The sequence below is a fragment of the Hakea prostrata genome, chromosome 8 (genome assembly GCF_041222555.1).
Source record: "Hakea prostrata isolate BN-2017 chromosome 8, UWA_Hpros_2, whole genome shotgun sequence".
NCBI classification, from domain to species: domain Eukaryota; kingdom Viridiplantae; phylum Streptophyta; class Magnoliopsida; order Proteales; family Proteaceae; genus Hakea; species Hakea prostrata.
The window spans coordinates 29,050,312-29,122,400 of record NC_142607.1 but is presented as its reverse complement, the minus strand read 5'-3'; the positions used below and the strand labels follow the sequence as shown (position 1 = coordinate 29,122,400).

At 38.6% G+C, this 72,089-nt stretch overlaps 1 protein-coding gene across 1 annotated transcript; it reads right to left on the bottom strand.

Annotated features, from left to right (window-relative positions):
* Window positions 1–30,101: 30,101 nt before the first annotated feature.
* Window positions 30,102–56,348, bottom strand: LOC149007509 (uncharacterized). The gene is made up of 10 exons (XM_089165367.1): window positions 56,046–56,348; window positions 55,881–55,948; window positions 46,350–46,411; window positions 46,077–46,226; window positions 43,883–44,059; window positions 42,649–42,864; window positions 33,574–35,315; window positions 31,922–31,987; window positions 31,753–31,822; window positions 30,102–31,274 (listed from the first exon to the last, which is right to left on the bottom strand). Exons 1-10 carry the CDS (start codon window positions 56,249–56,251, stop codon window positions 30,579–30,581), a joined length of 3,453 nt encoding a protein of 1,150 aa, XP_089021493.1. The 5' UTR covers window positions 56,252–56,348; the 3' UTR covers window positions 30,102–30,578.
* Window positions 56,349–72,089: the final 15,741 nt, after the last annotated feature.

Sequence of the window (72,089 nt, the reverse complement as noted above, 5' to 3'; positions counted from 1 at the left end):
ATTGTAAATGTGGGAGGATGATTTCCTTGAATACTGGATCTTTGGGGCTGTGGATCAAACACTCGGGTATGCCAGGTAGGGTAATGGCTGGGTGGATGTGACAAGAGGGACCCTGAGTGACACTATTGTTGACACTAATGTGTCAAATGAAGGTCTTTTGGTTGAGCAGTCTATGGAGGCAAGATCCACCCCAAGTCCGTCCTTGAAGATCGATTGAAGCGTTTGGGGGAGGATGCGAGTGACAATTCAAGACAGTCATCAACTCGTTAGTAAGTTCATGGCTTTCAATCAGCACATGATCCATTCTCCCAATTGCTGCGAAGAGTTCGAAAATGCTTCAATATATCAAATACTAGATATCGAACTTCGCCGATGTGATCTTGTTGAATTTTTTGTCTCGGGCCATGTAACTTCTTGTATCCCGAGCCATGTAACTTCTTGTATCTCAAGCCATGTAACTTCTTGTTTCCCGAGTATTCATAATGGAATGTGTTATTCGAAGAATGTATTCCGAATCTTCTCATGAATGAAATTTTGCAGTTTGTCTATTTTTTGAGAACTATGCCTTTTATTTTAACATCAAGACTTACTTGGGAAAACTGTTGTAAAAATAGATGTCAAAGATACGATCGGGTTGCCTCCCGTATCCTAGTCCTTAATAAAGGTGCTAAGGAAGTTTTTTCTCAAGTTCTCAAAAGAGGTGCCAAGACTATGATCGGGTTGACTCCCGTGTAATTGAACTTGTTTGTATGTATAGTCCTCAAGATAGGTGCAAAGGGTGAGGACGGGTTAGATCTTGTTTCACTATTCGTAGTCCTTAAGAAAGGTGCAAAATGTATGACCGGGTTTGTTCCCGAGTCCTATTCCTTAATAAAGGTGCTAAGGGTGTGAAGTCCTCAAAAGCGGTGCCAAGAGTGTGATCAGGTTGATTCCTGTGTCATTGTACTTGTTTGTACGTATAGTCCTCAAGGGAGGTGCTAAGGGTCCGATAAGTGAGCTCAAAAAGTACTTTATTTGTTTGAAAAATATACAAAACAATTACTGGTAGAACCTTCTTAGGTTGGTCGAATTCCACGATCGGTCAATTGATTGCCCGATCGTTGGCTCCTTCAGTCAGTATGCTCCCGGTTTTGTTTCTTTGTCAATGATATAGGGGCCCTCCCAGGTCGGGCATAACTTCCCTTGGTTTCTGGGGTCTAAAGCCCCTATTCTCCATAATACAGATCTCCCGACCTATATCTTGGGGTTTTAACTCGGGTATTGTAATACTGAGCCTACCCTTTTCTGGTACAGCTGGTTCTTAAAATGAGCCTTCTCTCAGGTTTCTTGTAGAAAATCCAAGTTTCTTCTTAGGCCTTGGTTGTTTTCCTTTTCATCGGAAGTTTGATAGCGAATAAACCCAGCCAAAACTTCTACCAGAGCCAAAGCCTCAGTACTGTATGCTAGGCGGAAAGGTGTTTCTCTTGTGGGGGCCTGGGTTGTTGTTCGGTATGACCATAAGACGCTCGAGAGCTCTTCGATCCATAGTGATCGGCTCTCTTCTAGCCTTTTTTTTTTATCTCGTCCAGCAATGTCCTATTTGATGACCTCAACTTGTCCGTTGCTTTGTGGGTAAGCAACCGAGGAACATTGGTGTTCAATGTGATATCTTTTGCAAAATGCCTTGAATCCCGATCCTTCAAATTGCTTTCCATTATCGGTCACTAGGATGCGAGGGATTCCGAACTTGTAGATGATTTTTTTCTTCAAAAAATTTCTCCATTTGTTTTTCTATGATGGAGGCTAAAGGTTCTACCTCAACCCATTTCGTGAAGTAGTCAATAGCTATAACGAGGTATTCTTGATTTCTTGAAGTTTTCAGCAGTTTCCCGACTAGATCCATTCCCCACATAGGGAATGGAATAGGGCACAAGATTGGGGAGACTAGCACTACCGGACCCTTCAGGACAGCGGCGTGTTTTTGGCATTGTTTGCAATTACGGACATACTACAGGGCATCCTGTTGCATGGTCGGCCAGTAAATTCCCGTCCTTAGGATTTTTTGTGCCAGTGCCTTCCTGCCCATGTGAGCGCCGCGTATGCCTTCGTGAACCTCTCCCATTGCATATTCTGCCCGAGATGGTTCCACACATTTCAAGAGTGGTTCGGAAAAAGATCTTTTGTACAGCTGATCATCTAAGATGGTGAACCGAGCTGCCTTGTTTCCTGATCTTTCAGGCCTCTTTTGGATCAGTCGGGAGCCTGTCATCTTTTAAATAAGACATTAGTGGGAGAGTCCAATCAGGCCTACTCCCGACCATCATGATTTCGACTCCCAGACCGGGAACCAGCCAATGATAGTCCAAGCGAGTGGCCAGGAGAGGAGAGAGTCATCCGCCCTCCATTTCTCGGGTATTTGTTGGAAAACACCCAATCAAAAAATTTGGAGTGCTCAACCCACCAAGATCGCCATCTCATCGCATACATCTCCTCGACCGATTTATAACAGTTGGGAATCACAGGATCTAGCCCATGCCGAGAGCTGGGCAACAAGCTAGAAGCATGGCCATATTCGGCCTCATTGTTAGAGGCGGGAATTTGAACCTTAGGCGGAAGCAGGACTGTTATCAATGTCGGGTACCTGTCCTCATCAACAGCACAGGCGACGAATAGACTAGATTTGGTGCCTCCACCGGACAACGCGCAGCGGGAACGCGAGGTAAACTATAGACTCCCCGGAAAGGCAGCTAAACGGGGTGCTCGAGGACTTTTGAGCCCTCAAATGCTTTGGCATTGCCGTCCACAGACTCTCCCGAGCTTGGTGTGACCTTCAATGCTTTGAAAAAGAATTACATTCCCCCGCCGGGATATGAACCGATTTAGCGCGCCCTTCGGCAACATTGGATTTCCTTTATGGTCGGGGGTTTCATGTCAATCAAGGCATGGATCTTCGGTTTGCCTCAATCCTCCTTTGAGAGACCATGAATCCAAGAAACTTCCCAGAACTAAATTCCGAACGCACATTTCTCGGGGTTCAGGGCATCTTGATAACTCCTGAAGACATCAAATGTCTCTTCCAAGTCAACTAAGTGTTGAGCCCGTACCAAACTTTTCACGAGCATGTCATCAACGTATACCTCCATGTTCCTCCTGATCTGGTCTTGAAAAATCTTGTTGACTGCTCTCTGATACGTTACACCTGCATTCTTTAAACCAAATGGCATTACTCGATAGAAGTAACTTTCCCGATCAGTCATGAATGAGGTATGCTTTTCATCCTCCCGACTCATGAGGATCTGGTTGTACCCCGCGTAAGCGTCCATGAAGCTGAGAACTTTGTGCCCAGTTGTTGTGTCGATTAGTAAGTCAATTCTAGGGAGAAGGTAACATTCCTTTGGATAGGCCTTGTTTAGATCTGTGTAGTCAGTACACATCCTCCATTTCCCGTTCACCTTTTTAACCATTACAATGTTTGCTCGCCAGGTCAAGCACTCGATCAATTCGATGAAGCCTGACTTTATGAGTTTCTCTGTTTCATCTATGATTGCTTCATGCTTTTCTATCGAAATATTTATTCTTCTTTGAATGACCGGGATTGCACCCTTCTGGATCCAAAGTTTATGCTCAGCTACCCTCTTGTCAATCCCAGGCATGTCATTTTTTGACAATGCGAAGATATCTGAATTGTCACACTAGAACTCGATCAATTCCTTCTTGAAGTCTTCGGGTTGTTCAGAACTTACAAATGTTCCTCCTTCGGGAAAATCCAGATTTAACTGAATCCTTTCTAGCTTCTCGACTGGTTCTTCTCTTTGCATATTTTCCTCATCCTGATCATCTCGAACATCAATCGTCATGGCGCTTCCCAAACTCTCGGATCTCCAATTTTGCTTTAAGTAGTTAACATAGCATTGTCGGGAGGTGGATTGGTTGGAGCTGCATTCGCCCACTCCAGCATCTGTTGGAAACTTGAGTTTCATGTGTCGAGGTGACACGACTGCCTCTAATGTGTTCAGAGTTGGTCGTCCCAATATCACATTATATGTCGACAGGTCTTTGACCACCGTAAAATTGACCCGAATAAGAGTGTCCTAAGGCGAGGTCCCGATCTTTAGATCAAGGTGGATTGTTCCTTCTGCAATTGCTGAAGATCCTGCAAAACTATATAGTGGTGTTGCACAGGAAGTTAGCAAATCATAGCTTTAGCCTTTTGAAAGCTTCATATGATAGCAAGTCAACCGAGGAGCCCGTGTCTACCAAGACTCGGTGTATTTCCTGATTAGCTATCTTGACTTTGATGATGATAGCATCATCATGAGGTGCTACTATCCCGTTCAGTTCATCATCTCAACGTTATAGGTTCAAGACATGCAGGACTTTTTCTCTTTTTGCAGATGATGTCTTGCTCCCACAAATCGGGCCTTCTATTTTGCCTTCTTGATTGACTCCATAGTCGGCCCACCCATGATCACGTATACAGGTGATTCTTCTCGGTCTTTCTTTTCTTTCCCTTTGTCAGCCTTTTTGGTTGCTTCTTTCGGGCTTGGAGATCGGGCTTTTTTTTTGGGCTTCGGGATCTTACTTGGGATTTTCTTGTCCCCTTCACATATTGAGCAAGCTTTCCGTCTTGGATTAATTTCTCAATTCTAACTTGAGACTCTGATAGCCATCGGTATGGTGGCCGTAATCATTGTGGAAACAACAATATTTGTTCATATCCCGATACTCAGGTCGAGAGTGTAATTTCCCGGGCCATTTCAAAGATTTCTTGTCCCAGATTTGCATTAGGATTTCTGATGGCTTTGCATTGAGTGGAGTGAAGCTTTCCCGATTTTGGTCCCACTTCCACTTGCCTTTTGATCCTCTATCCTGATCACTGGGATTGTTCTTTTCATTCTCGGGGTCTTCTTTCTCAATCTACTTTTACTCGAGCATTAATCACCTCATACACACGAGCCTGCTTCTGGCACTTATGTAGTAAAGTCCCGTAAGTTTTGGGTTTATCTATTAACAAAACTTCTAGGAGCCTTTGATGGGTTATGCCGATCCATAGTGCGCTTTATGCGACTTGGTCATCTAGCTCCTCAATCTCGATGGCTACCTCATCGAAGCGTTTTAAGAACTCCCAAATTGATTCATTTTGTCCCTGCCTGATAGTAAATAAGCTATCAGATGTCTTCTTGCTCCCGATCACACTTCTAAATTGGGCTATGAACTTCCGGGCAAGTTCCCTAAAGTTATAGATTGATCCGGGTTGTAAGCTACTGAACCACTTAATGGCCGGGACTTTCAGGGAAGCTGGGAAAGTTCGACTGAGCAACTCGTCCTCGCGACTGAGCCCAATCATTACTGACTTGAAGTAGTTAATATGCTCCGTTGGATTTGTTTTTCCTTCAAATGGAGTGAAGGTTGGCATGACAAAATTTTGAGGGAGAGGCATGTTCATGATCTCATCTGAGAATGGCTCTCGATCAACAACGTCCAAATCATCATCATGTTCTCAATCTATCAATCTTTGTTCCACCTCGGCCACCATCCTTCGCAGCCGATTTTGCCCGATCCATTTCCACCCTACTCTGCGGTGCATGCTCGTCTAGATTGCGTTTGAGTGACTGAAACCCTAGATCGGGCTCCCTGAGGTTGGCTTTCCCCCTCCTATTCGTCCTCGATCCTTTGGCTTCTTTGTGGAAGATCTCCAGTCTGAGCCGGCCCTGATATCCGGTCAAGGGCGCTTACCCTTGCCCCGTTTGGCTGTCTTTGATCATGCTTGAGTCCCAACCTTGTTGTTTGACAATTAGTCCGACCCCCTCTATAATTCCATTTAGGGATTGGGCTCCTCCTGCCGTTCGATAGGATCTATGTAACCTTCCCGTATGGGTGTTGGGTGTTGGTTCTTGTTGGACCAACCCCCGCAACAGCCCCTACATCTCGAGCATTCCTCTTCGTATTTCATCTATATCAGGCAAGTCCTTAGGGCCTTGCCGATGTGCCTTTCCCATGAGGACCTTGGGGTATTTGATTTCCTCCGGGAAGATTTTCTTCCTCCTGAGTGGAATGATTTCCACCATTATTGTGAAGGGTCTGGTCCTTCAGATTCAGGTCACATCCTGCGGTTTCCTACCGAGTACGCCCGTTATACTCCCCTCGTCTTGCCATGACTTAAAAGATTGTCGTTCCCATAGACGGCGCCAAACTAATGCATTACGATCCAGATGCCAACTGAGCCCCTTTAATCTCTAGAGACAATGAGTCCTGCAAGAAAGGTTAGAAGCGGGCCAGCTCGTATGTCGGGTAGCCGCCTCTGATGGCTAAGTCAGACAATGAACAGCTTAAGATCCCGTGCAGGAGCTACACAAGATTATGTTTAGAATGTATTCGTTGCTTACCGGAGGGGTGAGTCCTTGTCTAAATAGTGTATGTGTTACCTTTTCAGGGTTGGACAGGCTTCCTCGACGAAGGCCGTTATATCCGCCTTGACTACGCTCCCTTGTTGTCTATCCCGCTTAATCATCCTTGTAGTTGACCTTCTATCTAGGGTGTTGTTGCCATATAAGTCAAGTATAAGTGGCGCTCTTTCTTAGTTAGTCGGTGAAGGTCCTAACTGAGTATCTGCTTTAGCCCCACTCAGGTCTGATGTTGATCGGGTACAAAGCCTCCCATATCAATAACCAACTAGCATAATTATCTAAATAAAAAGAACTAACCGACCCTAATTGCCAAAATAATTATTTATCTAAACAAAATAACTAACCAGCCCCCAAATAGGTACTTAATATTCAATCCCCCTTAAAATTGTCCTTGTCCTCAAGGATCTTGAAACTACTAATTAAACAAGAAGCAAAATCCTCATGAATCCAATTCATACTAGGAAATTTTCCACTTACTAGAGCAAAGATTTCATATTGTGTGACCTCTATTATAATGATGGCATTTGATCCATAATACTTGAAATTCTTCTTGATGGTGCATGATTTGTATCTTTGAGACACTTTTTGTTCTCTTTATTCATCAAGTTCTTTTATGTTACATCCCTCATTACCATCTTCTTCTTCATTTGCTTCTTTATTGTTCTCTTGTTCTTTTTTTTGCGGCTGCCTTGGATATATCATTATAGCTTTCTCCTTTTCCTCTTCCTCATCTAGGTAGTCATCAACAATTTCATGAACTTGACAATGTAATCCTCTTTTCATCTCCTTCTTTAATTTGACCAAATTCCGTTGACTTAGATACTAAATGTTACATGCACAAATATCTTTAAAATTAAAATAATAAGAAAAAGAAAAAAGAATGAGAGGAATTAAGGAAAGAAATGAAATAGGATAGAAAATAGACAATTTGTAATCTTATCCAAAAAACCACTAACTCTTTACTCAATAAGCATAATTAATAATATTCTTTTGGGATAATTACTATTGCCCCCTTATACTTTGGTTTTATTACTAATCAAACCCCCTTCTTTGTGAAATTACTATTGCCCCCCTCACTTCTAAAGGTGTTAAGTGGCTGTTAACATCAAATATGAAATGTCTATTTTGCCCTTAAAATTAAGGAGTAAAAAATATGGCATTACCCTCATTTATAAAAACTATATTGCATGTTAATTATATCCTTAAAATCTTATATTTTATAATTAGTTTTGGATTTGGTGGGACCACATACTTATGATTGTTGAAACTTTCACATTCCACTTAAATTTTTCATAATCACCATAATGGAAGTTTTACAAACAAATTAGCATATAAGATCTAATTGATAAGAAATTTGGTAACATACATAATGGTCAGCATATATTAGGTGATTTTCAATTTTCATCGTTGAATTAAATTTGATATTTCTTAATATTTTAGTTTCTATTTAATTACATCTTTCCTTTATTTGGTGATTTATTTTTAGAGAAAAAAAAATCACATCTTTCCTTTATTTGGTGGTTTCTTTTTAAAAAAGAAAAGTGAAATTAAAGTTAATTTTTTCCTATTAAGGGTAGTATTATAACTTGAAAAAAGAGCAAATAAGTAAAAAGATAATTGCAGGGTTATTTTTGAGATTTTGAAAAAATATATAGATGCCACGTCATCAATAAACTAACAGAGCTTAACGGTAAGGGAGCATTAGTAATTGTTGACAAAGTTAAAGGTTGGAATAGTAATTTTAAGTACAGGGGATAAAGTAGTAATAAAATCAAAGTACAAGGGGGCAACATTAATTATCCCTATTATTTTTCATATTTTATTTGGAATTCAAGGATATTTATCATATAATGTAATGGCTACAACCATTTTCCATAATTTTCTATTATTTATTACACCAAAACTACTCATCATAAATTTCTCAATGAGTAACTATAGAAATTAAGCACAATAATTAAATAGATATAATGGAATCAATATGATAACCAATTACCATAACTATCTAAATAAAAATAAGTAATCGCAATTACCATAATTATCTATCTAAATAAAAATAACTAACCAACCTCCAAATAAGTACGTAACAGATTCCTTAGATGAAGATCGTTAAAGTTTCTTTCCTTCTTTCTTCTTTTTTTTTTTATTTTTTCTTTTTATATATTTTTTTTAAATGGTATGATATATGGACTGTAGATGAATATATGATTTCCTATATTAAAAAATTATCTTGATAAAAAAAATTTTAGTACATTAGTATTGTTGTTGCAGAATCCAGTCCAACTTGGTCGAACCTAAGAACCTACAAAAAACATGATCGACCGGTGTGATCAAGTATCGTCTCCGACGAGCAAGTCAGTTCTCTCCCTCTTTATAGGACAGGCTAACCCTCTATAAATCTTGAAGTTATTAGAATAACTCAAGAATGCGTATCTGATATTGATCAAGATCTCAATATTTATAATTGCCCGTAAACGATTACCTCTCGTTCCTTGTATTAGAATCGTAATAGGGTTCCTTTACCTTCTCTCCAAAGTTAATTGAACTCTATTTGAACTGTATTGATAGGATCCGAGATAGGACTCTCCATGGAGTCGCATTCTTATCTTTGATTAATGGTTGATTGTGACTAAAATACTTGTCATGTGATCTACTTGGTGTGATCTTTGTAGGTCCAAGGTATGGTGAGTTCATAATAGCTTTGATCGAATTGTTTGGTCCAAGTGGTTCGACCACAACAAATATAATGATTTAATGGTGTGATATATTTAATTTTGTAACAGCAATGACATATAATACATGTATGAATTCTAATTCATCTAGAGAAGATGATGAATTCATATTTATGGAGATGGTACCTCTAATTTACTTATTGCTTCCTATAAGCAAATCACGTAGAAATAGTTGACATCTAGGACCATTCTTGGTACATAAAATTATGAATAGCCATGCAACCAGATGTTAAGAAGAATTTAGAGTTAAAAGATATGTGTTTCATAATCTTTGTACTTCAATGATGAAATAAGGATGATAAAGGACTAAATATCTTAGAATTGATGAGTAAATTGCTTTGTTCATAATAACATTCACTATTAAGAGATTGAGTAATAGAAATGTTCAAGAAATATTTCAACACTCAAGAGGAGACTATTACTTGATTTTTTAGGGTAGTTTTTACAACCATGCTTCCTTTAGCTAAGAAAAATATCCAACCACCATCTTCTGATACAATTCCAACTAAAATTGTTACTAACCCAAAATGGCAACCCTATTTTACGATGATTTTAAAGCACTTGCAATTCATATATTTTAGTAATAAGTCATAAAGTTTATTTTTTATTAAAAAACATTTATAAATCCATTGATTACACTTGATATTACTTTTAAGATTGTGTTGGTGCAATTGATAGAATTGACATTAGTGCAACTAAGGAACGAACTTTCATTCGTTTTGCCCGGTTCGCCGGGGCGAAATGGCGAAATATCGCCGAGATCTTGGCAATATTTAGCCACCCAATTCGGCTGATTTCGCCCCCTAATTTCGGTGGGTTTTTTTGGTCAAAATGAGCTGAAATTTTGTGGGTAGCCTAATTTGATGCCAATAAACACAATGGAATGGCAGGTTTTGCCTAAAAACTCACCCAAATTGGTGTTCTTGATCGGCATATACTCGACTGTATATACCGGTGAAACTATAATTTTACAACATTATTTTAAACAAGTAATCTAACATAAATATGCACAATGATAATAGAATGATCAACATCATTAAAAAAAACTATTATACTAGTAACAAATACAACTACTCAATACCAAGTACTATGCCTTGGTGGATCCACGTCCTCAAGCTCCAACTCTGTCTCCGTTGATAGTTGGGTACAAGGCCCAAAGGCTATAACATTAAACTTACACTCCATTATTTTCTTGAAGTCACTCCAAGACATGTCATTCTGATGGTTGTTGACATACAAAGAAACCAGGCCTCTGTAATTTTCATCATCCATGACTATAAAACTACTCCCCTTAGGGGGGGTAACGTGAACGGAGCTCTTCAATTGACATCGTACCATCGAAAGGATATCGGTATGTTGCCTCCAAACATCATTACCCCAACCACCATACGTGCTGCCTTCCTGCGAAGTCAAGCTCATGGAAGATCCATCATTATATCCATGGTAATGCGAACTCCTAGAAGACATATCATTGTGTCCATAAGCAGAAGGGACACCATAGCCATAAGCAGGTGTGGAGCCTACAGACTCCTCCAAGGTCATGGACCCCATCACTCCCGACAATCTGTCCATTGGATTGAAATGGCCGTATGAGCCATACGATCGAGTATCTTCACTATAACCAAAGCCATACGACCCATACCCATGCTGGCCATGCATGTGCTGCCCCCCCCCCCCCCCCATGAAACTCCCCCCTCCCTGGCCGATTGTAGCTCGTAGGACGACCACGATAAAGCTCACCACCATGATCGTCATCCTGGGTGGCATGTGTGTACTAAGTCTCTCTAGTGTATCTTTGGGGGGATCCTGTGCCTCTGATAATGGAACATGATATCGCTCCTGTACTCCTCCACCACCACCACCAAGACCGTCGTCACCATCGTCGTCGTCATCATCATCCCTCCGAGTATGACTGGGACTGGGAGCAAGGGTGTCATCTGGATCATCCTCCTGCGTGCCAGGCTGCACCATCCAATCCTCATCCACTGTGGCGGCAGCCGCCTGATGTACCTGCCCCTCTTGAGATGCCATGTACTCATCTACATTAACTCCCGCAACTTGAGCAATGATTGGGTCTGGCCTACCTCCAGGCTAGTCTAACACTGGCTCGCCCCTGTCCAACAACCAATTCGTGAGTGGATGTTGGTCATATGTAGTGAGCTCGAAGATATCATCGAGCTGGATGTCCCTGTCTGTCCCAGTGTTAGTGTTTATATGGGTATTCTCTAACTTCAGCCTCATGTTGTAGTGACAAAACACGAGGTCATTCAGGCATTGACTTCCCAACCTTTTCCTCCTCTGGGAGTGAATCATCCCAAATGTACTCCAATTCCTCTCACACCCAGAGGCAGAGCAAGTCTGGGAGAGGATCCTCACTGCCACTTTTCGGAGGTTCTTTGCATCACCCCCATATAGAACCCACCACTCAGTTGCATTATCACAAATAAATTAAATTAATACTTTAATGCTTAACAAAAATCCTACTTATATAATTATATACTTATATGTAAAATGTAATCATGCATCTAACCTGGATCATAATTTTGTCAGTTTTGAGTAGCAACAACTGAACCAAAGGTCCCCAGTGCATCCCTAAAGTATTTTATCTACAATAATTTGTATTGATGGTTAGCTAAATTCTTTCACAAATAAAAAGCAAGTACTAAGTTCTAAGTTTCTAACTTCTAACTTCCATATGGCAATTTGATTGGACCGTTGTGTTTGGCTCTAACTTCCCAATAATCTTCATAACGGCACCGACCAGGTCTGACCGCAATCCCAAATTTTCAGTGTACTGATATTTTGGATTGAGATAATAGGCTGCACAATTCACAAACTCACAGTCAAAGAATTAATATTTACTACAAGTTACAAATTATTAATTATAAGTAGCAACCCACACTAACTACTTACCCGCCGCCCTATGCATCGGATGCATTAGATGAGCGGTCCATCTAGCATCAACAATGTTCAAGTATGCAACGGAACCTCCGGGGTTAGTTCTTTGGATTGCTACTTTCATTCGCTCCAGGGCTGCATATATGTGCATCATAGTGGGCCCCCTGAGGGAGGAATCAACCATACGTAAGACCTTTATTATAGAATCTAAGGTCTCCAGCACAATTCTCACATTCCTCCAAAACTCATCAAACAAGATTGTCGTCTATGCAGTGTGCCCACTACTAGTACTGAATTATCACAAATACATTAAGTTAGTAATAAATACTACATACTAGATATTCATATTTCATAGTATAAATGTATAAGAAGTTAACAACTTGTTAAATCAAATAGTAGAGACTAGAGATAAAAAATTAAAGAAAAATAAAAAATAAAAACTTACTTTGATCCAACCCATGAGAACCACTCCTCTAATGAAAACATGGATCTCAAGCCCGCCTTCCATTCCTGAATACTATTGAGGGCGATGAAATTATTGGCAAATCTCATAGGACCAGGTCGCACTAGCTCACCACTGCATGCTTGCCTCATCATATGCAGAGCAACAGTATGATTGTAGATGAAATTTGTTACTTGCCTGGCCCTCTCCACTGTGCTCTGGATAATATTGATCTTGCCGATGTCCTTTAACATGAGGTCGATACAATGAGCTATGCAGGGTGTCCAATATAGGTTATATCCAGTTGTATTCATCAGTACCTCACTGGCTTTTTTGAAGTTGGCGCCATTGTCGGTGACAATTTGCACCACATTCTCCTTCCCAACTTCATCAATCACATCCTGCAAAAGTCTAACAATATACCTATGGTCTTTTGTATGCCCAGTAGCATCCACAGATTTTAGAAACACAGTCTTCCGATCACAATACACCATAAAGTTGATGCTAGACTTTCTTGTCGGACCGGTCCATCCTTTACACATAATGGTGCATCCATATGTCTCCCAAAATATTCTCAAACTACTGATGTACTCCTGCAGCTCCTCCTTCTCCTCAGCTAGGAAAGTGGTCAACACCTCGTTAGGGGTAAGACCATGATATCCAGGACCTGCCTTTGCAATAGTGTCAACCATATTACTATAATAAGGACCCTGTGTTGTATGTGTTGGAACCGAACTGTAGTACATCCACTTGGACACTGTCCTCTTCACTTTCTTCGCCATCCCTATCCATGCACATGTGATCTTGGGCAGCTTGGCCCCCTTATTTCTAAAAATATCAGGATCCTGCTCTAGGATAGGATCCGACCTCTGTGGATAGTCACGTGGACGTGCTCCCCGTACATCAGCCGTAAAAGGGACCCTCTGACTCTGTGATCGGTTGAACATACCGTGTATACCACCCCTGTCCCTAGATCCAGATGCTCCAGCCCCTGATCCAAATGCTCCAGCCCCTACAGGCCTAGAGGTATTTGCTCTTGTAAATCTAGCTCTGGCCCTCTCCTCCTCCTGGTACTGCATCGCCCTACTCTCAGCCATCACCCGTCTAACATCCCTTTCCTCCCGCTCTCTCAAATCAACGGGATCAACCTCCTGATCAAAATCTGAATCAACTCTGTAAGATGATGGTGCCCGCACCGCCTCATCCAATGCATCATTTACCCTTCTCCTCTCTTGTTTCTTCTTCCCCTTGTCTTTCTCCATCTCTTTGACTGCCTTCACAATATCCATATTCACCTCAGTGCAGGTGTGACACCCAGCCCAAATCTAGCCCGGAAACCCGATCTGTTTTGGGAGAATTAAGGTTTGTTTAATGTTGACTTTGAAGTTTGACCGTGATTTCATTTTTACTATCTTTGAAAATCTTAGGAAGCCATGTCAGACCTTTCCCTTAGGTTTGATCCAATGTCCCAAAATGAGGGATGATGTCTTTGTGGGCCATCTCAGTAGAAGATATGGTGTTTGACCCAAAACCCATGGATATTGATGATGGTGTTTCCTTATGGAAACCTTATTTGATTTGGAGTTGAACTGCTCGTTTGTGAAGAAGAACTTGGTTGGTGGACCTAAAGCTTAGTTGGACCTGTTTTGAAGACATCCCTCCATACTAGGTAAGTAGTATGATGTGTTGAAAGAAGCCCATCCAAAAATATTGAAGTTAGGCCCATTAAATCCCTATTTTTGAACAAGCTGTCCAGGCAGTGGCATTTTGGTAAATATCTGTTTTGAAGGTTTTCAAAAGCTTTATTTCTTTTAATTTCGTGGTAAACTATTCCCATTATGTTTCTAAACCTCTAGATAGTGTGGGGTCGACCTTTGAACTTCCTCTTTGGCAATCAATCAACCACCGGGGGCAGTTTGGTCAGTTTGGTGAAACCCTAGTAATTCTTGGACTCTTTGTGATATGTAAAAGGGGGAACTCCATGTTTTTTAATCTCAATCTGTTTCTAAGCCTTGGAGAACGTGGGAAGATCCCTAGATCCTCTCCTTCAAAGTCAAGGAAGATCCTCAAGCATCTCTTCAAATTTCTTCATCGGTTCCTCTTCTAAAAGGTTAGTATTCAATTCGTTTCTTCTTTAATTCATTCTTTCTTCTCTACTTCTGATTTTTTGATGATGAGAAGGGTATTACACTGCTGTAATGACCTCTTCTTTAATTCTTTTAGCCCTAGAGTGAATTCCACAATTCACTCTATGATCTTGAAGCCATATGGCGATGATCCTTGAATTTGACTCCACCAAAACTCTTAATGATACTTTCCCTAATTTTCTACCTATCTTTATGATTGTGGGAAGGTCTCATATTATTACCATGACCTTCCCTTTTGTCCTCATGATTGAGGAGTTGTTCCCTAATATTCCTTGGACCATTGGAAACCAAAAAGGGAGAGATTTTGAGGGGAAATTCTTGGGTAACTTTCATGAGAGGGTAACCAATTGGCAACCCTTCTATTTTCTATTAATTCATTGGACCCTCCCCAAAACCTTTCTTGATTGTAAATTCTTTGCCCTAAGGGTGAATCTTTATTCTCCCTAGTCTTTCCGTGGGATACACGGATTCTTGTTAGTAATCCCTAATTGTATTATTTGAATTTCTTTCCCTTCACTTTAATTGAGAACCTTATTTTCTCTCATTAGTAGACCCTTCCTAATTCCATTCTTTATTTTGAAATACTAATGAGATATTCCTTTATCTATCTTGGGTTGTTTTTGTGAGAATTAATTATGGGTAACTCTCATGAGAGGTAACCAACTCTTATGAGAGGTAACTATATCTAAAACCCTAATGTTTTTTTATCTGTTGGAAACTTCCCAACACTTTTTCAGATTGTGCATTCTTTGTTTCTCTTTCCCTTGGGTGAATCTTGATTCTTTGTTTCTCTTTCCCTTGAGTGATATTTGTGTTAGCCTAAACTTGATCACTATATTTTCTTCATGATCCATGTTTAACCTAATTAGGATTTCTAATTATTCTTTCTTCGTTCTTGTTCTTGTTTGAGATCAGGAAAAAGATAATGCATCCTTGCAACTATCTATTCTATGATCTCATTCTATTCTTTGAGATCTATGATCATCATCATGATCTTAACCCTAGCTAATAGATTCTTGAAACCTTAACCCTAACCCTTGAATGATCTTTCTGGAAACCTTTTGTAACCTTCCATGTGAGGGAAACCTCATGGGTAATGTTTCTATTAACCTAAACTAGATTTCCTATGATTTCTTGTTATTTTCTTGATAACAATCATTCCCTCTCTTTCCATGTTCATAACCTTTTCATGAGCCATATGTTATGATGAAACCCTAACCCCTTTATTATTGACCTATTGAGATTGATTTTTTGGACTATGATCTCCCCCATGTCTTCATTTGGGTTAGGTTGTACTTGGTCTTCAACCCCATGAGCAAAGCACCCTTGTATAGCAATATACATGGGGGCGGTTGCTAGTGGCGGTCAATTGAACCAAGCGACCGACTGGAGCGACCGCTCGGTCTGTTTTCGAGGTTTTTCCCTATGTTGCCCCCTGTTCATTATAAATAGCATCCCTCACCCTATTAACGCATTATTATGTTCGGGATTGCTATTTTGGGCGATTAGGCGGCTGTGGAAACGTGCGGAATTCAGGTCTAATGTGCTGTTAATGTTATGGAACATTTTCTCTTCTATTCTTGGTGATTCTAATTAAGGTAATGAATCTCCATCTGCAATTCTCTTCTTTTTAACCTCTGATTGATATGAACCCATCTCCTTTTTGTTAGTGGTTACCCAATTGATTTGTTGTACTCCCTTTCCAATGTTCTTGATGAGATCCTGTCCAGAAACGAATCCCTGCATTTGTTAATGGATGGATCTAGTCAAGGGGAAAGTTTCTGGGTAATCCATTTATGGTATTTGTTAGGTTTCTTATCACCTAGTGTCTTTTGGAGTGTTAGATTCGAGACTTAGGCCATGATCACTCGAAATCCGGATTGAAAACGGATGATCAGAAGCCTGAGTTTCAGATCTGAAACTCTCTGTTTTTGGGGTGGTCACTAGTGGCGGTCGCTCAACTTAAGCGACCGGCTCAAGCGACCGGCCGGTTTCCAGTATCTGTGTAAGTTTGATTTTGGATTTGTTTTGACTCTTGACTCTTATATATTCTTGTAACCCTATGCCTAGGTGTTCTCTGTTTCAAGTAAAAGTCTTATAATAGTTTCTGGAATTCAAGTTAGAAGGATTTTACATAATTATAGGTAAGGACATGCATTCTTATTTATATGCAATTACATATACATGATGATTCTGTTGTTCTATTTACTATTCTTTGATCATGTAACTTGCTGTAATTGTATAAAGCATGTGAATCTTATTGTACACTTGTTGTTTGTGGTGTTCCTTGATGTACTTCATCTTTTATGATATTGCACAACTGTTCATGATATGATAAAGAGTGATGTAGTGTGATTGTGATGGAAGGGGTATTCCTTTGGGATATCTTAGCTTGGGATATCAGAAGGCTGTGGAATGGGACACATGTCTGCTGATGTCTCCAGCACTATCATGATTACTAGATGACATATTTAGGAGAGTCTAGAATTGCATGGCTAGGTACCCCACATGCTATTACCTTTTCGGCAGGGGAATTGAAGTCGGGTGACCCGTGACAATGGTGACGTGACTATGTCTCATCCAACAGCGGTAACCAGTCAGTGCGGAGACTCAGTGGTCCACTGTTGGTCATGTAATGGTAGGGTTGCATATGTTAGGGTTGGGCTCATGGACGTCCAAGGAACGGACCGGGTGTCGTGAGGAGTCATGAGAGCATCCGCCCCAATAATATGTAGATGACCATAGGGTTAAGGAGTGGAGTCCAACAGAGGTAGCCAGTTCGTGAGGATTCACACTCCTAGGTTGCGAAGGATACTGAACCGAGTTGGTTGGTGCCATAGGGGAAGTATCTGGACTTCATATAGTATGTTACCATTATGACTTGCATTGGATTAGAAACCCCGACATGCGCCAGTACTCATTGCCAATGGTCGTGGTGAGAGAGTGTTGACTTAACCCCTAGCCATGGTTTGAGAGCCAGTGTGGACTTACCCCTTTGCCCGGGATCCCTACAGAGGTAACCAATCCTTGCCGGATCAGAGTGATGAGACTTACCCAGAGGAGGGCTAGTGTATATCTTAAAACATGTCAGTTGTTAGAGACTTGCATAGTTAGATCTTAGTAGCATTCATATTTCTGCATACCATCCATATCATTTCATCTGTGCATTCGTGGATTGTATTGACATATATATGAGAATTGCTTGTTCCTTACTGAGTTCGTTGGAACTCATTCCTTTCATTGTATGTATTATATAAACTGTACAGATGGTTGCACAATGTCGGAAGTTGGAGATGATTCATATGAAAGAGCCTTCTCGTATGAAGCTGATGCGGCACAGCAGGTGATACATGAACTTGCAGAGCATGAAGCCTCCTGAAGATGAAGATTATTTAGCTATTCTTTTTGCTTCCGCTGATCTCGATATTACATTTGATTCTTGATTCTTTCCTTTGATTCTTTCTTGGATATTTATTGGAGTATTTGGACTCCTGTAACCTTTTTATTAATTATTGCACTATTCTTGCTCTTGATTACATGTATTTGTATTTATTATTATTGATAGACTAAAACCATGGATCCTGTGACGGATCGCACCCGCAGGTCGTCGGGCGGGTAACCGGGCCCGGAGGGCGGGGTGTGACAGCAGGTGACCACATCCTTTGAACTACCAGTGATATGAGCCTTAAACCTACTTATGCCACTTGAATTCAACTCCTTACCACAGAAGTTGCATCTTGTTTTACTTTTGTTGCCATCAATTGCAACACAATATTGTCATGCAGGATCAGCCATCCCCCTCCCTGTAGGCCCCGCTCCCTGTGTCTGTCCCTGTCCCTGGCCCTGTGAACCTGCTCCTCTCCCACCGCTAGACATGATAACTGTTGGTCTGTTGCAACAAAAATGATTTCATAAACAATTAAACAATACCAATATAATATTTTAAACAATATTTAAATTTTTTTCAACAAAAGAAAAGGCTACCATATCAAAACCAACAATGAAACCATACGAGAAGCACTTGAAAATAATTATATAGGTATTCTCTAATTTTCAAAATCATTTTCCTTATTTATTCATAATTTTTTCTCTTTTTTCATAATTATTTATATTTTATATTCATATTTTAATAAATTTCAAAAAATCAAATAATTATTTATTGGGTCAAAAAATATTCCGACTCCATGAGTCTGTAGATCGACCCATGGAGATCCACATATATTTTTTCAATCACGATACAACACATATATCATGCAAAAAGCAAGCATTTAAAATGTATAAAAATACAATTTTAGACGCCCGAAAATAAATAAATAAATTACTTAGCAAAAAAAAAATCCGACTCCGTGAGTTTATAAATCAGCCTACTGTATTCAACATATATTAATTTCATATCCATCCAACAATATTATGGCATGCATTTAAAATTTAAAAAATAAAAAAAAAAAAAAAAAAAAGTTTAGTGAAAAACAGTTTACCTCTCAGATGAAAAACACTCAGATCTGTGTGAAATCTCGCTTGATCGTCGCGAATAATGCTATACCCGTCAACAATGAAGTGAGTATTGCGGTTTTATGTCGAAGATCGGATGAAAATATGGCCAAAACACCTAGAACTAGGAGAGAGAAGCTCTGGATGGTATGGGTTAGGAGAGAGAAAATCAGATAATTCAAATGATAATTCCCCAAAAAATCCAGCGAACCCCCCCTTTTATCGCGGAATATCGCCGAGATATTGGCGATAAATCGGTATATTATCGCCGAATTGGCGATATCTCGCCAGTTCGGCAATATCTCAACGATATTAAGCATATCTCGTTTCACCCCCTGGTATAGTTTCGCTAGGGGGAGAAACCAACGAATTTCGGCGATATTTCGCCGAAATTCGCCAAAAAATAGTTCCTTGAGTGCAACAATATCTAAAAGAATAAGTAAGATATAATAATAGTAAAAGTACTACAATACAGAATGTGATGAGCATGGAACTTTTTTTCGCCGAATTTCAGTGATATTTCGCCCCCTGGCGAACCGAAACGATATTGGCGGGATATTGCCGATTTCTCGGTGATATCTCCCCTTTTTCTCGAGGAACTGGCGATTTCCGGCGATAATACCACTGTTGCAAGGCTACTTGCAGGTTGCAACACCACCGTCCATGGAACATCAACGACTTTCAGGCAAAGATGGAGGAAGAAGATGAACAATATATGCATTTTGAACCATGTGAACCACACCCGTGGTTCATGCAAGACTATAAAATTATAAAAGTAAATAAATAAAATGCTGACATCTCTTACTTGACGAGTGAGAGACCTGATTTGACTATTAGGTATTACTTTTTATATTTTAAAACATGACAGTTGACACTTGACACAATGACCCCAACGTTTGCATATTTATATTATATATTATATATATAATTCATTATATATTCATATTATATATTATTCTTAAATTTTAAAACGCAACTTGGGGTGAAATATTCGCCCAGTTCGCTAGGTAGCGAACCTAGCAAACCGGGCAAAATATCTTTCCTGGTGATGAGTGCATGCACATTTGTCCTTAGATTCACCTTTATATGTGTAGGATGGGAAGATAGTGCTAATGATTCTTGCATATTTGAACAAACAATAAAAAATGTGAGTTTATACTTTTCACTTCACATCCACCATCTAGTATTACTAAAAGGAATATCATTTATTTATTATTTTTTTTTTTACATGTTTCTTATAATTCTTAACCTAACAGTGCATGAATTCAATTGCTATCATGTTACTTGTAAGAAAGTAGTATGTAATGAACTTGAGATATGCAAATCAACTTGGAATTTTAGTATAACTTCAAGGTGAAATAATATCATTTTTTGGATTACACAAATTATAGAAGAAGACCTAAATTTGCTTGTGAATGATATAATTATGGACATTCTTTAGTCAAAAATACCATAAAGCAGAGTTTTATAGTGCTTAGAAGATAGGTTTAAAATATCAAGAATTATGCCTAATTATCCCATTAACATCCAAAGTCACATTGTGATTACTTGTTATATAATTTTCACAAGCAAATTGCAGATGAAGAGTTTGTAAATTTCTGGGATGATGTGGAAATTGAAGATAATTTAAATCCGTATCATCAAAAGTACAATGTGAAAAATCAAAATAAGTCAAAGAGCTAGTTTGCATACAATGAGCATCGTTAGGTTAACATTGCCAACGAAATGGCTAGAATGCATGGTATGCCTGAAATTTTTTTATTGATTTGTTCTGCTACTTACCTTTAAACTTGGAAGTGTTGTAAACTCTTTTGGTTTTAGTTCTTAACTATAAGAATTTAACTAGGTTTTGATGTAAACAGTTATGTAGAAGAATGACTTAATGGTTTGGATCACCAATGCAATATTTGTCATTTGATGATTCACTATGACTCTATTGTTGCATTATATTAGTTTAGATTATGATGCGTCCAAAATCTGCTCAGCCTTTAGATCTCCTGTGGATGACTTGCAAAAATGAACGTCAGATGTGGCCCGACCGCTGGGATCGGGAGTCCACCTCCGAAGGCTAAGTCAGTTGATGAACTTAATCACAAACAGCTCTGCTTGAGTGCAGAGCTAAGGAATGAATAACGAGAATACGATTCAGATTGTATGTGTCATTCTACCTTGTGGGTAGGTGATGTCTTATATATAGTGTACCTTCGAATCTCCTTCGTTGGATATATTTGAGCCTTCTTCGGATAGCCGTCGGATCTTAACAGATAGATCCGTTGAGTGATAGATCCCTACTAGGTTGAACTAGTAGAGGACTCTTTTGATAATACGATCGTTATATGGTAGTTATCCATATAATAACGATAAGCGTTAGCTGCAAATGCTGCGACCCGTCTCTTTGGCGATTAGTCTATTCCGATCGTAGCGGATTAGGGCGTGCTTGTGACTGAGTTAGTTTTCTTCCTCAGCAAGCTATCTTCTGGACCCGGCTCGCTCGAAAGCGAGTCGATTCCTTTCATCCCAACCGGGGTCGAACCAAGGTTTAACCAAGTTTGGTTAGATTTTTTCCATATCAGGTTATCATTAGAGAAACTAAATTTAAGAGCTTTTCTTAATAAATAACCATGATTACAAGAACTACTATGGTTAAATTGTTGTAATAAGTAGACATGGTAGGGCTATTCCATGGTTTAATTTGATGCAAGGTTATCATCAGTTGGGGAGGAAATTAGCAGATTGTCGCAGGGCTAGTTAACAGTTCATCATAGTTGGAAACCTAGTTTATGGATTTTTATACTGAAGAAAAATATTGTGTGTGTTTATCCTAATTCTTTTTCGACTCATCCAAGAATTGTACCCATACACTCGTTTCATATATTATTTTTTCTTTTAACTTTTTCAACCATACCTACCTATAAAAAAAATTATATATATGCAAAATGAGTGATCGAGATTTGGACCTCGACTTCTCATTCAATCATGGCCATATGCAGCTCAATTCTGCGCATTAAATGTGCAACACTGAAGTTGAACCATATTCAAAAGTCTATGCTTTGGGATCTGAGCGGCTCTTTGGTGGTGGTGGATCAATTTAGGAAGAATTGCTTCGATCATTTGGCGGCTACTAAGATGGTCGCTTTGTGGTTGGGTTTAAATCGTGAGTCAGATAATTAATATTGCTTCAATACTAGAGCTTAATTACTAAAGGGTTTTCTTTCTTTATAAAATTACTATTGTCTCCTTCACTTATAAGTTATGGTCGAATATTTAATCTTCATTTGTTATTTTATAATTAAGAAGCTAAAAGACAACACCATTGGGATACTAATTTCATCCTTGTATTGTTGGCAATTTAAATTCCGAGAAATCAGATCTGATGAGATGAAATTGGCTCTAAAAAAAATGAAACCAAAAAGAAAAAAAGAAAGACCTTTTGTGCCCTAGGTAGATAAGAGAGGAAGAAATTTTTTTTCCCTCATTTTATTTATTTATTTTACAAGAGAAGAAGATCATTTAGCAATTAGCACTTTAGGTTTAAGGGTTTTTTTTTTCATAATTATTAAGAACAATAATGTAATATATATATATATATATATATATATATATATAAAGTGTAAATAAAAAATTAAGAGTTTGAAGGTTATTTTGCGATTTTTAAATAAATCAATGATGTCATGTTATCACTTAATTAACAGAGCTTAACAATAAAGGGTATCAATAATTACAAGTACTTGAAGTAAAGTCTAAATTTTGGATTAATAACTTAAAAAAAAAAAGAGAGGATAAAATAGTAATTAACCTATAATAGGGGAGCAAAGTAATTACCCCAAAAAGAAAACAACTTCTCTTGTTTCTATCCCGGTCCAATTTGAAGATTTTTGGCTTCCTCAAACCAAGGTTTCATAATTATAAAAAGAAATACATTTGATGAGTAAAAATAACAACGACAGTCTAACCAGGTTGAACCAGAATCTACGGGTCAATTGGATCGAAAGCGATCGGTTAACATCGAACGGAAACGCATTGAACGAGTAACCCCAGGATTTCTTGGGTGTAAAGGGATTCATCCGTTAAGGAAAGAAGCGTAGTACCGTTGAATTTGAGATGGGTGATCAAGCCTAAGAAGGAAACAGCAACCAACTCGGATGAGAGAATTAAGCCGTACGATCGTGTGGCTATGGAGAAGACCCAACAACCAAACTAATGGTCGAGAAGAGAAAGTGAGATCAATATAAACTAACGGCTAGGACTAGTGAAAGGTAACTGAATCATTTCCCACCATTTCTTCTTTTAATTTAGCTTTGAAACTCGACGAAGCTCTTTGGTGGTGCTCTTATTGATTTAATCGTCGGAGGCAGCTTTCCGATTGAAGAGTCAGCCCACACCTAACTCTTGTTTTGCAAACTCCCGACAATTGGACGATTCTCACACACATCCAGATTAAAAAAAGAAAAAGAAAAAATAAATTCACACAACACCAAGCTTTGACGAGAATACATGCTCTAAATATGTTCATACCAAGTTACTCTCCCATTTATATTTCACTCATCATTGTTTATTTTCTTTCAACTCTAAAAATATCCCTATCAAAATATGAAGGGGAAAATAAATAAACAATGATTTAATAGTTTTTAGTGACAAATTGGACTAATGTGTCCAATGAAAATTCAATTTTGGGGTGTTTGTATTTTTCAAACATAAAGTAGGGGTGTTAGTACTTTAACGCCTCCATTTTGGGGTGCCAATGCAATTTGCTCTAAATTTAAATTTTTATAGGTTATATGTCAAGTTTATAACTTTATATTTAATGTATTACAAGTTGATTTTTTTTGAAGTGAAATTCTTGAGGAAAATTTCATATGAAATTTTACACCGAAACAATTGAGACTTAAGGGGGGAAAATAGACTTGTTTATTTCATAAAAATGATGAGAAATGAAGAGCTATTAGAAGTTCATTTATTTATTACATACTTTAAGGCTTAATGAATCACTAGCTGCGGCATGGCTAGCACATTCTACTTCATCATATTGTTGAGTTTATTGCTCTTCGTGTCCCCCCTCACAATGTCGTTGGCATTGTTGTTGCTTATGTGGATCTCTTTCTTGGTGTACACAACGTCTCACACATTGTTGATATTCTTTGCGAGGATCTCGTTGACGTTGGTTATCTACATTATGTTGTATGTTCTCTTCAAATCTCTCATCACAATGTCTTTGGCATTGTTGTTGTTGCATTGGATCTCTCACTTGTTGCTGACACCGCCTCTTGCATTGTTGATATTGTCTACGAGGATCACGTTGGTTGTCTTCATTGTCATTCCAACTTCTCCCCTCAAACCTTTCCTCACAGTGTCGCTGGCATTGTTGTTGCTGGTGCGGATCTCTTTCTTGTTGTTGGCAATGTCTCTCACATTGTCGATATTCTCTATGAGGATCTCGGCTACGTCGAGTATCTTTATTATGATGCCTTCTCTCTTCAAATATCTCCTCACAACGTCTTTGACATTGTTGTTGTTGCATTGGACTTCTTTCCTGCTGATGACACTGCCTCTTGCATTGTTGATATTGTTTATGAGGATTATGCTTGTTGTTTTCATTTTCATCCAAACTTCTCCCTTCAGACCTCTCCTCACAGCTTTGTTGGCATTGTTGTTGCTTACGTGGATCTCTTTTTTGTTGTTGGCAACGTCTTTCACACTGTTGGTATTGTCTGCGAGGATCTCGTTGGCATCGATTATCTTCATTAAGTTGTTTGCTCTCTTCAAATCTCTCCTCACAACGTCTTTGGCACTGTTGTTGCTGCATTGGGTCTCTCTCTTGTTGTTGGCACTGGCTCCTGCATTGTTGATACTGTCTACGAGGATCATGTTGGTTGTCTTCATCTTCTTCCCAACTTCTCCTATCATATTTCTCCTCACAATCACTCTTGCATTGTTGTTGGTGTCGTGGGTCTCTCTCCTCCTGCTGACAACGCCTTTCACATTGTTGGTGTTGTCTTCGAGGATTGCGTTGGTTATCTCCATTCTTCTCCCAACCACCCTCCTTAGATCTCTCCTTGCAGTGTCTAATACATTGTCGTAGTTGGTGTGAGTCAACCTCCTGTTGCTGGCAACGCCTTTGGCATTTTTGGTATTCTCTTTGTGGATTGTGTTCATTGTTTTCATCTTTATGCCAACCCGCTTGCTCAAATCTTTCCTCACAGCGACTTCGACATTGTTGTTGCTGTCGTGGATCTTGCTCCTGTTGTTGGCAATGCGTCTTACATTGTCTTTGTGCACCACTTTGGTTGTCAAGTTCCTCATTGCCCCCACTCTCTTCACAATGTTGTTGGCATTGTTGTAGCTGACTTGGGTCTCGCTCTTGCTGCTGGCAACGACGTTGGCATTCCTGATGTTCTCTCCTCGGTGCGTCAAGCCTATTTTCTTTCTTTATTTCTCCTTCAGCAGAAGAGGGTGCAGTAGAAAAAAGGAAGAGGGAAAGGAGTACGAGAAGGGAAGGTAACTTTATTGCTTTAATCACCATGTTCATAATAAAGTAGGCTTCGTTGGGTGAAGAGAAAGGGTGAAGGTGTGGCTCTATTTATAATGGCAAAAAGGTTCTTGGCGTATCAACATTTGGCAGCTTTATATTACACATAACTCAACTTGTAGTGTCAGAATTTGCGTATCTATCTCACATGACCATGATGCCTCATCTTGAAGAACTAGTCAAATGGCATTAGCTACGAAATAGGAAACCCAAGCAATTAGGGCACAAAGTGATGATTGCTAGGACAGAGGTGGAATCCGAACACATTAAGTGTTCCTTTCTTTCTATTTAGATAACAATTGACCAAGAAGATGGCGATTTTGGATCCTCTCGAGGAACGTTGAAAGGGTTTTGTATTCAATCGCCAAGTGTCCTATGTATTAATTGGAAGAAGAAAAAAACTCCTTTATTTTCTTTTTCTTATTTATTTATTTTTTATTCCCCCCCCCCCTCCTTTAATAGGAGCTCATTTATTTCGATTATATGTGATTTTTTCTTTCTTTCTTTTCCCGGTTTATTGAAATCCATTAACTAATTGGGATTATGTGTATTTTCTTATAGCTTCTTTTTTTTTTTTTACTTGTGCTTTTTTTAAATACTGGAAATGATATGCCGTCCGCAAGGGTTAAACCCACAACCTCTCCACTGAGAAGTATGGATCTTTACCACTCAACCACTGAGAAGGCGATCTTGCCCTTTAGTTTCTTGTTTTGAGTTTGATGTTTTTCACTATATTCCTAGATCAAATAATATTTAGTAGACTCTTTAATTAGAGGAGCTCGGCCTTATGCTTTAATACGGTATCGTGGTACATTCCACCCCCTTATCATTGTAAATAACTCTTTGATTTATTCTAGAAATAGCCTTGTTGCTCCGTAATCCTATTCGCCCTCCCGACCGGATTTACCTGCAAGAATGAGCTCGACCGTGGAGGTCGAGTATCACCTCCGACGTTCTAGTTAGAATTCTCTCCGATCAAGGAAGATAAGAATGCAACAAACAATAATGATTCGAATAGTAATTGTTCTAATCAGCATACCTTTCCCTCATGACTACCTGCCTTTTTATAAGGTTCTCTGGTGTTTGAGTTTGTCTCGAATTAGTACTTTACTTAGACTTTGATATTGACTCTAATTGTTGAGTCCTTCTCAAATATGTATTCCTTGATTAAGAGTCCAATAAAATAAGTAGTCGTGATATTCTGCATTCCTATTTGTTGACCGACCATAACATCGTCGATGAGTTGGTCCGATTATGGGTTTGGTAGCCTTGTAAATATAGTTATGCTTCTCATTGATTGGCTTGGATGATATTGATTCAAATGAGCAAAATGGGGGAAAAAAGAGAGGGAAAAAAAGAGAGGAAATAATTACTATTGCTTCAATAGAGCTTAATTAGTAAAGGGTTTTCTCTCTTTATGAAATTACTATTGTCTCCTTCACTTATAAGTTATGGTTTAATATTTAATGTTCATTTGTTATTTTATAGAGCAAATTGCACAGGCACCCCAAAATAGAGGCTTTAAAGCATTGACACCCCATTTTATGTTTAAAAAGCACATACACCCAATTCATTAAACATGGTAGTCCATTCTGTTATTGAAACCATTAGTCCAGTGTTTATTTTTCTTAAATTCCAAAAATACCCTTATGAACAAAAAAAATGGCCAAATCTATTCTCTCTCCACCTTCGGCTCCGGCGGCAACGCCACCATCATTACCGCCTCCGACACCTAGATTACCCTCTTCCGGTAATCTCCTTGAAATTCACGGTTCATAGGCGTGTGCCGGAGCTGATTATACCTGGCGAGACCTACACCTCATGAATTCAAGTTTCTGTCGGACATCGACGACCAGGAGGGTCTACGGTCACAAGTTCCGTCTTACCAGAATGAGCCGGCGATGAGAGGAGAAGATCCAGTGAAGGTAATTAGGAAGGCAATAGCAGAAGCTTTGGTGTTTTATTACCCATTGGCTGGTAGGATTAGGGAAGGCCATGGAAGGAAGTTGGTGGTGGAGTGTACCGGCGAGGGTCTCCTCTTCATCGAGGCTGACGCAGATGTAAGGCTGGAGCAGTCCGTTACGCACTTCAACCGCCGTTCCTTGCTTGGATGAGCTCCTTACAACGTCCAGGATCCGATGCTATTGTTGGTTGCCCTATGCAACCGATTCAGTAACTATATATGGATCTCATCTTAATTCTTATCTAGTACTTCTTCATCCATCTCGTTCTTAGAATGGAGAGAATTAGCATTATGGCGCAAGGATACTTGAATGCTAAATCAGACTAATTATAATACTTTTAAAAACCGAATAAACTACAAAGAGGAATAGAACCTTTTGCCTCTCGTCTTGGCCTCGATCATCTCAACACGTTCAACAACGGGATTTAGAAACCCTAATACTTCCCTTTTCTTCAAAAACTTTGATTTAATTCACTTCGCCTACATCCTAAACCATTGGCTTAGGTCTCATTCACGATTTAGGTTTTGTACTCGACTTGCCCAAACTCCAGTCGGTTCCCTTCAGCTCTGCAAATCCTTACAAATCCCCATTCCTCTGAAGACGACAAAGTACCTACAGATCTTCAGTCCACTCCTTGAGAACTCGAATTCAGAACCCCGAGATAGAGAAGGCACAGCTTCAGGTGATCTGGTAAGTTGTTGTATATCAATTCCTAAGAGGACGAAGGAGGCGGCGGCGGCGGCGTTGCTGGCCGGAGGTGAAGGTGTGAAGCAGAGGAGATCCAAGTGAGGTGAGAGAATAGATAGGGTAAGGGCATTTTTGGAATTAAAGAAAAATGAACAGTGGATTAATGGTTTTCCTAACAGAATGGACTAGTGTGTTTACTGAATGGGGTGTTTGTGTTTTTAAAACATAAAGTGGGGTGTCAGTGTTTTAAAGCCTTCATTTTGGGGTGTCAGTGCAATTTGCTCTATTTTATAATTAAGAAACTAAAAGACAATACCATAGGAGATACTAATTTCACCCTTGTATTGTTGACATTTTAAAATCCAAGAAATCAGATCTTGATGAGATGAAATCGGCTCTGAAAGAAAAAATGAAACAAACAAAATGAAAAAAGAAAGACCTTTGTTTTCCCTAGGTAGGTAAGAGAGGAAGAAAAAATTTTCCCCCCTCATTTTATTTATTTATTTTACAAGAGAAGAAGATCATCTAGCTATTAGCACTTTAGGTTTATGGTTTTTTTTTCATAATTATTAAGGACAATAATGTAATTTATATATATAAAGTGTAAATAAAAAATTAAAAGATTGAAGGTTATTTTGGGGTTTTTGAATAAATCAATGATGTCATGTCATCACTTAACTAACTGAGCTTAACAATAAAGAGTATCAATAATTACAAGTAATTGAAATAAAGTTTAAATGTTGGATTAGTAACTTTAAGAAATAGAGAGGATAAAATAGTAATTAACGTATAATACGGGGAGCAACAATAATTACCACAAAAAGAAAAACAACTTCTCTTGTTTCCTATCCCGGTCCAATTTGAAGATTTTTGGCTCCTTAAACCAAGGTTTCATAACATGATTTAAGTAATAATTTTGGTGTTAATCCTAAATTTTTATAATAAGAACACATTTTTTTCATAATATGTTTATCAAGCACCAACTTGTTCTAATAGTGTTCTAGAAATATTTCTATGATGAGTTTATCAAATGTCCTTCTCTAAGCAAAAATGTCTCCCAACACTGATTTTGCATAACTGATCCCCGGAGTAGAAATATTACCAAATGCATAAATGATTAATTTTATCAAGAGTATGTTTGGTTGCAAAGAAAATGTATAGTTTTTTATGTAAAAAGTGAAATTTATTTTCCTAAGAAAATCAATTTGAGTGTTTGATTGCTAAGGTATTATTTTTCCCATGTAGAATAATTTTGAAAACATAATTTGAATCACTTATTAGAAACACATGTAAATTAAAAACTCAGGGAATCACAGACAAATCTCCATGGGAGTGTTTGTAACCAAACAAAAACCATTCCATCTCTGCAAACATCAAAGGATGAGACCATCCATGCATTTTTGCAAGATGAGCATATGGACATGAACAAGCATGTTTGCAGTGCAGTCATCGATACGTACACAGAGTGGGTCCATTGACTAAGCATGTGATGTTCTCAATGCGATATAATACGTTAGGAATCTTATGTCATGGAATACTATAATCACGACAGTTACGATACAATAGGTTACGATATACATTTAAAAAAATTATATTAATTTTACAACCAACCAACTAACCAACTTGTTAAAATTAATTTCACTTTACTTCACTTGCAACAAAATTACATAAAAGGAAATAGAATTCCTTTCACTTTACTTCATTTTCCCTGACTTCCCTTTCCCATTTCGTTTCCAACCAAACATACCCTGGGGTCATCATTGCTTTATTCATTTTTTTCTCTACACATTTTAAATGATAGTGTCAGGGGGAAAATATGTAATACTCAAAAATGAAAGGAAATAAGATTAGAGATAATTTGACACCAAAGAATGTGGCATAAGAATATACCATTATACAATGAGAAACTTCTGCCAACAATTGTCTGTACATTCAGTGTTCCTCGTACAGAAATACAACTAAACCTTGTCTAAGGTAATACTCGAGGCCATACTTGAAGAGAAAATAAATAAAATAAACTGATCTTGTTATGTTCAAGAGCACAGAAACTCAAATTTCTTTACAGATTCTGTAATACTAATAAGGGTTTTCTGTACAACATTTTTAGTCAGTGTGAAAGAAGGGAATCAAACATGTCATTGGTACGATTTTAGCTTAAAAAAGAATAGATGGCTAAAATCATAAAATATACCATTTTATATTTTCTGATCATCCCTAGTTGACAGTGGCATTAGGTAATAATGACACTGAAAGACGCAAGAATTCTTTCCTGTATGTTGACATTAGAGCCAGTTCACCATCAAAATAGTTACCCTGTTCTTTTCAGCATCTCCAAAATGGATTGTGGGTTTCGAAGCTCCTGGCTTTCTTGTGAATCTTCATTTCCTTGAGAAAAATCAAGTCCAGTATAGGTTCGTACCCCAGGACCATGGCCATTACAGTCTCTCTCCCTCCCTTGCTGTGCTCTTCTGACCTCTTTCTGATGTTCTGTTAGCTCTAACTTTTTTTTTTTCAAACTACGTGTTGGGAATTCAGAAGGATCAGAACCATTCCATCTGACCTCCGTAAACCCAACTCTTTTTGAGCTTGTCTTCTGAGTTGTGGCTACAACATATCTCTCTTGGACACCAACAGCTTCTCCTACTCTAGGACAATTATTGACAACGATTGATGGACTTTTCTTGTGTAGGTTAATCTTCCCCCTCCTAGATAGCTTATCTAGCACTGGACATAAACTTGGGGTGTAATCTAACTTGCATTTGTTGCCATATGTTGAATTCCAAAAGACAATTGTGGGTTCAGAAATGGAGGGCTCAGGATGATCAAGGGTTGTCCTCAGGAGAGATGCATGTATTTCAAGGAAGTGCGAGTCAAAAGCAATAGGTGGTTGAGCTCTCTGCAAACAGATCAGAGTTTCAGACCACAACTGTGAAATGTAACCAATGATGGATATTTCATTCACTTTCCCTGATGAGAGCCACTGAACCAGAGTTTCTGACATTCCCTGCAAGAAGTAAAAGGAGTTACAAATGCATGATTTTGTTTTTTCCCCAGAAATTGCTAGTGTGATTGATGTGACTTATAAATGGATTTCAACCATTTGATGTGGTGTTGGGACACATCATACATCTATAAGGAAATGGACTAGATAAATTTCCAGTGATACAGACATGAGTGGGGAAGGGTGAAGTTCCCAATAAGCATATTTTGTATATTTTAGAACCACTTCTGGGCCCAACTAAGAGATTTATATTCCTATCCTTTAATTTAATGACCCTTTTCAAATAAAACCCATCTAAATTCATATGCAGTAAAGATGAGAAGAATTTCAGGCTAGGAACCCAATCCAAGGCAGGAGCTATGAAATAATCCTTCTGGTGAGGAACAGGCAGAGATTCCTCAAAGATTATACTTCTATATCTAACATAAACTGAACACCCATTTGTTCAAAGTCAACTTCTTCCCTGAATGCAAATGCATACCTCAATCACTAGCATGATATCTTGCTTCAGGTGAAGGTGGCAAACAAAGCTAGCTAATTCAGAGAATACCCTGCAACGATGACAGCCAAGCAAGACCAACTGCTTTAAGATAATGAATGAAAATAATTAGCATGCACTAATGGTATAAAAGCTGAATTTGCAGACTTGCCTTCTTGAGTCAGGCAGATAAGCTAGAGAATTCGCTTCTGCAACAGACTGTGAAAGTCTTAGGAAGCTGCAAAATACCACGTGAGTGAGGAAAGCTAAGGTCAGCTCTCTTTCCGAAACAGGCAACAAAAAAGGACGGAATATGAGAGAGAACAGGATTGAGTTCAGTTTCAAAGCCCAGTTAAAATGTTCAGGTTCAGTATTGATAGTGATGGAATTTTACAGCACCAGCAAATCATTTTTTTTGGCTTCTAAATTATTACATGACTGAGTTTTTCACTTGCCAGTTTTCAGAAAAAAAATTGGGTGAATATTTGTTTTTATTTCTGACTATATGATTAGGATTCTCTGCAAAAGCAGGGGTAAGGCTGTGTATGCTATTGCTATGACCCTCCCCAGAACCTGGAGTGGCAGGAGCCTCATGCCCTTGAAGACAACTGAATCCCACTTTGTGACGTAGAACGTGGGGTGTACCCACCGGTTCAGTTTCCATCAAACCAACTGGCCCAAGTCAAATCAGACCAGCTAGTCTTCTAAAAAGGACCAAAAAGAGACCAAAATGCTGTCCACGTGAATAGTGTCAAAGCCTTTTCTTTTTTTGCCTTGATCGGATATTATTTAAAGATTTTGTGAGGCCCAAGAGTAGATTATGTGAAGATCCTTATGAAGACTAAAGGTTGAAGATTTTATTAGATTTTATTTAGTTCTATTTAGTTGATTGAGGTGACACAGCGATGTTTAATGGAGGCCTCTAAGTGCCCCTGTAGGAAGAAGTGATTTAATCTAGATAGGAGGAATTAAAAGTACGAGGGGAAAAACCAAAGATAACTTTAAGAGTAGTAGTGAGAATGGATATGCATAGCTTAGGACTCGTATCTAGTATGACCTCAAATAGAGCTGATTGGAAGGCAAGGATCCATGTATCAGCAAGGATCCATGTAGCCGACCCCATTTAGTTGGGACAAGGCTTCTTGTTGTAGTTGTTAGTTTCTATTTTAGTGTTTCCCAGGTTTCTAAAGTTAGTTTCGATTTTAGTATTCATGCATGTGGCTGATTTAAAAAAGCCTAGATTCTGATTCTTAATTCTAGCAAGTTTTTGTTTTTGTTATTGTTGAGAATATTAGTTAGTTCAACAAAATCTAGTAGTTTCTATAGTCTATGTAACTCGGAGAGCAAGTATTTGCAATCTATAGATGTGCAATAAGCTGTTTTCAGCCTAGAGTGACGAAGTTGATTAATGAAGCTTTGATTTGCATCATTCTCCTCTCTTGCTTGAGTGGTAAGAAGGGTGAGTCCTTGCTGTTGAAAGCTAAATACCTAGGGTTGAGAAGCCTAGCTTAGAGAGCTGAACCACCTTTATCCCTTACATTCTATCTTTCCTATTCTTCTATTCTACTCTTATTTGAACTCAACCTGTTTTCAAGACCAGCATCTGCTGTTGCTACTTCGAGAGTTTACTACCTGTTGAAGCCTACAGTTTGAATTAGTCCACCTTCATAACTGTGAGTGATCTTCAGTTACTAATTTCTATCCTAAGCTCTATCTCTCTGTTTATGGGTTATTTGGGGTAAACAAATTTCAGCTCAACATTTTCATTGAAAGGCACTAAAAATCATAACTAATGGAACACTTAAGAAAACGATTAGTACAAACCTGGCAATGAACTTCAAGCAACTTTTGATGCAATTGCTTCTATTCCCATCCCCTTGACATTTGTTTCCACTTGATCGTAAATCCACTTTGTCTGATTGCAGGATCTGTCTTAACACACATGTTGTCACATCACCAAATAGAGGGAAAGTGAGGTACCAATCATGATCCTCTAAATGTAGGTGCATATCACCTTCAAGAATGCTACTGTTTTGGTCACTGAGATTGGCTAATATAGCACATAAATTCTCCGTAAAGCCATTCATGATGGAGCACTCAGACTGCAAGGAACAGATTATAGAACCATAAAGTAACTTCCATGCTTCAACAAGATGACCAAGTTCTATTTCAAGGTCTCTCCTTGTAGGAAAATGTTGTGATTTCATGGAGCAATTAGTCTCAGATGGTGTTAACAGCTTCTGGGAAAGAGAGCACAGGACAAAGGGATAGGACAAGAACCAACAGATTGTATTATCATAAGTGTTACTGTTGGACTCCATTTTTAACAGTGAAGCATCTTTTACATTGTCAATGTGACATTTCAGATCTCTGGATATCAGATCCCATAACTTCAACCATATGAATCCGTGATGTCTATATAAAAAACTAATGATGGCATGAAGATTTTCTAGAGGATCATACGACGACCATATGAACTTCAATTGTTTCTGCACTCTATTCAGAATCACCTCCATATTGGATACATTTAAAACTGATTGAGCCAACAGAGAGAGTTGGAGTATGGTCAAATAAGTCATTGGCGAGACCATATCCATATAAGCAATAGATCTGATTCCACCTAAATTTGCACATTTAATCTCAACAATCATTTGCAAATCATTAATGTAGTTGAAGTCTAACGCAACTCTATAAAGAGGGGATCCCAATACAGATGGTTCTAGTTCCTCTTCAGCAGCCTCCACAAGTTCGAGGCAAGTAATCAACCAGTCATTAGAACCACCATCTTTTGAAATCAACTCTTCACATACACTCTTAGTGAAGTTTAGAATCTTGTCTAAACAAAACATAATCTCATTATAAGTGATAGAAGATCTTTGCAACTCAATCTGAACCCCCTTCAGAACAGATCTGAAGATCTTCAGGGAAGCATAATGGGCTAAACTTACATCATTGCCTGTTACAGTTGTCCTTGATGTTTGTCTAATGAGAATATGAATCATCTTTAGATGGAAATCGAGCACTTCAAGATTCCAAGGCAACCATTTAATATGATAATTCCTCCATAAGCATGCTCCAGTGGGAGGATTCTCAACCAAGTTGGCTATAGATAATGACTTGATACTATGCTTCTTTACCACATCATAATCTTCCTCTCTACTTTTTATTGAAATATACTCATCAAGCAGATCTAGGCAGGAGTTCCAGAACCAGATGCCAATACCATGAGGCCCCTTTTGGAAGACAATTTCAAGTATAGGCTCTAAGACTGTTTTCAGTAATGGAGAACAATTAACAGAGAGATCAAGCTTGTGCAGAAGGTAACACCATGTGTTTAGGCAGGATGAGAGAACAGAAACATCACATTTACTTGACATGATTCCCACCAATGGTATCATTATGAGCTTTATGCTTTTGGAAAAGCTGTCGGCTTGATTTCCATTAGGAAGCCCTTTAGATTTATCTGAAAATACATTACCAACTTGCTGAACCTCTGCAGTCAGATTCGACAGCTGAACTTGTGTTGGAAGGTCAATAAGTGCATCAATCAAACCTTGCCAGGCAACCTGCATATACAAGTAGCATAATCATTTTACTCAGTGTAATGCTTGGATCAAGACACTCACAAGAATAAGCAGTACTACAATTTGCCATCAGAAAGTAAATAATTTGAACATATTTCCTTGATTTTCAATTTTAGATGTGGAATCTGCTATACTGAATCCTGATCATGCATCACAATAACTATTAAACGACTCGCACCATTTCAAACTTTTAAAAGAAATAAACTAGAGGGGAAAAATTGACCACCATTAAATGATTTTTTTGGACTTGGAAAAGTTTTCAAGAACTAAATTATAATTTCCACTTCCTGTATTACAATAAAAGGGGGAGAATAAAACTCAGAATTTATGTGTTGCATTTGACCACCTCATCGCCTTCATGCATTTACATGGTTTTGCAACTGTTGAATGTGTTGCGTTGTGGGTTTAACTAACACCGGTCCATTACTTAGGTCCATATTCACTCAAGGTATTTAGGCCAGGGGTATTACTGACCTTACCATTGTGGGAGTGGTTAGGATTAGGATTTTATCTTATAAATAATATCTTGGGTCCCCTAGCCGTTAAACACAACACTTGGGTTTGGTTTCCTTTCCACATGAGATCAAAAGAAGGATTCCAAGGAAGTAAGAGGCTATGGAAGATTCAAGAGATCAAGACCAACGTGAATGTAGGAGGCATGGTATAGATCAACTACAAACAAAAGGTTGAGGTATAAGGAGTTTATCTGTCATTCAATTATTATATCGTATTCAATTCTTGTATGGATAGATTCTGGGTTTGATCCACCTAATATTTTTTTTCCAACAGAATGACCTCCACCTAATGTAGCGCTGCTAATGAAATGGAACATGATCTACCATGTATTAAACTTCTCAAGAAACCTCACACACACAAATATATAATCATAAGAGTCAATGATCACCCATTAACTTGGCTTCATCTTGATTTTAAGTCCAAAAGTCATCCATATAAAAAATAGTACACATTATTCAAGTTTAACCTGACTCCAATAAGAAAATGAATACAGATTCAATATCTTCAGCTCCAGGAGATCTCCAATGAAAATGATTTATTTAGACAAAACCAAAACAATACATTAACAGGCCTATTCTTGTTGTCAAATGAACATAACTTGGTACATATATAAATATTTTGCAGAAATTCAATAATTCAATCATTAAAAAAATTGCAACTGGTTAAGAATCATTTTATGTTCTCACTAAGATGTTCAAAACAGCGTGGCTCAATATTGCTGCTGATCAATCCCTGTGAGGAATGCCATGTGAATTTAGATTTGGCTCTGGCAGAAGTTCAACCGAGCAGTTTTCTCCCCCTAATCAGTTCTTCCTCTCCTCTTCATTGCTTTTTTCTTATGTATGAAATGGATGAATTTTCAAACCTGTCTCTAAACTGGATGTGAAATCAGGAAATAGTTAAAGGAATGCTGTTGTTATATTGTACCAGGTAAGCTAGAGAGTCTTTACGGGAAGGGACAGGTTAAGGAAGATGAGAGTGTGATACAACTTGAGATCACAGAAGGGAATAAAGGCATGTAGATGTAGACTAAAATGGGACAGGGACTATGTGATGAGAACATGAGTTTGCCCCCTAGCCGAACCCTAAGTGGGGCCCACAAAATGGCCTTAAGAAGCCTCTCTAGGCTGGCCTCTAGGAAGATTATTTTGGGCATTTTCATTACCCTATTTAGTTGCTCAAATCAATTTGAGATTTAATTCTAGAGTCCTATTAGGTTAATAATTCTTAACTTGAGTTAGTGGTTGAGTTAGTAGTTGTCCTAAGGAGTTCTTTTTCAAGGGAACTTCCTTAGATTTTGAGTTTTTTAAAGTTATTTAAACTTTAATTTCAGGCTTTTCAGCATGTATCTAATAGGGACCCTTAGATTTAATTTTATTTTCAACGGTTGAGATTAATGTGGTGCGATCCTAAAGTATAAAGGAATCCCACTTAGTGACAAGTTCTTTTAGTAGGCTATAAATTAAGGCCTAGTCTTTCTTTCTAAGTTAAGTCTGATTTAATAAAATTGAAGTATTTGTGAGATCAACAATCAGCAGCCATTCTCAAATTCCGGCAGCCATTAACAACCACAGCAGTCTTCATCAAGTACAGCAGCCCCACCCCATCCCTCACCTCCTAACCACAGCCCTAAGCAGCCCCTCCCCCACCATCGGAGCCCTCTCTCTCCTTCCCGTTGCTGCCATGACCTGGCAGCAACCTCCCCCCATCCCCTGTAGACCTTCTAGCCCCTCCCCCTCATCCCTAAGACAATCTTAACCCCTCCCCTGCCCCTCCCTGTTCTGGGCACCACCCCAAGCCCCTGTGATGCAGCTTTCCCAGCCCACACAACTCCCCCTATCCCTCTCCCCTACCCCCTGCAACACCTCCCAGCCACCCTCCCACCTCTCCCCAACCCTATGGCCTTCCCATTCCCTCCCCTCAAGCTAATGCACCCCTCTCACTCCCTCCTCTAACTTGCAGCAGATCTCTGTGTGTGTGTGTGTGTGTGTGTGTGAGAGAGAGAGAGAGAGAGAGAGAGAGAGAGAAAGAGAAAGAAGGAAGAAAAAAGAAAAGGAAAGAAAAAAGCAAGGAAGAAAGAAAGAGAAAAGATTAGGAAAGATTGCCCAATATTCATTCCCAAAATCTTATTTTCCCATCCTTGGAATCATCCATCATCCCCTCAACTCTACTCTAGACCTTACTAATCATCCAGATTATCTCATTCTTCTTTCCATCAACCCAAGGGTGATTTTTTTTGGGATATCTCAAAAATCATCCAATAGAGAATTTTGTTAAACCCTAAACAAACCTTAGGATCCCAATTGTGTTTCCTTATCTTTCCTTCCAATTCCCATCTACCAATAAGGTTCCCCTAAAATCGTTGGCTGATTTGCTAGAAGGTTCTGGGCAAATCCTAAATTCTAGGGAATTCTCTTAGAAACCTTAACCCTAGAATTGGGTTCACATCACTATGATTAAAGAAAGTAATGGAAAAATAGTACAACAAAGCAACACCAAGTTTCAAACTGCAAGGTGGATTGATTGGAACAAACACCAACTTATAGGGGATTCCCTAGGAACAAGCTTGTTAAAGTAACCTAAAGGAGGAGAGAATAGGTTACCTCTAGTGGATTTTATAAATTCTTTGATTAATTGCTAATTCAAATTTAAGTAGGAAAATTTAAATGAAAATGAGCAATTACAATCAATCCACAACAAATGAATTTATAGTGGTTCGACTTGTAAAGTCTACGTCCACTCCTCTCTTGGTCCTAAAAGAGATTTCCACCATTGATCTCTTTCAATACAGAGGGGTAGAGATTAAACCCTCACAAATCTTTGTTGGTTTAGGGTAAAAGCACCCCCTACAATCTTTGTTCTAATAGCCTAAAGGGCAAGAGCACCCTCTACAATCTTTGTTTATCCTAGGGCAAGAGCACCCTTAACAATTCTAATCCACCTAGACTAGAATTAAAAAGACAAGAAGTACATGAGTTTGGTAGGATATTACCTAACAAGGGGTGTGACACTTTACCCCTTGTGTGGAGTGATGTAATATGAGATGAATGCACAAGGTTGAATGTGTGCACCACAAATGAGTTCCCCAAATGCCTTCTATCACCTCAATTTAACTTAAACAAGCTTTCTTGTCCTCCTTGGAATGTACTTCAAGGGATGATGAGAGTGAGAGGCAAGAACACAAATAAGTTCCAAGTACTTTGAGAGCTTGAGATTATATGAGTGTGTATATGATTGCACTTCATAAAGGCTCTCAAATGAGGGTAATTTGGCTAAAATAGAAGCCCAAAAAGTCCCATAACTCAAACTCTAATGAATAGTTATTTGTCTAAAACAACGGCCGTTTGGAATATAGCAATTAATATGACTGTTGGGGCATTTCTGGAGCATACATCAAAATGTATCTTTGAGTTAACCGGTGGGTCATTTGGTAGTAAATGGTGGGCCACTAATTGCATAAACAACCGGCCGTTTGAGTCCAAATGGTGAGCCATTTCGAACAGTAAGGTTGTGCTTGCTTTATCGAGGGATTTGGTCTTCCTAGCCAACCCTAAGTCCAAAACAAACTCTCCTAACCAATCCTAGGTCAGTCTAAGGTTGTCATGAGCATGATATAATCAAGGTGTGACATCTCGCTGAGATGTCGCCTTTCGCCGGTTGCCAAAATCACGAGATTTCGCCGACATATGCAGTGCATTTCGTCCGAAAAAAGAATTTAAAAAAATGAAGATAATAATAATAAGGCAAACATTGTCCCTCATTAATTGCTCTACCAAGTAAGGCAAACATTATCCCTCAACATTTTCCCTTATTAATTGCTCGACCACGTGTGTGGCTAACAAGGCTCAACGTCAAGTCATTCTTCTTCTTTCTTTCTTTTTTTTTTTTTTTTCCCAAAAAAAAAACTCATTCTTTTTTATTTCTCATTCCATTCTAGATGAGTCTAACATCCAGGAAGCTAAAACAACAAGAAAGTTCGAAGCATCCATGGGAAATCGATTTGAACTCTCATCTCAGTTGGTTCGGTTCTTCGGTCTTCGTTTATACTCTTTCCTAATTTACCAAGGCGGTGATCGTAATCCACATTCTATTAAAGCTTCGACAAATTCATTTTGTACATATATCAATTTGTCGGTCTAGTTTGTCGACTTAGGGTTTCTCTTTGAGATGCGTCGGTATTTTCCATGAAATTAACAGTTATACTCTTCAAAGATGCTGGAGGATGTGACTGTGGATAATATTGTTTCGACATCTCCTACTAGTTCTCAGTCTGTGACAGAGACCGTTAATGGCTCCCACAATTTTCAACATCTTCTTCTCCGTCTTAGGTGTTTTCTACAATTGTTGGCAGCTATTGTGTTCACATCTCTAGTTGAGCAAAATGCTAAGATGGAGCCATCACAGACGATTGAGTAGAGGCAAAGGAGAAGATGTAGAAATTTTTTGTCGTATCCAAAAATTCGGCTTATATCGTTTTCGGTCGTATCTAAAAATCGCCCTTCGGCGAAATAGCCAAAATTTGCCAAATTTCAGGCTAATATCGGCGAATTGTTTTACCTTGGATATAATGAATGTGTGCAATTACATGATGAATTTTGTGTCCTTCATCTTCATCTTCAGCTTGGTATGGTTCTTGAATCTTTAATGCTTCATTATCTTCAAGCTTCAATTCTTCTCATGTCCAAACTTAATTTGGTAATTGCTTGGGAAATGGACATGGTCATCCATTTGGGTTGGGTTTTTATTGGTGTCTTGATCAATCTTTCCCTTGGATCCATATTCTTCATTTGACTCACTTGGCTTGATCTAAACACGCACAACTCAATTTTAAACATTAGTATGTGTTTGTTATCATCAAAACTAATGAAGGCTGATGTGACATTGATGTGGCAATGCTGATATGACATTTCTCAACAAAGCTTGCAAATAGCAACTTCAGGTTTCATTATGAGTGAGGTGGTGAACCTTCTCATGTAAGTTCCTTTATATAATCAATTTGAATGCATACAACTTAAATACATCAACCAACAGCTAGCTAACACCCACGATATAAGTATTAGCTACTAACTAACATTTTTTTTTGGGGTGAATACTTTGAACTAACATTGACTCGACTACTACCCAGCTCTTGACAAAGGAAAGCTCCTTTTGACAATGAAGTTTCTTATTTTTATACTATAGACCTTTTTATTGACTTAGAGACATTTCCTAAATTTCTTTTCAAATTAGACTAGACTCCGACTTACCATTCACCATTGAAGGCCATAATTCGTGTGCTAGTTCCAACCAACTTGAATAGTTCTGGACCATGAAAGCCATGGAGTGATTTGGGTCATAATCTTAAGCCATCAATTAGCCTAACCCCATGGGCTTATTCTTTTCAGAATATGTCTTCAACCTTGCATCACTTCTTTGCTTCTTTAATGTAGCCCCAGACTCAATGGAATCAACTAGGTGCCAATTCCTCCAAAACCTCAACCAGAACCAACTTTAATTTGGGAATTAGGATTCCTTATGGGAAGAATTGCAGGGTAAAAGGAGATTTTCAGAAAATCAGATGGCCAGATTGCAACCAGATTCGAATTTCTTAGTCAGGAGGGTATGGAGATAATATCGTCCAAACTCCAAAGGGATGAAGATCCGATGGTTGGATTGGGCCAAGCAGATTCTCTGTGAACAACACCATGTGTGCCCTCTTTAAGGCAGTTGAGAATTTCAAAGCAGTAGCTTGTGTGAACCTGAACCTTGGGAGCTTATGATATGGGAGCACCGTGGGTTGAGTTTGGGAGGATCCCAATGGTGTATACGGGCTGTAGTTGGACCTATTGAATGGGGGTCCCCGAAAATGAACTCTAAACTAAGTGGGAAAGAAGGGGGATGGGGGTTCGATCTCCTTACCAAGAAAGTAACTTGTAATGGCAGATCTGTGACTGATCCCAGAGTCAGCAAGAGGACTCAGGATTTTAAACACTCAAGCACCCGACAAATTCAGTCCTCCTGGACTTTAACCACGAGAGAAACCAGCAATTGGACTTCAAAAACCAATAACAATCAGTTACCAGGTTTTTAAACACCAGCACCTAAGTTGTTTTGACTATAAACACGAAAGAACTATCTCTCATAGAGAAGGAAGGCAGCAGCCAAGCTTGCAGTCAGCAATTTCAATAATCAGAATCGTGTTCAATTATAGGCCCTATTACAGATTTAAATAGAAGTCCCAAAAGTAGACTCCCTATACTGAAAGGGAAGGACTTCCCAAATCCTTAACTTATTAGGTAACTTAAGCGAACTACGAAACTAAAACAGACTCGAAATACAGACCTAATTAGATTCTACTAATTAGTCACGTGCTGGCCACACGTTAATGTAAATTGAACCACATATAACCAGTTAAATTGATCTATACCAAAACAACTTAAATATAAACGAAGTAAATAATCTATTTTTTTACTAAATTATCCATAATTTAGGTTCATTAAGTCGGATGAACCAACCCATACATATATCAAACCTAGGATGTTCCATAACAAAAGAAGGCCTCTTTGGTGTAGGATCTCCATCACTCTTCCCGAAAGAGGAGCAACACATGAGGGGTCGGTCGTATTGGGAATAATCACACCTGACTAATTCCGTGACGTATACCTGTTAGGCCACTCCACCTACAGCTTAAGCTATTAATTTTTTCCACTTTTAATTTTAATATGTTCATGACAATCAGATCTTTCCAGAGGGAGTATCAACAAGGGAAAAAGTTTAACAAACATGAAAGGTTGCATCAGTAAAAAATTGAATTAAATACCTGAGAGGCAATTTGGATTTGTGGATCAGGATCAGAGAAGGTATTCTGGGGAATTTCAAGCATTTCATTAATCAAATGTCTATACTTCACTGCATGACATCCGAGCAAGCGGATACACCACCCCCATGCACTGATCATATGAACCCTCATTCCATTGTCGGGTAGCATTTTTCTCATTCCTGGAAGCAATTTTAGCTTAATATCCGTGGCTAGTGCCTGTTTCAAAAAAACACATAGAAGCAAGCTAAGAAACTCTGAAATGTAGATTCAAATTCAAATGGCTTGGAAGGCTCGGAAGGCTTGCAAGACAAAAATGTCAAAATTAAAAAATAGGCAGTGCTGATTTAATGGAGAAACAAAAGTTACTGAATCATAAACTATTATCAATTTATGTAGTAGAGGATTTATAACCTTTCAAAGGTTGATGAATCTATTTTATGCAGAAATGCATGCCATAAAATGGCACCTTACTAATATAATTACCCAGACAAAAAGGAAAGAATAATAATATAGTTCCCATGTCTTGGGAACAGCTTTCTGGGTCCTGGAGGTAATTTCCCACATTTAGGACTTGTTATCAATGTCTGGAGATTCCCAAAGTGGTTTTGGAATGCTAAGAGTCTTATTGCCATTGTGCTGTGCTCAAGATTTTTGCCTCTATATAAACTGTGGGGTAATCTCAAAAGGAAACTATGAATTGAAAAAGAATAAGAAGCTCTTTTTAAATATTGGGTGCTCTCAAAGGCAACAATGAAATGAAAAAGAAAATGAAGGTCTCTTTGAGACCTTGTGGCTTTGGATTTCATCTGTACCAAGGTGATTCCTTGGTGTGCCTCGCTGGACTTAGAGAGTGGGCAACTAGTGACTCTAAGCTGCCAAATCTATACCTCTTGTCGATCTTCCAATTTCTACAATGGACATTCTTCTGCAATGGTGTGGGAAAGATTATGAAATTTACAATGATGCTTCAATGAATCAATCTATCATCAACATTTAGGACAGTAAGTCAACTTAAAAGAGTGATTTTTGCAGTCATAGCATGTTTATGTGGTGCTAACTAAATACATTGTGTAACTTCATTGCTTTGTGGACAGAAACAAAAACAAATTGAAGTGCAAATCATGTATGAGATACATCATAAACCACAAGTTCCTTGAAAACATTCAATTGGAGTGAAAAATTTAATCCTTTTGTTTTTTTTTTTTTTTTTTGGGGGGGGGGGGGGGGGTCATACCTTAGACAGATTTGGTGGGGGAGGAATTACAACGGATCTGATCTTCAAAAGGCATCTCTCAGACATGTCCCTTTCCCTTTTATCGGTGCTGAGAAGCCTTCTATAAATAGGTGGAGCCCATATATTTGCGGAATCTCTCATCTTTTCACCCACTTGAGCTGTCAACTTTGTCAGAGCCTATGAATAACACTGCCAGATAATTATTACAAAGCACAAGGCATCTCTAAAATGCATATTATCTAGGAACATACAAAAGTAGCACACCCCTGAAAGCAAGGATCAAGTTCTTGATATCGAAGTAGTTCTGTCGAAAGAAGACATGTTGGATGCGTTTCAATGTCTCAACACTGGTTTTTGTTTTGGCCAGGCCCAATACCAAGACAACTTGGAGATTTCAATCAGTTAGAGTTTAGACCAAGATTTTGTTCCATGTCCAAAAGAAAAAATTTTGGTTTCATCTATTAGATTTTGTATGGCACTGATGGCTAGAAGGACAGACCTCCATGCAAGGATAATGTTGCAGGTTGCAAGATCAAGACAGAAAGCTCTCCACAAAAGAGGGGTAAGGCTGCGTACATTGTGTCCCTCCCTAGAATCCACACAGGCGGAAGGGTCATGCACTGGGTACACCCATTCATGGACCAAGATAAACAGATGAATGATAATCACTCAACTCAACTAAGGAGAAGGATGCCTTAGATTTATACTGAGGATATTCTCGACTGGGAAGTGAAGCAATCTACCCATCAGAAGTGACATTAACATCTGACTGCTGAGAAGTGTGAAACTAGGAGAAAAGCTAGCTAGATTTCCATAATTTAATGATTTAGTGTGCATAGCTTAGGCCAAAAATGACTCTGAGAGATGTGGTAAGGGGGAAAGAAAAATAGCTTAGGCCTTGTATGATTGTATCAAGTATGACATCAAAGAGAGCTGATTGAAGGGTGAGTATTCACGTAATGACCTCATTTAGTGGATAAGTCTGTTTAATTTGCAATGAGATGGAACTTTCTTTGTTTCAGGGCTACAAGAACAAAAGACATATAAGTGGTTGTATATCCTATCTTCTACAATTGGTGAATGTGATAGTTTTTGGTTCATTAACAAAATATTATATGTTCTAGATTTATTCCAGTTAATCCTTGCTTCCTTCTTGTGGAAACAACAACACATTGGATGGCTTAACTTACTTTCTAGCTCCTTTTAGATTGATTGGTCTCAAAAGCTCCAACAGAGTCACAAGGTCATCATGCTCAACAGAAGCCAAGGGATGCACCAGTAAGGATTCACATAATCCCAATGAAGGAGCTAAAAGAGTTAAGGCAGGCCTAAACTTACCATAGGAGAAGTTGTGAGGAAGAATATCCATTGTCTAGGTCTTGATCCAATTATGACCTTGGATAGAGCTTATTGCAGGGAGAGGTTCCATATAGCAGATCTCATTTAGCTGAGATTTTCTGCATCCCTCTTTCCTTTTACTTTCATCTTCCAACTTTATTTTTCTCTTATTTTTCTTTTGCCATTTTTATTCTCCCATCTCTTCCCATCCCTCTTTTCCTGCCTCATCATTCCCTTTTGTAGACTTCCATCTTCCCAACATCATTTTGATTGGATCCATTCCTCTGACTGTATTAAGTTGGGATAAGGCTGGGCTTGTTTACATTATTGTTGGTCTCAATCAGATTTTCAAGCACATAAGCAGGTTGAAAAGTAATGATTAGCTCCACCAACAACCCTTATCTTAAACCTGTTCAACTGAATGATCCTAACCAAACAATCATTGTCATTCCTGAACAGTAGGGAGGGAGCACGATGACCAACTGGCTTAGACAGTACAAGACCATACTACGTTATGATCGCTGTAGCCATAGCCAAAGACTGGGCATAGGAAATATAACAGGAGGAAGCACTAGCAGGCTCCCAACTTAATGCAATTAATCCATATCAATAACCTAAAACCCTAATTATGTCATTCAAGGAAAGGACCATCATGTCTACTGATAAATACAGCCTAGATTGGAAACTAAATCTCTATATTTAGTCATGTAGCTAAAGCTTTGCCTAACTTGAAACTTCAAATGATCCAGTAGCTAAGGACAATTCTAAGTTAGAAAACAATGGTTAAGTAATGTTATGAACTCTTATAAATTATATCAAAACTAAGGAAAAGAGTAAATTGAACAAGAAATGATACCTGAATTGCCTCATATGTGGTCGACAAAGAACCTAGAGGATTGTCGATGGCGTGAATGATTGCCAACAATAATGAATGGAAATGGCGGTCTAGAATTAATGCGCTTAATTGCTGAATAGATATACACCATACTCCTAAGTTACAAATAGCCTGCAAGTGCAGTAAAGAATAGAAATGATTCTTCGTTTTGGGTAAAAGTTGAAATCATTCAAGACTCTTGGATGCAAGGTAGATCAATAATTTTAGTGGTCAAACACATCCATCTCCCATTACCTTCATTTTGGTGGTCATAACTAGACGTATCAATGACTCCATCACTGAACTAGCAACAGCATCTAGAGAACACAAGAAATGAAGTCTCTGTTCAGAAAACTCTCTTCAAAAATTAAAAATCATCCAGAATTCTAAATCTCGGACTTTGAAACCCACAGCATTATTATCTAGAACTTGATACCATTGAATGGGATCAAATTTACAGAAACATATAATCCAAACAAATACAGAGAACTTTTTGATTGAAGATGTCAGTACATTATGATAAAACAACTGGCTTACCTAGAGGTACAAACTCAAAATTCACTTCAAGTATCATGTTGGAATATTGAATAGCATAAGTCTTTTTGTGATCTTACCATGCCCATTCAGTGACCAAAAAAAAGTATATCTTTTAAGTTGTTCCCTCTCATATATCAAGAGATCATGCTTCTATAAACCAAAAAAAATTAATGCGGAGCAAGGACCATCAAACATGTTGTCAACAGCTTACAGTGACACTAAAGCACCAGGATGCCATGGAAAATTTGGTAGCCTCTAAATGTCACCCTGAATCCAGGACCCTACAACTATGGCATCAATGGAGAATCTCTTACACAAGTGAATAAAAGATTTAGGACTGGGCAGATAACCAAAAAGCTCAAGTGTCTCATCAAGCTCTAGGGAGTTCAAGACTTGAAGAGTATCCACATAGGTTTCTAGCAATTTGTTATTACATGATGTAATTAATGGTTATACTAAGTTAAAATGGTTCTCACAACCTAATTAGGACAAGAGGTGGAAGCCCCAGGATTAAGACTTGACCAATACTTAATTAATTCACATCAAATGATAGACATATTACTTGAACAAGTTTGAAATGGTCTTATATGTTTTAGGATTTGTAAGGGAACAAAAACCAAACCCCAAATGGAGAAATGTCTAAAACTAGAACATTTCAAGCATTGTGGTAATGAGATGAAAAACCAGGGGTTGATAGTGATAGGCATGAAGATTGCCTAGGTCAACCTCCAATCATCAATGCTGAGGATTCAACTTGTATTTTTAATATTTTGCAGTGGAAGCTGCTTCTGCTGCCTTTTTCCTCCTTTGTAAGACTCCAGTTTGGTCTTTGATCTAAACTTTGAGGGGATTGGTGGGTATATCCATCCAACTCCTTAGCTGTGTGAATCACAGAAGGTCCTCAAAAGCTCCTTCATCATTTGTTGAGGAACAACCACACTGTTCAAATTCAGATTTGATTTCAAGCAGTCCCAATCCCTATATTTACCTACTGTCCAGACATAAGAATAATATCCCATATCCATCCCAATTTCTATTTCTAAAAATTCTAAACCCCAAAACCTTACTCCCACTTTTCTATTTTCATTTTCTAAATCCCTAATTTATTGAAATCCCTCCACAGCCCAAATCCATAAATCCACTCTTAATTCAACCCACAGCAACCTTCACATCACAGCCTACACTTGATCCACCTTACTGCCAATTCTCCCCAATAAAACCCTAGAATCCATCAATGTGAAACCCCATTCCAATACCCTAATTTCTGCCCAGCCCTAACCAGCCACCCAAATTCACTCAAATGTGAATCAACAGCTTCTCTCTACTTGATCTCCAAGCTGGAACAACTTTGCCCATACTTTGGCCAGTCAAAACCCTGAATACCCATCATCTTCACTTCTTCAAAACCCGAAACTGTTGGAGGGCATTTTGGGCGACAGAAAATAGAGTCAAGATTTAGCACCAGGTGCTAAATCTCGAGCTGGGATCTTTAGTTTTAAAGTCCATATTGGACTTTTCCTTCTTTGTTTTTGAGTTCGATTGTAAGTCTGCACCTATATTGTAAATATTAGAGATGTTTTATTGGAGTCTCTCAATTGTATGAGGCTCCCCTCAATTTTCTTCTTCTCTCTGTTTTTCTGCAACTTCTCTTTTTTCTTCTCTTCATCGCATTCAGTCTTGTGCCATAACTTACATGGTATCAGAGCCAATTGCATCCTAGGAAGCCTGCGATCCAGCTCTCCATCATCCTTGACATCTTTCCACAACAAATAGAGGCATCGAAGGAGTGGTAGAGTCTATCCAAGGCTGCAATTCAGCACCGTATGCTGTATTTTTTAGGTTTATTGATGAATTAAGAAGTTGCTCAGCCACTTCTCATTCTGTTGAAGGTTTCGGCAGCTTCTGAATTTTGAGGTCAGTTTGTTTTGGCTTGCGAATCAACTTTTTTTTTGGATTTTTCTGCGATTGAAATATTTTTGGGAAGTTTTGCGTTTGGAATTTTTTTTTTTTTTTGGGAAGTACTTTGCAATTGGAATAAGTTCTTTGAATCAGAAGCTACTCTCTTCGTGTTTTTTTTTTTTTTTTTTTTTTTTTTTTGATGTCTTGGTTTTGGTGGGTAACCTAAGTGGAACTTAATACTGCTGTGATTATCTCAGAAGTTTTCTGAAAAGAATTTTGGCAGAAATCCTTTGTAGAAGAAATTATAGTATATTACATATTTTTTCTGAGAAAATTCTGCCATGTTCTGATTTGATTGAGCGTTGCCAGTTACTATGTCTATTAAAGTGTTTCTGACTAGATCATCATGTCTGAACCTAAGAATTCTATTACTGAAATCATGACATCCACATCTCATCGTATTTCTGAACAAAAGCTTGAAGGGGCTCCTAATTTTTATCAGTGGAAAAAAAATAGTTCAGGTTGTGGACAATAAGACCATCTTACTAAATCCACTAGGAATAATACATGAAAGACAATAGATGCCCAAATTTTAGGGCAGATGTTGAACTCTATGGAGAAAAATATTGTTGATCTAGTTACACATATTGACACGATGAAGGATTAATGGGACTACCTAAATATATTGTATTCTGGGCATAATAATTTTTCTCGTATTTATGAGATTTCACAAGACTTCTATAAGGCTGATAGAATTGGTAGACCTGTGATTCTGTGACTCAATATTTTGCAGACTATAAGAAAATGTATGAAGAGTTAAATTTCATTAAACCCATCTCATCAGATGTTGTTGAGATGCAAAATCAGCAGGAACAACTTGCAGTCACGGGATTTTTGGGAGGACTTGGGTAAGAATTTGAATAAGTTAGAGCACAGATTTTAGGAGGAGATAAGGTACCTTTAGTGTCTGAGGCTTTTTCCCGTGTACTTTGGGTGACCAAAGAAAACACACAAGAGTCTAATTCCTCCACCAATTCTGCATTGGCCGCTTTTATTTCAAACCGTGGCTTGGGAGGTGGGTTAGGTACTCGTGGTCGTGAAAATGGAGGGTCAAGTAGAAACCCCAATACTCAAGGATCCACTAAAACTACTGGGCATATCAAGACTTGTCATCAGTGTAGAAAACCAGGACACATATAGAGATTTTATTGGAAGCTTCATGATAAGCCACCTTAGGTTGCTAACACTGCATCATTGGAGACATCGACCACTGCCACCCCATAGTCAAAAGGAAAAACTATGAAAATGACTGATGAAGAATATGTTTGCTTCACCCAATTCCAGGCACTTCAGTCTCCACCTCCCACTGCCACCTTTGTTCAAACCAGTAATGCTATAGCATATGTTTCTACCCCCCCCCATCCCAGGATCAAATCATATGATTGTGACTCAGGTAACTTTTCATCTTTTTCCCATCATCTTTTATTATGCTAATGGTTCCCATACCAATGTTAAAGGCATAGGAACTGTCAATCTAACCCCCACCTTATCTTTGTCCTCTACTTTGTATTTATCTAAGTTTCCTTTGAACTTATTATTTGTTTGTAAACTATTGTTTGTAAACTAACCGCCACCTATAATGGTTCTGTGACTTGCTTTCCTTGTTATTGTGTGTTTCAGGATCTTACGAAAGAGAGGACACTTGGTAGAGGTCGTGAGTCAGGAGGTATGTCCGTGTTTGATGGCATTCCCTCTGCTGCTTACTCGAGCACATCTACCCCTCACCAAATTCATTGCCTTTTGGGCCTCCACTATTAAATACTTTGAAAACTTTGGATGAATGTTTTAGTTCCATTTCTTCTTTACCTTGTGAGTCATGTCAGTTTGGGAAGCTTTGAGGCGACTATTCCTCTGTGATGAGTGGGATTCTTCTAAGTTCTAACAGACAAAAGCAAGTTGTTGGCATCATTACCTCTTCTTCAAGTGTTAAGGATAGTAGATGGTGATGAGAGGCCTACAATGCCTGAGGCATATTCAGCAATGGAAGAGGCAAAGAAGAGCATCATAAGAAATTTTAAGGGGGTAGAAAAAAAAATGGAAGAAGATCATCAAGAACATTGAGAGGCGTTGGACATATCAAATGGAGCAGCCTATATACTTAGCTTCATTTTTCCTAAATCCAGGCAAGTTCTTTAAGGTTTGTGCATTGGATGTAGAATCTAGCTCAAGTACAGGTTTTAGTCTCTATCCCCTTGTGAAGGATAAAGCAAATGATGCCTTCAAAGACATTCTTGTCAAGTTGGTGTCTGACATAGCCTTGCAAGATAAGATCATTGAGCAGACGCTTGCCTATATTTCACCTAAATTGAATTTTGGGCATAAGATGGTTATCAGGACAAAGGGAAAATTCTCTCTTAGTAAGTACTTGTGTTTTTTAATTTCTCACATTTTAATTTATAAGTTCAGTTGTTGATTTTTTATAACCTTTGTATTTTTTTTTTCCTTCCTTATATATATTATAGTGGATTGGTGGTGATTACATGGAACCTCTACTCCTAAACTTACAAGCATTGTAGTGCATTTACTTGGGCTTTGTTGCTCATCTTCTAGTTGTGAGCGCAATTGGAGTACATTTGACCTTGTGAGTACTTCGAAACTATTATTTTTTTGTTGTATATAATTTTACGAAAAGAAGAGACTTAAAATACTTATATTATTATTTGTTTATTATTTTTCAGATTCACACCAAGAAGAGGAACCGCTTAGAGCATCAACATTTAAATGATCTTGTTTACATTCAATTCAATCGGCATCTTTAAAGAAAGTACCAAGAAAGGAGGGAACAAGGTAGAAATTATAATCCATTGGTTCTTGACAAGTTAGATTGGAGTAGTGAGTTGATGGCTGGTCAGTCTGATGATGAATTAGTTCATCCTGAGGTTGACCTCACTTGGAGAACGGTATCAATGGCAAGTGAAGCAAGTTCTTCATTCCAAGGGTATAACAAACTAAGGAGACAAGAAGGGTCAACTAGTGTAGTGGTTGCAGTTGCACAACCTGCACCTAACCTTACTACCTATCAACGGCGTAGTACTAATGGGAATATGGTTAGGGATGAGCAGCCTTCAGATGATGAAGAACAAGATCAAGAAGTGATGCCAGATGTGCATGGTGATCTTTATGTTGAGGATGACTATGGCATGTGACCAAAAGAACCCTGCAAGAAAGCAAGAAGCAAAAGAAAATGAAGATTTGGCTTTCGGGATTGGAATTGAAGTTTCTTATTGAAGTTGTGATTTGTGCACTGAACAATTAGCATTTGCTTTTGAAACTTGGAAGTTAGCATGGACTTGTGTTTTGGACCTTTCTTTCTTTATTAAGTATTTGGTTGTTTAAGACTTTTAAGTTTAAGTCTAAGGGTTACTAGTTGCTAACTTTTTGACATTTTAGTTTAGTTCGTTTTGTTTACTTATTACTTTTGGATTATATTAACTTTAGTGTTGAGTATAGACTGCCAGGGTCAAATGAGGAGTGAGGTCATATGTTGAATGCTCGTAGGATCTATGCACAAGGCACTTATTTGGCATCACCCTATCATAGAGGTAAGTAAGAATGTAAAATTACTACTTTCATTTTCACATTGATATAGTACATAGTCATTGTTATGATGCTTGATGAGATGAACTTATGTTTGTGGAAGTCCCATTAGCTATGACAATGGAATTATTAGTTGTAGAGTTAGAAAAAGAGTTAAAAAGCGACGACTTACCAGTCATGTGAGAGGAGGCCCCTGAGTCAATGATCTAAGGGGTAGGAGTAGAAGTGAGAAGTGTTGTGTTACTTATATGAGAAAGTGTTACAGCAGACGTACCAGTGGATGTGGAAGCGCCGATCTTAATATTTTGCAATCAGCGAAGGATTTGACTGCATCATCTCTCAAAGTTTAGACCATGGTAGAAGATCTCGCTCTCGAGAGAGATCTCGCCACCTTGAAAAAGAGAGATCTCGATCATCTCGGTGAGATCTCGGTCGAGATATACAATTTTTTGGCGTCAACTCGGTGGCCCATCTCGGTGGGTTTTAGGGTCCCAATTGGGTTGAAACTTGGTATTTAGCTTATTTAAGGCCTTTTGAACACGTTGGTGGCCTTGGATTTGTCAGAAACAACCCTATGTATGATTTTTAAGTCTACCCATAGTGTGAAACCAAAATGTAGTAGGATTAGGGAATGCAATGTTATACAATATGTAATATAGAACCTTTAAAGCATATAAATGAAAAGCAAGTATATCAAATGCTTCAACTAACTTAAATGTTATCAAAATTCCATCCATATGAGTATCACAATCTCAATTTTCAAGAATAAATAATTATACAACCATTAGAAGTTCTATATAAGTCATTAAATCATAAATTCATAAGACAAGTAGAGAATGATTGATCTTCCTTGTTGTAGATGTGCTAAGAGTAGTTGCAAGTGAAAATTCAACCAAAATCCACAAAAAAAGGCAAAAATTGAGAGTTCCAGCGAGATCCAGGGCGAGATATGGCGAGATATAGCGAGATATGGCGAGATATGGCGAGATCTCGAGCGAGATATACCAACTCGTAGATCTCGACCTCCATCTCGTCTCACCAAGGTGAAAAAACGAGATATCTCGCGAGATCTCCCACCATGGTTTAGACAAGTCTCCTGAAGAAGACACATACCCACTATCGTTGTTTGCTACAGTATCAGTACCACCATCAGAAACGGCATGATTGGCAAGTTGCTTTGCCCACTCTGGTTTTCTATATTTGGCCCAACAAGCTTCCACTAAGTGTCATGTTTTACCACAATGAGTACATAACCGTGATGTCTTGTCAGAGGATTGAATACCACGACCTCCAGAAGATCTGCTAATTCCTCCAGAGGATTGGACTGGTGCACCAAGTGATAGACTATTTACTACATGCTATTAGACCTTCGTTGGAGGAAATCTTGTGTCTTGGAAAAGTAAGAAGCACACAGTAGTTGCTCGATCCAATGCAAAATCAGAGTACTGAGCCATTTCACTTGTCACTTGTGAATTAATGTGGATCAAATAGTTCTTAGGTAAGCTTGGCTTTAGTCATGAGTCTCCTTTGTCTCTGTGGTGTGACAATCAAGCAGCTATTCATATAGCATCAAATCTCTGCCTTTCATGGCATACAAAGCATATAGAAGTTGATTGCCATTTTGTTCGAGAGAAGCTTCAACAGGGACTGATCTCCACTCATCATATACAAATTGGAGAAGAACTATAACTTATTTACAAAATCTCTGGGGGCAGAAAGAGTGAGGTATATTTGTAACAAGCTGGAAATGTTTGATGTTTGTTCTCCATCTTGAGGGGGAGTGTTGGAGGGCATTTTAGGCAATAGAAAATAGAGTAGAGATTTAGTGCCAGGTGTTATATCTCGAGTTGAGATCTTTAGTTTTAGAGTCCATATTGGACTCTTCTTTGTTTTTGAGTTCGATTGTAAGTCTGCACCTATACTATAAATGTTAGAGACGTTTCGTTGGAGTCTCTCAATTGTATGAGACTCCTCTCAACCTTATTCTTCTTCTTCTTCTTCTCCTCTCAGTTTTTCTGCAACTTCTCTTCATCGCATTCAGTCTTGTGCCATAACTTACAGAAACAATTCTGTGAAGCTTCAGACCTTCACTATCAGATTCCCTATCAAACCCTAGCCTCTAGGGAACACCAAATGCAGTTTTTACTTACCCAAACTGGCTAGTTCATACAAGAGTATGCGTAATTAGCCCATTGTTGATCCCTCAAACCCAAGGCTAGATCACTTGGTTGTGGATGCGGGTTAAGAGAACTAAACCACCCTAAATCCCCATCTTCCTTGAGTGTTTGTGAAATTATATTTCCTATCCTGTCTAACTTGGTTGTGAGAATTGAAGACGTGTTTCATCCCCCTCTATGGTTGCCATACCAACAAACAATGAAAAGGGGTAAACCATAGAGCACAACCAATTCTAGATCCTCCAGTATTGAAATTAGCAATACTCTAATCATGGATAACTTAAAGGATATTATGTAACTGATTCAATTTTATTGGATGCATTAACCAATATATGCTACACCTATCCTAATCCATCAGAGTTAGAACCAGAAATCAAGAAGCTCACCATAAAAGATTAAATCCTCATGTATGATCAAGAGCAAAATAGGTTCTGGTCATTATTCAGAATATTCATCCTATGACCAATAATGATAAATTTAGTAAATGACTACATGATTGTGATTGAAGCAAGATACTTTGGGAACTTGTGTCTTACTTACAAACAGAAGTTTGATTTTTAAATATGTTAGCTAATACAAGTGAGGATACTGCGGGAATTTCCCTAGCTCTGAAAAATCAATGTAAAAGGAAAATAAACTTAAAACTAGATTAAAGGCATACTAGATATACAAATTCGTTGAGGTGAAGACACAGAAAAGTGAATACTTGACAACTTGGCAAAGGAACTTGTTGATCACACATGTAGGCTACAGGACATGCTTAATCATGGAAAAGTATAGTCTTCTTCAAGACCATAAGAATCTAATATGCTTAAATGAGTGACAATTTAACAAAAGGGCTGTACCAGCACTTTCTTTTGAGTTTACCCAAGCCTTAAACAGTACAGCTTTCATCCTCAAAACCTCCCAGAAAAGCTTCTGCTCTAGTCACAACCTAGACTGCTGGACCTTGTATGGATATGGGCATGAAAACCAACACAAACAATCTAACACCTTACAGATAATAAAAATGAGTTGCATCCTAAGTGAGAAGCCCTCCAATTATTTCAACCTAATGAACAGGTGACATCTTGGAAAGGGTTGATGTGTTGATGATGTATATAGAACATCTTAAATCTTCCACACTATGATTATGCCTTATAGAAGTTTTAGACCCAGTCACTAAACCTTCTAGATAATAAGATAATTAGTGCATATCCTCAAAACACTAAAAATGGTATACCTTACTTACAATCTAGAAAATAAATGGAATTAGGATAATAACGAGTTGGTTTAACTGCAACTACGAGTGAAACTGAAAAATATTATTCCTTCCCTCCCGTTTTTTTAGGCAAAATGTTTTAGACGTCAGGTTAGGGTATCTGCCTCCAAATACTATATTTTTCTCCTTGACTAGCAAAAATTTCCTTATCCCATGCCAGATCCATTGTCTAATCTCGGTCTAAATGAATAACTTAAGGATCAGACTACCGAACTGTGTCATTATATCAAATAATCAGACAATGCCGTGGCTGGAGACATAGTTTGCGATGACCATAAATAGTAAAAGAAAAAACACAAAAGAGACAAATTTCACCTTGGATAGAAACAACAAGGGAAGGATGATAAATAATAAACCCTAGACACTTCAAAGCTCCAGCAGCTCTGCAAGTTAAACATACATAAATTAGCTAAAATAAAGGATAATAAATCCAAAAAAAAAAAAACACAACAGAAAACAAAGAATTTCCAGGGAACATACATTTCTTCGTCATCCAAGGAAATATCAGGGATGATCAGCGCAAGGAGACTCTGGGATCTTTCACTGAGGGCTCCAATATAAGATGAGTCAGTGGTGGATAGTTCTTGAAGGTGTAAAAGGTTTGAGTAGGCAAAGGATTTAACTGCTCCAGCATGGGAGGAGAGATTGGTTAAGATTTCTTCGAGCTGATCACCGGCGGCTGCCATTTCTTCACCAAACGGATAATTTAGAAGAGAATCGTAGATATTTTGCTCCTGCTGAACTGCTTTAACGATTTACAAGAAGCCCCTTTGGCTTTTCAGTTCGCGCCATTTGGCCTGAAATTCGCGCCAAAAGTAATAATAATAAAATATGCTTCTGGCATGCGGAGCAAGGGCAGCGGGTTGCTTATTGGAACCGGCCTGCCCGACCCAACACGGATTGATCTTGATTGGACTGGACTGGGTCGAAGTTGCCCCCCTTGACCCCACCACTTTCTGTTTTTGCCATTCTACCCAGGGAACGAAAGTTCGGGAAGTTCGCCCGGTTCGCTACCGGGCGAACCGGGCGAACTGGCGAAATATCGCCGAGATCTCGGCGATATTTCGCCCCCCATATATAAAATTTCGCCTCCTTATTTTTTGGATATTTTTATTTAATAATTTTGGTAAATTTGATGTCTATCCTAATCTAATGCAAATATGTGGTAAATTTGAATTATTTCCTAAAAATTATTCTATTTTAATTCTCTTACCTAGCCACATTTAATATGTTACCTTCTGAGGCCTACATCATTCAGACATAATTGGAATGATTATCCATTCACTCTAAAGATTCTATTACAAGATTCATTAATAATTTAAATTGTTTCCATAAATTATTTCATGTATACATTCTTCGCTAATCACATTTGGCATGTTGACTTTCGATAATTTTTGCCCACGAGTTTTAGGGGTATTTTTGGTCATTTTGAACCCAAATTTGATGCCTATCCTAATTTGATGCAAATATGTGGTAAATTTAAATTATTTTCTATAAATATTTCCATTTAAATCTCCTGCCTAACCACATTTAACGTGTTACCTTCTAAGGCCTAAATCATTCGGATATAGTTGGAATGATTAACCGACGATTATATTACAAAATCCCTTCATAATTTAAATTGTTTCCATAAATTATTTCATGTCCCTAACCACATTTGGCATGTTGACTTTTGAGGACTAGATTACTTGAATATAGTTGGTAAGATTGATCATTAATCTTGAAGATTTTGCTATAAAATGTCTTCCTATTTATAAAATATTCTATGTATATTGTCCTCCTATTTACATTTAGCACATTAAATTTTGAGTCTTGAATCATTGGGATAGAATTGGTAAGATTGTGATAGAATCGCGAGAGAAATCGCCTAAAAAGTGCAAGAAATAACATAAAATCACAAATAATAAAATAATAAAATAATAAAATTTCCGAAATATCGCGATATCTCGCCAGATATCGCCGATTTCTCGGCGATATCTGGTAAATATCGGTTTCGCCCCTGGTTTCGTTTTCGCCATGGGGGAAAACTTTCGCCGATATTTCGGCGAAATTCGCGAAATTTCCTTCCATGATTCTACCTCCACTACTACGTGATTTGTGTGTTCGTGCAACCTATGGTGTCACATCAGAAACTCTATTGATCAATTTAAATTTTAGAACTCAAAATCGGAGATGTTAGCTAATCATTAGATCAACATATTTATTGTTGCGGTACCTAGTCATAGGGTGCATGATGAAAATGGACACAAGTTAGAAAGTAGAGTCACTTGAACCATTAAAGGGTTACTCGATTATAGAAACGGTGGGAATTTATTAATAATAATCGATTGAAATTTATTAATATAATTAATAAATTAAATGTCCAAGGGCAAATCTGGAAACTCATAATTAGGGCGGTTACAGAATATAGGTTATATATTTGTAACCACCGTATCACTTAAGGATAATTCATTTGTACGAGAATTCTGCCAGAGAAACGGCGGCTCCCATCTCTCTCTCCCTCTCTCCAAGAAATGCAGAAAGGAGAAACCTAGTGGAGGTTTTCTTCCTTTGCCTTAGATCAATTTTCCATCTTCTTTCCATACGGCATTTGGGTTGTAGAAAAACTCTCATTTCCTTGTGATTGTGAAATCATCCCGGTAGAGATTTGGTGGTGGAAAAAGAACGTGGATTCAGATTTACTTCCGCTGCGAATACTTCATAAAAGAAAAATCGAATCCAGGTAAGGAATCTTTCCCCCGTCAATTAATTGAATTAATATATTTTGAGTATTACCAACAGAAACCTTTTAATGAAGATGTCATGGGTCGATACTCCATTGGTATATGTAACAATGTCCCATAATATAAAGCTATTAATTTAAAAATAAAAAATAAAAAGTAGAGTTGAAAGAAATAACTTGTTGTAAGTTGTAACTAAAAGTGGTTTGAAATTTTATGGATATATATGTGTAATAACCTATGGCCTTCGGTATAAAGCTACCAATTCAAAAAATTTTAAATATATATATGATATGAAATTTAATCACTCTGTATAGTAATGACACTAAAAATAAAAGAGAAATGGAAGATTCATGAGGTAAACTCAAAGACAGCTGTGGTCATTGGCTAATTGAGGAATCTCAAATTCACACTGAAATTTGCTCTAATTTTGTAACCCTTTTCTCCACATCTGCTCCAATTTCCCCCCAGGAATTTCTCTCTAGTACATCTCCATGCATTACAGCTTTAGATAACTCTACCCTATGTTCCCCTTTCTCAGGTGATGAAATCAAAAATACCCTTTTTCAAATGAAAGGCACCAAAGCCCGGGTTTTGATGGTCTTCCCAGCCCGTTTCTTTCAGAAGCATTGGGATAGGCTTGGGTTAGATTTTGTTCATGGGGTCCAACACTTTTTCAACGGGGGTTATATGCTTCGAAGCCTAAACAAGACAATTATCTCTCTCATCCCCAAAAGGGGGCACCCCCAGGAGGTCTCTCATTTTCGTCCTATCAGTCTTTGCACCACTCCTTATAAAGTCATAGCCAAATGTCTCGCTAATCGTCTCAAACCTATTCTTAGGTCCATCATTAGCCAGACTCAGAGTGCCTTCGTTCCAGGTCGAGCCATCTCAGATAATATATACCTTGCCCATGAATATCTGTATTTTCTCAAAAAAATCAAAATCTACTTCTGGATTAATGGCTTTGAAACTTGACCTGTGCAAGGCCTATGACAAATTAGAGTGGTCTTTTATTGAACATACATTGAGACACCTTGGTTTCGCTGATCAGTGGGTTCAGTGGGTGATGCAATGTGTTACCACAGTGGAATACCAGATCAAGATAAACGGTGCCCTTTCCAAGAAAATTGTTCCCCAAAGAGGTATTCGTCAAGGCTGTCCCCTTAGTCCTTACCTCTTCATCTTATGTCATGAGACTCTATCCCAAAGACTCACTTCCAATAGAGGGATTCCAAGACTCCCAGGCATTAAAATTGCTTGTGGTGCGCTGGAACTTAATCATCTTTTTTTGCCGATGACTGCATGCTTTTCTCCCCTGCCTCCATATCTAATGCGTCTCGGATAAATGTCCTCCTTCAAGATTTTGAGCTAGTTTCAGGACTACACATCAACCCTGATAAATCTGCTATTCTTTTTAGCTCTAGGACTCCCCAGGATACTAGGAGTGACATTGTATCAGCTTTGGATATCAAAGAAGTCCAATCCCATGGTACTTATCTTGGTCTTCCCTCATCTATTGGCAAGTCTAAAATACAAATTTTCTCTTTTATCCTTGATAGACTTGCCTCAAAGTTATCAGGCTGGAAGGAAAAACTTCTTTCCCCAGCAGGGAAAGAAACTTTGATTAAAGCGGTTGCTTTTTCACTCCCGGTTTATGCTATGTCTTGCTTTCTCATTCCAAATGAATTATGCCAACAAATGAATCAGAAAATTCGGCAATTTTGGTGGAAGGATGATCATGGGAAAGGTATTTTTTGGGTAAAATAGGAAACTTTATGCAAAGTGAAAAGGGAAGGCGGTTTGGGTTTTCGGGATGTTCAATGTTTCAATAAGGCTCTGTTGGCTAAGCAAAGCTGGCGTATGCTTATGAACCCTTACTCCTTGTGGGCGCAAGTTATGCATGCAAAATACATAAAGGACACCCCTTTCCTTGACTGTAGACCCCCTTCTTCTTGTTCATGGGGTTGGCGTAGTATCCTTACAGGCAAAAATATTCTTAGGCATGGATTGGTTAGACAGATTGGCAATGGGGCCAACACACACATTTATAAGGATCCTTGGTTGCCCTCTCTTCCATTTATGGGCATAAGTAGCTCTCCTCTTACAACTGGCCCCACATGGGTGGGGGAGTTAATTAAATGGGAAGATACACAATGGGACATCCCCCTTATCCAATCCCTCTTTAACCCCATTGAGGTAGAAGCCATTCTTACCATCCCTCTCTTGTCTGTAATTACTAATGATTCTTGGATTTGGTACAAAAATAGAAATGGTAAGTTTTCGATTAAATCTGCATATTACCAATGTTTGGTTATGGCAAATGCTCATGGTAATACTGCTTCATCATCTACCCATTCTATTTTTTGGAATCAAATTTGGCATATTCCCACCCTCCCTAAGATCAAGCATTTTCTTTGGAGAACCTCTCATGAGGCAATAGCAATTGGTAGTTCTTTATTTGCTAGAAAAGCTACTTTGGCTCCATTATGTTTAATATGTGGTCATAATGTTGAAAATGTGGGTCATGCTCTATTATTTTGTCCTCATGCAAAGCGTTGTTGGGAACTTTCTCCTCTTCGCATTAATGTGGATGAGTTTAGAGGTGACCATTTTTATGATTGGATGGTTTTTATTCAATCAAAATTTAAGGGTTGTGGAGATATGGACCGAGTAAACCAAATCTGGAGTGCTTTGATTTGGTGCATTTGGAATACTAGGAATGCAGCTATCTTTCGTGGTATAGATGCTTCCATTCATTACACGATGAATCACTTCTCTTTCTTATTTGCAGATATCCAAAATTTCTTAAATGCTTCTCAGGTTCCAGATCATCAGCAAACACTTTCAGTTGCAAACCACTTAGGAGATGTTTGCTGTTTTCAAGTTTTTGTGGATGGTGCTTGGGAGAGCAACACAAGAAAGGGAGGGAGGAGCTGCATTCTATGGGAGGCCAATGGATCTTTTGTCGCTGCACAATGTACCAATGGGTTTGGCCCCTCAGCTTCATTGATGGAACTTTTGGCTGTGAGAGATGGTTTAACTTTGGCACTTTCACTTGGGATATCTCACATCCAAGTGAACTCCGATTGTCTTCCGGTTGTTTTGGGACTTCAAGGATTTAGTGCTTCCTTAGATTGGTCTAGTATTAGTCTTATTTCTGAGATTCAGCGAATTGTCATGAGTTTTAATGTAGTTATCTTCAATTTTGTTCCTAGGTCTAGTAATGGTTTTGCAGATTTTCTTGCTAAGGGAGCTTGTCGTCTTTCCCTTTCTTGTTCATGGTGGAATGTCCCACCTTTATTTATGGTTGATGTCTCTTTATTGTCTAGGTCTCCTGGCTTACACTCTTTTACTTAATGACATGCTTTTAGTTCTTGACAAAAAAAAAACTAAACCCAAACAGATCCCTTTATCCCCCCCCCCAAAAAAAAATGACGAGTTACATTTATCAAAATTACAACACAAGCAATGGTGGAAGAAGACCTTGAAGCTATTTCAACTATGTTGCCCTTATGTTTTGGTGTTTGTTTGAGTAACCTTTATCTATGTCAAATGTATCCAAGAAATCAAAGTCTTCTTCATTGAATTATGGAATTTGGGGGTATTTATGACCCCCTTTCATTGTAGATAATTGTGATAACCCCTATAATCCTAACCCAAAACCCAAATTGCAAGTTCAAGAACCTGAGCACCCAATAGAAAAAAAGTTGTGAGCCATCAGTATCGAGGAAATCAAACTCCCTCATTTATAATAATATAATCAAGAACAATACTAAAATCAATGTTAACTATATTAACTGAAAAATCAAGATAAGATTCAAAGAATATACAATATAATCAGAGTACAAAAAAAAAATGGTACCAATAGAATAAATCAAATATAGAGTGTAGCGAAAAATCACTCTACAATAGCAGCGGAAAGTAGATCAAAAGTAAAAAGAAGATTACAACCGATTCCCAAAATAAAAAGAAAAGAAAAAAAGTAATCAAAATCTAAACTAATGTTTTTTCGAATCTATAAATAATGTATCCATAAGTAAAAGAGATGATGTCCCATCGCCGACACACAAGCACTAGAGTCGGACTAATCCTGATAAGCTCCAACATCGTATTGGTAATCTTCACAGTCGTAGTCACAATAGCCATTACTTTTGGATACCGTATGAATCATCTTCTTGGGTTTCATAGTATTAGCCCTCATGGTCATCTGTACCTGTAGATGGATCTAATAAAGATGTTGCAAAAATGAGTGAGTTCAAAAAGAACTTAGCAAGGCAGTTCATTCCACAATAACACAATAAAGTATGATAGCAAAACATAAAGGATGCAATATGATATGAAACAGACGTGCAAGTATGATTCTAACTCTATGTATGCTAGTCTCTATTGGCAGATATGCTTTAAGTCATAGCACCATACTCCTCTAGGTAGGTCTCAAATCACTCTCCCTCAATTATCTCAATATCTTGGGTTCTCATGTGGTAATTGGGTCATGCATCCCTCTCGAACATTCTGTGGTTGGGTTTTAGGTCACCACTCTCTCACATCACCATTGGTCTAAGTATTGGCACATGTCAAAGTTAAACTTAGCCCAATGCAAGTCTTCTACTTAGTTATATCAAGTCAGAGTTAGATATTTCCATTCCTCGCCTCTCTTGATCCTTTTCGGTATCCTTCTCACTAGAGTCAGTGTTGTGAAATTCAGCCCTAACCTTGACTTGGAAACCCTATTGCTTGTAGGTCCAAAGACCCGAAGTGAAGGAAAAAGTCAACTATGGACCATCTCAGTGGAAAACATGGGGTTTGACCCATAACGCATGGAAGTTGATGATGGTGTTCCATACTTGGAAGCTTTGACAGATTTGGAGTTGAAACTGCACCTTGATGAAGATGAGCTTAGTTGATGGACCTAAAGCCTAGTTGGACATGATTTGGAGGCATTCCCCTATGATAGGTAAGTCATATGTTGAGTTGGAAGAAGCCCATTGGATTTGGAAGAGGTTTGGACCTTGATGTCCCTAGTTTGGCCTTGCTGTCATGCTTGGTCAATTGGGTCAGTCGACCAGCCAATCGACCAATAGGGATACAATCTATGAAGATCCTCTGTTTAGGTCTTTTGGTGCTCTATATATTAGAACTATCGAACTACATGTTTCTTAGCCTCTTTTGTTTCTAAAACCCCTAGAGAACGTGGAAAACCCCTCTTAAAGCCTCTATTGGTGTTGTGGAAGATCTACTTGCAAGTTTTCAAGTTTTCATCTCTTGTTCCTCAATCAAGGTTAGTAATCTCTCATACTTGCTATTGAATTTATTCTTGCCATTATCTAATTCTTATACTATGATTATGAAGAAGGTATTGTGTCCTTGCAAACACCTCTTCTACAGTCTCCAAGGTTGGGAATGAATCTCCATTCATCCAATGATCTTCATACTTGATTTTAACCATGATTCTTATGATTTCTTCATGAAGCCATGATCATTATTTGATTTGATTTCTCTAGCATGTTAGATCTGTTTTCATGTTAGATTCATGTATGATTTACTGTTGATATTCATCTAGAATGAATCCTTGTTTTCGCCTTTGAATCCATGGTTGTTTTTCATTGAAAACCATGTTTTGATCAAATTAGAAAGTCATGTTTTCAAATTAGAAAGTCATGATTTTGATCATTGTTTGGTGTCTAACCTATGCTAGTTAGTCTTAGATTATTGTTCCTAATGTTCCTTTGAATTTTCTGAGTGTTTCAAATCCCGGAAGATGAGTTTCGAATAAAAATTCTGAATTCTGTTGCATATTGTTCATTTGGACGATTGCTTGGTCGATTGGACCAAGCTACCACCCAATCGACCAAGGCTGACAGCTTTGGTTTTCTTCATCCGATTTGATTCGTTTGACTTCTAATCTTCTTGGTCTTTTTCCTAATAATGTATTTATGCTTGTTTAGGATTTATTTGCTAACTTTGGAACCATTCCCTTTGATCTCTAGATTTTAATAGAAGCTAATTAAGGTAAGGATAGTTGTTTCCATAATAACCTAGATTGCATGATCTTATTTTCTAATTTGGGAATTTCATGCAAACACTTGATGTTCTTATAGTTTCTTATCATGATGCTACTGTTGTAGGTACCTTAAGTACAGTAGGATCTTAATCATGTATTTCTCATATTGCTTTGATCATGTATGGATACTTATTCATGCGTTACTTATTCATTTGATCATGTTCTATGTATCTTTCTATATGATGGAATATCAATTGCATATGTTATGACTGAATTGGGATTGTGATTGATTAGGTATGATTTGGGATTGGGGAATGTCCTTTTGACATTTCTACCCTTGGACATCAGTGGGAATGGTATGAGACATTTCCTATGGTGCCCTTTGACGCTTTCCCGAATCATTGGTTGTCATACCTAGGGCTTGTCTAGCAGTGTTTGGCTAAGATGTCCCTATTATATCAGACCCGATTCGAAAGGGTATTGAGATCGAGTAACCTATGGTAGCAATGTGGGTTTGTGGGTGCTCAAGACTGGCAACCAACCAGTGAGAGGACATGGATCACATTGTGGGGGCCATTCATTGGTAGGGTCGCAATTAGTAGACTTGGGCTCATGGGTGCTCGAGACCGGTGAGTTATATCCATGAGAGGACATGAGAGCTTCCTGTCTATTACTTGTGGATGACCAATAGGGTTGATGAGTCCATAGTTCGAGTTGGTTGTAGCCATAGGATACGCTGACTCTAGTGAGAAGGATACCAAAAAGGATCCCGAAAAGGATCCCGAGAGGGGAGGAATGGAAGTATCTAACTCTTGCTTGATATAACTAAGTTGATGACTTGCATTGGGCTAGGCTTGACCTTGACATGCGCCAATACTCATACCAAACGGTGGTGACCTAAACCCCAGCCATGGAATGTCTGAGAGGGATGCAAGACCTATTACCAACCGGAGAACCCAAGATACCGAGATGGTTGAGGGAGAGTGATTTGGACTTTATTCAAAGGAGTATGGTGCTATGACTTAAAGCATGTCTGCCAATAGAGACCAGCATACATATAGTTAGATTCATACATGCATTGTCTATCTCATTTCATTTTGCATCATGTTATGTTGTGTTATCATGTTTTACTAAGTTTCTATGGGATAACTTGCCTTGCTGAGTTCTTTTGAACTCACTCATTTTTTGCAAATATCTTTGTTAGAGTATCTTGCAGGTACTGATGACTATGAAGGCCAATACTACAAAACACAAGCCGATGACGTATACTACTTCCAAACTGGTTGCTACGGTGACTACGAAAGTGAAGAAGTTATGGGTGAAGACGTATCGCGTCAGGATTAGTCGCACTCATGTGCTAATTACTCGCTATTTGGATTCCGAAACTTATACTTTTAGAAGTTGTATTTATAAGTTAGAAGAGACCTTAGTTTAGTTTGATTACTTCTTTTCTTTCCTTTCTTTTGGGAATCGGTTGTAATCTTTTCTTTCTAGTTTCGAGCTATATTCCGCTGTGTTATGTGGAGTGATTTTCCGTGCACTCTACATGTGATTATTCGACATTGATTAGTATATTGGTATCATTTCTTTCCGCACTCTGCTTATATTGTCATTCTCTTCTTCTTATCTTGATCTCTTTGTTTATATAATGTTACATTGATTATATCTTGTTCATGATTATGTTATTGTATATGTGGGAGGATGATTTCCTCGAATACTGGATCTTCGGGGTTGTGGATCACACACTCGGGTATGCCAAGTAGGGTACCGGCTAGGTGGATATAACAGAGTGGTATCAGAGCCCACAATTCAAGGAAATCCTAACCACATGAAACGATAATAAAACATTCCTGAGTCATAGATCCAAAAATGATTCAAGTATTCTTAAAAGTGAATAATAGAACACTTGGATTATAAACTTAAAAATAAAGCATAATGGGTTTTTTGAACAATGCACAATAATTATGATTAAATAAACATCATTTAATGCAATAAAAGAAAAATGCATAATACACAATAAAGAAGTGAAACAAAAGGAACTTCATTGATATTAGGAAATTTTTACAAAGAGTACATCTGATAAGCATAAAAGGAAATCCTAGTACAATCTATCTAGGTGACTGTCTCTGCTCTTTAAGTACTTGGACATCCTCTACAACCTATGTCAACTGAGACTGCATCAGCTCCTGTCTTGACTCTATCTGCACCTATCTGACCTCCATCCTCTCCAAAATGGAAGTCATGGATCGCATTTGAGCATATAGATCCGAAGTCTCTGGAACTGTGTGGGAAGGACCTCTGGTCTCAAAATGCGATGATGTAGGGATCTCATGATGCTCCGGATCAGCCTTGTGCATCTCAGTATCATCTTCGGCTTGGTCATCACTATCTGGACCAGCATCCTCACCACCACCATCCGACTCATCATCCCCCTCCTCTGAGTCATCATCATCCTCACCCCCAGATCTCTCTGTCTGGGTAAGTTGCATCTGACGGATAGTCCTAGTCCCGATGGCATAGCCCAGATCTCCAGTTAACCTCGACGGTGCCCCCCTGCCTCACCTTGAAGTATCAGAAGACTAATGTCAGTAGCCGTCCGAAGCAAAGGTTCCTCGTACTCGAGTGCGCTACCAAATCTATCATGACGTTCTGAATAATGAAGGACAAATAGATCTCGAACCCCATGTATATACGATAGATGACAAGAGCCTCCATCACTGTAACCTGATGGTGATGTCCGACCTTTGGCATGATGTTCCGGCCCACAATGCGACCAATGACCCTAGTCGAATCTATCATCTGACCATTGTTCCATGGACTGTAGCATCGATCCTTGTTCCAAAGAGTGGAACATATCTCGTGAAGCTCGTAAAATAGTAAGTAGCTGTCCACCTCGGCTCCTGTAGGTATCCACCTACACTCATGTGGATAGTACGGTTTTTGTAGAATCTCAGCCAGTGTCCTCGTGGAAAACCTTATCCGTGCCTCCCGGACCTAACTTTAAATGATCAATCGAAAGGAACCCTGACCTCTAGCCTCCTCGACAGATGTAAGGTTTTTGAAGAACAACCTCACCAACTCCGGATAAACAGGCAAGTCTGCTGTGAAGAGATGAGTCCACCGCATGGTGTCAAATCTCTGCCTGATCCTGAAGATCCGAAGCTGTTGTAAGTGGAGTAATGACCTCCGCTCGTGGTTGAGCTAGTACTTGGCCCCTGCCTCTCCTAGCACCTACTAGACGTCCTCGTGGTGGCATGGTGTAGATGTCTTTGGAAAAGACAAAGGAAGTTGCTGTTAGTGTTCTACAAAAAATTCCAAGAAGGGTATTTTCATAAATTTTTCAAAATTTTTCAATTTTGGCGAAATTGCAATTTGAACATACTAGCATGTGCATAATACTTGGAATAGCATGATAAGAAGGTTTATTTGAAGAAAATCCATCAAAATCATGGTCTAAAAGCGAAAATTCAGCAAGAAGGAAAAGGGAATTTTTGCAAATTAAGTCAAAATTGGATTTTTGAAAATTGTGAAATTGGTTCAATCAAATTGCATGTACACATCTACCATATCAATTCATGCATGTAGGAATTGATTTGGTGCCAAAATTTCTAGCGGTTTGAAAATAATTGAAATTTACAAAAAAGGGATTTTTGGTAAAGTGAATAGTGAAAGAGAGCTTGCTTTTGTTAGTACTTGTTATTTAAGCATGACATTGTGTTAAAAATTTATGGAACGTGTTTCTAAGTGTTCCTAGACATGATTTTTAACAATAGACACAAGTATAGCATGATTTTTTTTATAAATGCAAGCATGTATGGAAGCATTTGAGAGAGAAGTTTGATGTCTACCTTGTCATGAAGATCTAAGTGTGATGTAGAGATTTTGTAGAAGACCCAAACAACCTTGAACCAACTTGGAAGAAATTGCAAAAGCTTTCTCCAGAGCCCCTCTCTTAAGTTGGGAGTGATAGAATTGAGTTTGGAAGTGCAAATGAGACTTACAAACCTGATTTTCGCGAACAGTAGAGTCTTGGTCGATTGGGCCAATCGACCAACAATCACAGTAGGTCCAATTTCTGTTGAATTTTGGAGAAATGTGATTTTTGGCCTATGATTGATTGTTTGATAAATATACGGATGTTTATAAGCCTGATTTAAGTTTGCCAATCTTTTGGACATGTGATTTATGACGAATCTTTGATTTTCAGTGTTTTGATCTCTTTCGGTTTTGCAGAATGGTTGTTTTGAGAAATCGTCGTGTTGGGTCCATTGGCAATGCGAATGAAGACATACCTAATGGGAGCATACCTGATGGTGGTTCTGATCAGCAAACTCATGTGAATGGTTAGACTATTAATGACATACCTGGTGCTCCGCCGGTAGGAAGTTTCCACGATATTGTCAATATCATGGGCAATATTATGCATTAGCAAGCTAATCAGTTCAATCAAATGATGACGGGTTTCATGAACCTCCATAATAAGACTCGCACTGGTGCAAACGGGAATTTTCATACCGTTCTCCCGAATACGGAAAGATTAGCTGGAACTCCTCATATCTGTTTGATGGAGAGTTTTTTGAAGTTGCAAGTACCTAGCTTCACTGGGGTGACTAAAGATACTCTGTTTCCGAACAAGTGGTTGCGGGAACTAGAGAAGGCTTTTCACCACTTGCAGAGCTCTGAAGCTCAGAAGATTCTGTTTGCTGAGCAGAAGCTCCAGCATGAAGCTGATGCTTGGTGGACATCCACCCGATCTATTCTTGAAGACTTACATGCTGGTGTGGTTACTTAGGAAATTTTTCAAGAAGCCTTCTGCAAGAATTATTTCCCCGGAAGTGTGAAGGATGCCAAGGAAGCTGAATTTATGGCTCTTGTGCAAGGTTCTTTGTCTGTGCTGGATTACCAGTAGAAGTTTAAAGAACTTTTCTTCTTTGCCCTTGATTCCATGAGACCTGATCGTGCAAAGGCAAAGAAATTCTTCAAAGGTTTGCGGCCTACAATCAAAGCATACCTCACTGTCCTCCCTATTAAGAGTTATGCCCAGATTGTTCAGAATGCAAAGAAGTTGGAAGAGACTGAAAAAGAGAATGCTCGTGTGCAAAGGTCATGGCAGCCACGAAATCCTGGTTTGGTTGATTGTACTACGGCGATTCGCTAGAACTACACATACCCTACTCTTGCTTTTCAGCCTAGGAGTGTAGGTCAGAGTTATGGATTTTCACATACCCGTCAGCATAATCAATATGGTGGGAAGAGACAAGTAGTAAATATTCAAAATACTAGGCCAATGAATGCTAATCCTAGACCAACAATTTAGAAGTCCCCTGTTGCAGTGACTCCAGTTGGACCAAGGGATCCAATTTGTTTTTTCTATAAGCAAACTGGACACTTTGCTCGTGCCTGCCCTAAGAAGACAAATATGTTGTTTGCCCCTACAATGAAGAGTGCTCTTGCCCCTCCCTCTAGAAGAGTGTTCAAGTATATCTGTACTGAACAAGATGCAAATCATGATGTTGTGACAAGTACTTTGTTAGTTGCTTCTATGTCTGCATTTGTGTTATTTGATATGGGTGCATCTCATTCGTTCATTTCATCTGCATTTGTTAGAAAGACTGACCTAACACCCAAGAATTTATCTAGTTGTTTGATGATTAATACTCCTAGATCTGTTGTGAAACTAGAAAATGTGTTGGAAGAATGTCTTGTGTTGATTTGTAAGAAAGACCTGAAAGCCAATCTAGTGCTCCTTGATATGAAAGATTTTGATGTTATTTTGGGAATTGATTGGTTGATAGCCCATAAAGCTATAATCCTTTGTTCATCAAGGAAGATTCAATTTCAGATTGGTGGAAATTCAGCCTTTGAATTTCAAGGCGAGAAAGGAAGAGTTAGTAAGAAGACTTTGACCGCATTGATGCAAGTCTGTGCATTAGTGGAAAGTGCTTCACCTAGAGGCAAGGTCAAGGAAGAGAAGAAGATTGAGGAAGTCAAGGTTGTCTGTGACTTCGTGGATGTTTTTCGGATGATCTGTCAGGTTTTCCTCCTAATAGAGATGTTGAGTTTTCGATTGATTCAATCCCAGGAGTTGCTCCGGTATCTAAAGCCCCATATAGAAGGGGAACAAAACCAGCCGGGACCGGCAACCAACCAACGGGCAAGAGAGAAAGCAAGAGACGAAGCGCCAAGAGGAGCAAGACCGAGGCCAGAAGAGAAAGCGGGAAAGCCGAAAGCGGGAAGACCGGGAAGGAAGCCCGCACACCAAACCAGCCCCGGAACCCACAGCACCGAAGCCCGAGAGGCCGACACCACGACACCACGGGCGGCGCGACGCGTCCGCCGGACCGTTTCCGGAGGGAGGTTGATTGTCAAGGGCAAACCGGCGAATCGGCGAGGAGTTCGGGCGAACGTTCGGGCGTCGGCAAGTAGCACCAACAAATGGCACCTACCGAATTGAAGGAACTACAGAATCAGCTGAAAGAGCTCTTAGATAGAGGTTTTATATAGCCAAGTGTATCACCTTGGGGAGCTCCGGTTTTGTTTGTGAAGAAGAAGGACGGTAGCATGCGTCTATGCATGATTACGGGGAGTTGAATAAGTTGACCATTAAGAATAGATATCCGCTGCCTAGGATTGATGACCTCTTCGATCAGTTGAAAGGTGCAGCCGTGTTCTCGAAGATTGACTTAAGATTTGGATATCACCAACTGAAAGTGAAGTCTAGTGATATTTTCAAGACAACTTTTAGAACAAGATATGGTCACTATGAGTTTCGAGTTATGCCATTTGGTTTGACTAATGCTACTGTTGTGTTCATGGATCTTATGAACCGACTTTTTCATGATGTGTTGGACAAGTTTGTGATAGTCTTCATTGATGACATCTTGATTTACTTGAAGAGTGACGAAGAGCATGTGAGACATCTTAAGAGAAAAGAAGTTGTATGCTACGTTTAGCTAGTGTGATTTTTGGCTCACAAGAGTAGTATTTCTCGGCCATGTGGTTTCAACTGAAGGTATTCGTGTTGACCCCGAAAAGGTGAAAGCAGTTGCCGATTGGGAAAGACCGAAGACCATAACAAAAATAAGAAGTTTTCTGGGAATAGCGGGATACTACAGGAGATTTATTGAGAACTTTTCTAGGTTGGCTGCCCCTATGACTAAGCTAACTAGAAAAGAAGAGAAGTTTGTCTGGACCGATGCTTGTGAAAAGAATTTTCAAGAGTTGAATGATAGATTGACAAGTGCCTCGGTTTTGACTATACCTGATGATTCCAGTGGTTTGACAGTCTACATTGATGCGTCAAAGATTGGTTTGGGTTGTGTCCTAATGCAATATGGCAAGGTTGTAGCTTATGCTTCTTGGCAATTGAAGGAATATGAGCGGAATTACCCCACTCATGATTTAGAGCTTGCCGGCGTTGTCTTTGTTTTGAAGATTTGGAGACATTACCTGTATGGTGAGAAAATCGCTATTTTCACAGATCATAAAAGTTTGAAGTACTTCTTTACCCAAAATGAGTTGAACATGAGACAAAGAAGATGGTTAGAATTGGTCTCTAACTATGACTGTGACATTCAATACCACCCTGGTAAAGCAAATGTGGTTGCTGATGCTCTTAGTAGGAAAAGTAAGAAGAAAGAGTTGGATTTGAATGCTTTGAGTCAACCGTTGTTGTCTTCGATTTCAGAACTTGGATTGGAAATTGTTCCTGAAGGTTCGAAAATTGTTCTTTCTGCCATGACAACAAGATCCACCCTTAGAGATAGAATTGTTGCTCTGCAAGCTTCTGATCAGGAATTG

What these genes read in the sequence shown, in the direction of transcription:
- LOC149007509 (XM_089165367.1), bottom strand. Translation starts at nt 56,251, where the DNA reads ATGGCAGCCGCCGGTGATCAGCTCGAAGAAATCTTAACCAATCTCTCC. An exon ending in TCCTTGGATGACGAAGAAAT is followed by an intron (nt 55,949 to 56,045) that starts GTATGTTCCCTG and finishes TTTAACTTGCAG; the next exon opens with AGCTGCTGGAGCTTTGAAGT. An exon ending in CCACATATGAGGCAATTCAG is followed by an intron (nt 44,060 to 46,076) that starts GTATCATTTCTT and finishes TGTTATTCATAG; the next exon opens with GCTCTGACAAAGTTGACAGC.